The sequence below is a fragment of the Rattus norvegicus genome, chromosome 17, assembly GCF_036323735.1.
Source record: "Rattus norvegicus strain BN/NHsdMcwi chromosome 17, GRCr8, whole genome shotgun sequence".
Taxonomy (NCBI): domain Eukaryota; kingdom Metazoa; phylum Chordata; class Mammalia; order Rodentia; family Muridae; genus Rattus; species Rattus norvegicus.
The window spans coordinates 36,420,993-36,493,081 of record NC_086035.1 but is presented as its reverse complement, the minus strand read 5'-3'; the positions used below and the strand labels follow the sequence as shown (position 1 = coordinate 36,493,081).

At 40.5% G+C, this 72,089-nt stretch overlaps 1 protein-coding gene and 1 long non-coding RNA gene across 2 annotated transcripts; both read right to left on the bottom strand.

Moving 5' to 3' along the window:
• Window positions 1-24,940: 24,940 nt before the first annotated feature.
• H3f3al1 (H3.3 histone A like 1) lies at window positions 24,941-25,348 on the bottom strand. The gene has a single exon (XM_017600770.1). The coding sequence runs from the start codon at window positions 25,346-25,348 to the stop codon at window positions 24,941-24,943; it is 408 nt and encodes a 135-aa protein (XP_017456259.1).
• Window positions 25,349-30,594: 5,246 nt separating this feature from the next.
• On the bottom strand, window positions 30,595-62,975 carry LOC134482708 (uncharacterized). Its single transcript, XR_010059162.1, has 3 exons — window positions 55,378-62,975; window positions 52,064-52,092; window positions 30,595-51,972 (listed from the first exon to the last, which is right to left on the bottom strand). It is a non-coding gene; the product is annotated as an uncharacterized LOC134482708 (long non-coding RNA).
• Between the last annotated feature and the right edge of the window lie 9,114 nt (window positions 62,976-72,089).

Below are 72,089 nucleotides of genomic sequence, written 5' to 3'. Positions count from 1 at the left end.
TGGCACATAACTAGTTATATTAATATGGAGAGTCACAGCAGATCATAAAGGGACTATGTCCTGTAGGTTTCCATTGGAGTCACTATGATAGCCAAAGTACTGTGTTTCACATGCCTGTAGCGGAGATGTCCGAAATAATTCTAAAATGCTTGAATGAATATTTTAAGTTAAGCAGAAAAATAAGAATTTTATCTTGGAGTGGGTTAATAAAATAACAACAAGAAGAGCAATAAAACAACAAAAAAGGGCATGAGAATATTAGTCAGCTAGTTTGGAATTCTACATATTTTGGATATCAGCCTTCGGTCAGACAGGGAGGTGGTGAAACTCTTTTCCCATTCTCTAAGTCGCTGTTTTGTCCTGTTGACAGTGTGCCTTGCCTTACAGAAGCTTTTTTGTTTCAGGAGGTCCATTTATTAATTGTTGATCTTAGAACCTCAGCCATTCCTGTTCAGGAAGTTGTCTCCTGTGTCAATGTGCTTGAGGCTCTTCCCCACTTTCTATTCTCCTAGATTTAATGTATCCAGTTTTGTGTTGAGTTCTTTGACCCACTTAGACTTGAGTTTTCTTCAGGGTAATAAGTATGAATCCATTTACATTCTTCTACATGCAGGCATACAGTTAGGCCTGCACATGCTTTCCTTTCTCCATTGTATAGTTATGGCTTTCTTGTCAAAAGTCAAGTGTGTGGTGAGGTTATTTCCGGGTTTTCAATTCTATTCCACTGATCAATCAATCTGTTTCTCTATCAATATTATATGGTTGTATTTCGTTTGTTTGCTTGTGTGCTTTTGTTGTTGTTTGGTTTGGTTGGTTTGGTTTTTATCACTATTGCTCTGTAGTTCAGCTTGATGTCAGGCATGGTAACACATCCAGAAGTTCTTTTATTGTTCAGCATTGTTTGAGTTATCCTGTTGTTTTGCTTTTCCATATGAAGTTGAGAATTGTTCTTTCAAGGACTGTGAAGAATTGGGTTGGAATTTTGATAGGAATTACGTGGAATATGAAGGTTTCTTTTGATAGGGTGGCCATTTTTACTTTATTGTTCCTGTGGATCCATGAACATGGGAGACTTTTTCCAACTTCTGATATCCCCCTTGATTTCTTTCTTCAGAGACTTGAAGTTCTTGTTGTACAAATCTTTTACTTGTTCAGAGTTACACCAAGATAATTTATATTATTTGGGACTGTTGTGAAGAGGGTTATTTCACTGATTTCCTTCTCAGATTGTTTATCATTTGTATAAAGGAGGACTACTGAGTTAGTTTGTTTGTTTGTTGAAGTTAATTTTGTATCCAGCCACTTTGCTGAAGATATTTATCTTCTATAGGAGTTCTCTGATAGAATTTTAGGGGTCACATGTATTTGATCATATCATCTGCAAATAGAGATACTCTGACTTTTTATTTTCCAATTTGTATCCCCTTGTTCTCCTTTAGTTGTTTTATTGCTCTAGCTAGAACTTCAAGTACTGTATTGAATAAATATAGAGAAAGCTAGACAGCCTTGTCTTGTCCCTGATTTTAGTGGAACTGTTTTAAGTCTCTGTCCATTTAATTTGATGTTAGCTATTGACTTGTTGTATGCTGCCTGTATTGTGTTTAAGTATGTGTCTTGTATCCCTGATCTCTCCAAGACTTTTAACATAAAGGAGTGTTGAATTTTGTCAAAGGCTTTTTCAGCACCGAATGAAATGATCATGTGGGGTTTTTTTTCCAGTTCGTTTATACTGTGAATTACCTTGATGGATTTTCACATATTTTACCTCTCCTACATCCCTGGGATGAACCCAACTTTACTGTAATGGATGACATTTCTGAGGTGTTCTTGGATTATATTTGTAAGTATTTTATTGACTATATTTGCATCAATGTTCATAAGGGAAATTGATCTGAATTTCTCTTTCCTTGTTGAGTCTGTATAGTTTAGGTATTAGAGTGACTATGGCCTCCTAGAATGAGTTTGATAGTTTTCCTTCTGTTTCTATTTTGTAGAATAATTTGAGAAGAATTGGAATTAGCTCTTCTTGGAAAGCCTGGTAGATTTCTGCACTAAAAACATCTGGCCTTTGTTTATTTGTTTTTTGTTTGCTTGCTTCTTGCTTACTTACTTGCTTGTTTGTTTGAGAGACTTAATGCGAGGGGTTTCCTTAGGGCTTATAGGACTGTGCATAGTTTACCTGATCTTGATTTACCTTTGGCAAGAGGTATCTGCCTAGAAAGTAATCCTTTTTTTTTAAGATTTTTCCATTTTTGTGGAGTTCAAGTTTTTTAATTAATTAAGACCCAAAGATTCTTTGGATTGCCTCAGTATCTGTTGTTACGTCTCCCTTTTCATTTCTGATTTTGTTAATTGGAATAATGTCTGTCTTTCACTAGGGTGGCTAAGGTTTTGTCTATCTTGTTGATTTTCTCAAAGAACCAGCTCTTGATTTCGTTGATTATTTTTTCTAATAGATTGATTGTTTTCTTTTTTCCAATTGATTGATTTCAGCTCTGATTTTGTTTATTTACAACCATCTGTACCAAATAGGTGTGTTTGCTTCATTTTTGTTATAGATCTTTCAGATGTACTTTTAAATTGCTGGAATGAGAAATCTCTAATTTCTTTTTTTAATTATTACTTTTATGTTTTTACAGTTCAGTCATTACCTCTCTCCAGTCTACCCTCCCAAGTTCCTCATCCCATTCCTCCTCCCCCACCCCCACCCTCCACCCCCAGCCAGGCCTCCATATTCCTTGGGCCCTCATTAGGCAGACTGAGGCCAGACCTGGCAGTTCTTTGCTGTATATGTGTTGGGGGGCCTCAGATCAGCTAGTGAATGCTGCCTGGTTGGCAGCTCAGTGTCTGAGAGATCTCAAGAATTCAGGTTAGTTGAGACTGCCCATCTTCCTCTGGAGTTGCCCTCCTCCTCAGCTTCTTCCAATCCTTCTCTAATTCAACTACATGGGTCCCCAACATCAGTCCATTGGTTAGGTATAAATATCTGTGTCTGTCTCAGTCAGCTGCTTGTTGGACCTCTCAGAGAATAGCCATGCTAAGCTCCTGTCTGTAAGCACAGCATAGCATCAGTAATAGTGTCAGGCCTTGGAGCCTCCCTTAGAGATACATCCCAAGGTAGGCCACATACTGGACCTCCTTTCCCTCAGTCCCTTCTCCACTTTTGTCCCTGTAGTTGTTTCAGACAGGAACAATTCTGGGTCAGGGTTTTTGACTCCACTGCAGGTGAACTCTTTGAGTTCCATCTTCCCACTGTTGGGCATTTCATCCGAGGTCCCTCCTTTTGAGGCCTGAGAGGCTCTCACCTCCCAGGTCTCTGGTACATCCTAGAGGGTATTCCCATCTTATACCCCTAGAGGTTGCCTATTTACATTCCTTCTTCTGGACCTCCGGACTTTACTCCTGTTCTCCCACCCCATACCTGATCATGTTGCCCTTTTCCTTTCTCCCTCCTCCCTCCCATCCAGGTCCTTCCCTCCCTCTACCTCCCCTGATTACTTTCTTCTCCCTCCCAAGTGGGATTAAAGTATCATCACTTGTGCCCTTCAGCTTGGTAACCATTTTGAGACCTATGGATTGTAGCCTGAGTATTCTGTACTTTTGTTTTTGGCTAATATCTACTTATTAATGAGTATACTTCATGTATGTCCTTTTGTGTCACTCAGTATGGTATTTTCTAGTTTCATCCATTTGCCTACAAAACTCATGATATTCTCATTCTTAATAGCTGAAGAGTATTCCATTGTGTAAGAGTGGTATATCTGGTTCTTCGGGGAGATATATTTCCAATTTTCTGATGAACCTCCAGATTGATTTCCAGAGTGGTTGTACCAGTTTGCAATCCCACCAGCAATGGAGGAAGGTTGAATATAAGGAGAGAATTCTCTTTACATTGGTCGCAAATAATATAAAATATCTTGCTGTAACTCTAACAAAACAAGTGAAAGATCTGTATGACGAGAATGTCAAGTCTCTCAAGAAAGAGTAAAGATGACCTCAGAATATGGAGAGAACTCCCATGCTCATGGATTAGTAGGATTAACATAGTAAAAATGGCCATCTTACGAGAAACAATCTACAGATTCAATGAAATACCCATCAAAAATCCAACACAATTCTTCGGAGATGTAGAAAGAGCAACTCTCAATTTCATATGAAAAAAGAAATTTCCAGTAACGGGAACAATTCTTAACAATAAAAGAACTTCAGGGGGAATTACCATCCCTTACCTCAAGCTGTATTACAGAGCAATAGTGATAAAAGCTGCATGGTATTGGTACAGGGACAGACAGGTTGATCAGTGGAACAGAATTGAAGACAGAGATATAAAACCACACACTTACAGATACTTGATACTTGACAAAGAAGCCAAAAATATACAATGAAAAAAAGAAAACATCTTCAGTAAATGGTGCTGGTCTAACTGGATGTCTGTACTGGATATCCGTATGCAGAAAAATGAAAATAGATCCATATTTGTTACCTTGCACAAAGCTCAAGTCCAAGTGAATCAAGGAACTCAACCTAAGACCAAATACACTGAATCTAATAGAAGAGCAATTGGGAAAGAGGGTCAAACTCATTGTTCTGGGAGTGGGGTGTGTGGGGGGGGGGGGATTTCCTGAACAGAATGCCATTATCTCAGGCTCTAAGATCTAGAAGTGATAAATGGGACCTAATGGAACTGAAAATCTGTAAGGCAAAGGACAGCAGATTGGGGAAAAAATTCTTCACTAAATCCACATCCTATCCAAAATATATAAAGAAGTCAAGAAGCTAACCTCCAAAAAACCAACAACCCAGTTTAAAAAATGGGGTATAAATCTAAACAGAATTCACAAAAAAGGAGTCTCAAATGGTGGAGAGGAGACGTACTTAAAGAAACGTTCGAAGGCCTTAGTGGTCAGGGAAATGCAAATCAAGTTGACTCTGAGATTCCACCTTACACCAATCCGAATGGCAAGGTCAAAGACTCAGCTAACAGCACATGTTGCTGAGGGTGTGGAGAGAGAATTCTCGAATTTTTTTATGGAAACACTTAGTACTATGAACTTTCCTCTTAGTACCACTTTCATTGTGTCCCATAAGTTTGGGTATGTTGTGCCTCCATTTTCATTTAACTCTGGAAACTCTGTCATTTCTTCCTTCATTTCTTCCCTAGCCCAGAGGTCATTGAATAGAAAGTTGTTCAGTTTTATGAGTGTGTAGGCTTTCTGTTGTTTCTGTTGTGTTGAAGTCTAGCTTTCATCCATGGTGATAATGATAGCATACAAAGTGTTATTTCAATTTTCTTGTATCATTGGGGCTTGCTTTGTGACTAAGAATATGGTTAATTTTGGAGAAACTTCAGTGATGTGCTTAGAAGAAAATCTATTATTTTGTGTTTGGGTGAAGTTAAGTCCATTTGATTTATATCATCCATTAGTTTCATCATTTCTCTGTTTGGTTTCTTTTTCAATAACCAGTCCATTGGTGAGAGTAGAGTATTGAAGGATCCCACTATTAATGTGTGGGTCTTGATGTATGATTTATACTGTTATAATTTTTCTTTTCCAAATGTGGGTACCCTTGCATTTGATGTATAGAAGTTCAGAATGTCCTTACATTGCATTTGATTACTTTAGGTTCACTTTTTTTTAAAAAATTCTGGGGCCTGGGAATTCTGGGTTAGGGTATCAGCTATGTTGGTTTCTTCTGAGTCTCCTCTTCATTCGGGCTTGCAGATACCATTTCTTTTCTGTGTATTCTCCTGATCATTTTTCTGTGTGTTCCTCTACCCTGATTCTCTCTTCTTGAGGAGACAGCAGCCATTTCAGTTCAGTCCACTCAAGTGACCGTTTAAATTTAATTGCAATATAGTCATATTCTGGGGAACTTTGGCTGAGAACTTCTACATGAGAATTTTAAAAAATAGAATCAGACACAGCTCATGTTTGCCACAGAATCTCTCTGTAGTTTATTTGAGGCTAGTACATGTCAACTCAGTTAACACCCATGAAAAGGTGGAGAAACACTTGGGATTAATATTCATGTTCAGTTAACCAGGGAGAAAGCTGAAGGGTATGACCAGTTGCCCTAGGATTGAAACTAGAACATGGGAGCCTAAACACAGTAATCTCTTCACCACATCCTACCATTTCTCTGATGTGAAGGGCTGGCAGCAGAGAGAATGCAACAGAGGGAACTATTGGATGGTTCTGGTTTCCTGGGTTTTATTCACAGAAAGGGGCTACCTTGACCTCCAAAAATGCAGGAGATTCCACAGCCGCAGAAGCACAGCCAAATGCCCTTGTTTTTTAACAGAAATCAGTTCACTGAATGGAAAATCGTTTTCTGTGTGTTTCCAATCAGTAGGCTGATGATGTACAGAAACATTCTTTGATATAAAATAATATACCACTATGGAATTTGGTTAAATAACCCAGATATTTCAGTGGAATGCCTAGGAGAAACAATATTAACAGGGAATCTTGGTAGTAAAAAATCCTTGACAGACAGGACACACCTGCTCTAGGATCCCTTTGTCTCTAAGCTTCCTCAGCTCTTGACCCTTCCAGCCACACAAGCATGATGCACAGAACCAGACTGTAGCTGCTGCCCTGAATGTTTGGGTTGAACAAAGCTTTAAAACTCAAGACTATATCCATTATTGATGGATACAATAAAAACTGTTTTCAGTCTGTTAGCTCTAGGTGTCTCACAAATTCTTAAAGCAGGACATGTGGGGATGAGCAGTAGAAAATAAAGGACACAGTAATTTTAGAGACTACTAATTACCAAATGAGGATTTCTCTCACTCTTTGTTCCTCTTCTCAGCCTCCCCTCCCTCCTCCTTCTTCTTACGTCCGACACTTTTCCTTTGTCAAAATTTTAAGCCTAAAATGTTATTCAACTTTATGGAGAGTTGTCAGAGTGTTCTGACCCTCTCAATTCCCACATTTTAAAACTAACATTTAAATGTGTAAGCAATTCTTATTAAACCAGTCTGATAAAATTTCCATGTAATACCAAAATACCACCTTTGGAAATAGAGACCCCATTATGGATTTTCTATAAATCTATATGAGTGCTTTCTAATGCTAACCTACAGTGGCAAAACCACTGCTCTTGGAGGTTACAGTAATATATCAGAATTGCAAACTAAATCCAGCTCTTCTGGCTGATACTCTCAGGGGTCCAGATGAAACCAAAGTTGTAGAGGAATTTAGTGGATTCCATTTAAATCGATTCCTAAAGTTTAAGAATGTACTCTTGGATAGCTCCCAACTGTACAGGGCTTTGGATGGCAAGTATCACTTAAGTACATAATGAGAGAACAAATAATTTGGCTAGAGCCCGGGGCATGCCGTTGTGGTGGGGGGAACTGTGTGCTCAGGATCAGCTTGAAGAACAATGTTAGCCAAGAATGTTAGTGACTTACCTCTTTGTTGTGACCACAAATACCATTTTTTTAATCTTTATTAACTTGAGTATTTTTTTTCTTTTTTTTTTTCTTTTTTTCTTTTTTCTTTTTTTCGGAGCTGGGGACAGAACTCAGGGCCTTGTGTTTGCTAGGCAAACGCTCTACCACTGAGCTAAATTCCCAACCCCAACTTGAGTATTTCTTATTTACATTTCGATTGTTATTCCCCTTCTCAGTTTCCAGGTCAACATTCCCCTAACTCCTCCCTCTCCCCTTCTATATGGGCTTCCCGTCCCCATTCTCCCCCCATTACCACCCTCCCCCCAACAATCACATTCACTGGGGGTTCAGTCTTAGCAGGATCAAGGGCTTCCCCTTCCACTGGTGCTCTTACTAGGCTATTCATTGCTACCTATGAGGTCAGAGTCCAGGGTCAGTCCATGTAGTGTCTTTAGGTAGTGGCTTAGTCCCTGGAAGCTCTGGTTGCTTGGCATTGTTGTTCATAAGGGGTCTCCAGCTCCTTCAAGCTCTTCGAGTTCTTTCTCTGATTCCTTCAACGGGGGTCCCGTTCTCAGTTCAGTGGTTTGCTGCTGGCATTCGCCTCTGTATTTGCTGTATTCTGGCTGTGTCTCTCAGGAGAGATCTACATCTGGTCCCTGTTGGCCTGCACTTCTTTGCGTCATCCATCTTATCTAGTTTGGTGGCTGTATATGTATGGGCCACATGTGGGGCAGGCTCTGAATGGGTGTTCCTTCTGCCTCTGTTCAAACTTTGCCTCCCTATTCCCTGCCAAGGGTATTCTTGTTCCCCTACAAATACCTTTTAAAAAGAAGGAAGGCCTGGGTGGCATATACCTGTATCCCAGTTATCTGGGAGGCTGAAGAAAAAGGAACACAAGTTCATGGGGTGTCTAGACAACTTAGTGAGTTATCTCAAATTTTAAAAGTGAAAGGAGGACCATGGTATAGTTAAGTGTAATAATTAGCCCCTAGGATGGATCTTCAAAGAGAATGCTAAGAAAAGAGTATTTCTTACGAAATATCTTCTCTGATATTCTACTCCGTGAAGTGGGTTCCACTGATCACTGCAATATGAACTCCCTAGATCCCTATGCTCCAACTCCTATTGTTTTCTTATATTCCCAAATTACCCAATGTGCAAACATTTGTTTCAAAATAATACTGGAATGTATGTCTTAAAATATTAACTCACTCTTTATTTCAAATAGAGTTTTCTGTTTATTTGTTTGTTTGTGTGTTTTAAGACAGGGTCTCACAAGTATCTCTAGCTGTCCTGGAACTTACTATGTAGACCAGGCTGGCTTCAAACTCAGAGAGATCCTCCTGCCTCTCCTTTCTGATTGCTGGTACTAAAGACATGCATCACCATGTCCGATTATTCTTTTAATTTTTAAATGAGACAAGAAGAAGACAATTACTAAATTCATGAATGACACAGTTAACCTGAGATTTCAAGCTCTTGGTCAGTACTCAGTTCTCTGTCACTTGATCTGGGCTGACAATTAAATGAGACCACACCATTTACATTTTATATTGATCTTTAAAATTAATCAATGTGTTCTTACGTAATTGATCCTAATTTAAGACTTTCAGATTGCAATAGTTGGTTCAGACAACACCCAGGTCTTTGACCATAATCTTGGCTCAATATTCCATCTCTGTGTCACTTATGTTCTGACATCTAAGAAGTAAGACAGTTGGCAGAAGAGAGGAAGATGAGATTTCAATCCACAGAACTTTTCCATTGGCATACAGTTCTTTAGTTATTGGAGGATAATATTTTGAAATATTACCTTGTTTTCCTTGGTCTTGGCCTCATTTATTCATCTTAAACAGCTTTATTCAGTGCTCTAGGAAAGATATAACCTGGCACTATGCTAAGTGAAAAAGATAAATGGAATAAATTCTTCCTGAAAATGCCTGGTTTTCCAGGAGGAAGGAGCATTAATAATAATAATAATAATAATAATAATAATAATAATAATAATAATAAAACAATAGTCCCAAGGGTATACTTAATAAAGAAAGCCAGGACATCTAGTTTGTTCCACACTAAACTAAGTCTCTTTGCACACAGGAAGGAACACTGTGGAGGAGCAGGAGTGCTTAGGGTCTGTGAATTGGCAACATTTTGTTATTTGGCTAACTTAAGATAAAACAGGAGTGCACATTTTTTTCATTAGACCCTATTTTTTCTTTAGTGCTTCTGTTCTTTGGATCTTAATTTTGTAATAAAATTCACACTGTCCATGGGATATTTTCTACTGAGTCTACTGAAACAAACTGACAATAGACCGAGACAAGAACGATAGACACACAAAATATTACATGTGTAGAGGAAACATGAAAAAGAGGAAAGCACAAGAGGACCACATAGTTGAAGCTTAAATACCCATCTTCTGAAGATGGAAGAAAAGATGGGAAGGCGACCAGCTGGAGAGGCTTTTGAAAGGACAATGTGATGGTCACCCATGGTTGTCAACCGAACTGGATTTAAAATCACCCAGAAGACACACTCTAGGTGTGCCTGTAGGGTTTTCCAGAGAATAACTGAGTAGGAAAGATGTATGCTGAAAAAAGGCAGCATCAACCTATGAGCTAAGATTCTGTCCCAGAAAACAAAACAAAACAGGAAAAATCAAACTGAGCACTAGCATTCCTCTCTCCTCTCTCTGCTCCTGTGTAGATACGTGCAATCAGTGGTCATGTGTTCTTGATGCCATGTTTTGCCCACCATGATGGACTGTACCCTCAACCTGTAAACCAAGTAGATCTTTTTCATGTTACTCTTGCAGGTAGCAAAGAGTTTCTCCTTGTTGTAGGAGAAACAAATGGTCCAGACTCCAGCTAAGGAAAAAGTCTCTCTGAACTCTGGAGACAGAGGTATCAACAACTTAAAGGGAGGTGAGGAAAAAAACTGCCCCATGAACAAAGGTCCTCTTACTATGCACATATAGTCTTTACTGTGCAACCCAAAGAACAGATGATTTGCTTAGCAAAAACAGGTAGACATGGTTCAGTCATCTTTTCTGTGAGTCTTCCCTGGATTATGAGTTTTTAGGGAAGGATTCTATAGTACTCATTTTGTTTCTGGAAGAACATTGTCTTATCTGGAAACTTCTTTTGGGGAGGGGATATGAGAAGGTTGCAGTTTCTATGGCCTCCTAATTTTTCTAATTCAGTCAAAATAATGACTAAGAACATGTCTAAGAGTAACACTTCAAGTTTTTTTTTGAGCTCCAACAATTTTGCTCAGTTCAGGGATTCCTACCTGTCCATAAAGAGTATATTTTCTTTGCTCATTACTTGGTTCCTTGAAGAGGGTCCCATAAACGAAAGCATATCAAAAAGAAAAGTGGACACATTTATTTATGATTTTTTTAACACACAAGTCTTCATAATGAAGTAAAGTCCCAACGGAGTGAAAATTTGAATGTTTGTTGAATGCTAGATCTGATGTGTAAATAGATAGCAATGAAGGGTGATCAATGGAGGGCATGTAACCTAAATGCTCTACATGGGTTCTGGCAGTCCGAATAAGGTAGAATCGGACATCTTTTCCCACATGCTTATTAAAGAGATGAGTAATGATGAAAAACAAAAGGAGAGAAAGATTTGTTCAAGCTGGACACACTGGAAAGGAGTAAAACAGTGACCCAGCCTGTTTTTGGGATGCTGTGGTGGGCTATAGGTTTAGAAAAAGGATTGAAACATACCAGTCCTAGGAACATGGTCTGGTTGATCACTGTTTCAACCTTGTTGATAAAAGGACAAGGTGACTCTCAGATGATTACTTCTGTTTAGGATGAGACCTCACCATCGCTGGATAATTTTATCTGGAATGGAATAGGCTGTTGTGCTTACAGCATGGCTGTCCTCTGAAAGGCTCTCCCAGCAGATGACTGAAATAGATGCAGATAATCAAAATCAAGCATTGGATGAAGGTTGGGAACTCTTATGGAAGAGTTAGGGAAAGGACTGAAGGAACTGAAGGGGATGGCAACCGCATAGGAAGACCAACAGTGACAACTAACCTAGACTCCTAGAGACTGACCCACCAACCAAAGAGCATGTACAGTCTGGTGCAGGGCCCCCAGTACATATTGTAGTAGAGGACTGCCTTGAATGGTCTCAGTGGGGTAGGATGTGCCTAATCTTTTAGAGACTTGATGTCCTAGGATGGGTGAGGGATACAGGGGAACCCTCTCAGAGGTGAAGGGGAGAAGGAATGGGGGCAACATTTGGGTTGTAACTAGATGAAATAATTACTTTTTAAAAATTTTCTACTCCTACTGAAGTCCAAGATGACATGCGGGACTCATCACCATCCCTTCAGCCTTGAAGGGGATGAAATAGGCAAGACAGACACTCCTTGAGTGATTTACATGCTGACCCGCAGAGGTAAGCAGCTCACAGATACAGAACAAAGGCGAAGATGCCAAACTTTCATTCTGTTTTGCTTAGCTATGGCATATAGCACCAAGTGAAAAATGGGAGACTTGTTGTTGCTGTTGTTGTTGTTGTTGTTGTTGTTGTTGTTGTTGTTGAAAAAGCAGCATCTAAATGCTCTGTTAATCCCTGATTTTTGTCTGAACATTCTTCAGTCTTGAGGGAACTAGGGTGTCAGAAAATCTAGCTTTCAACTTTTCTGGCCTAGTGACAATTAGAAAGTGGGAAGAGGATAGGTTGTTTGGGATAGATGAAGCACAAGGTGTATATGCCTAAGTATGGAGGCAGAATACAGCGAGAATCAAAAGTCAGCAGGCACTTAATTACAATAAATAGTATAGAAAGTCTTCTTTCCTATTAATAGCTTTGCATGAGGGCTAATAATAAGGAAGTCCAGTGGAAGGTGTTTAGTGCCAGGTAACCCTGCGTAAGAACTATCTTTTCATAGCTGAAGGACTAGCACAATGGACTCTGGTTTTGTTGTCATTGAGGCAGTATCTTGGTATAATAACATCGATTGCCTTCAAAGATACAACCATCCTGCTTCAGCCTCACAAGGCCTGGGATTGCATGTATAACCTGTCATTCTCAGAATGACTTCATTTTCAGTTTGATAGTGTCTCCCCTTGTCTCTGAACAATTTCCTCAGAAGATACCATTGGTTAACTATTCCATTATTTGATCTCAATGATCCCTCCTCTGTGGTATGATCCCTCCTTTAGGTAAGTCCTAGTTGATATAATCGAATCTCGCATTGTGGGAAGTGGTGCAAAAAGTCAGTGCCAAAAAAAATCCATCCTTTTTTTTTATTTTTTTATTTTTTGTCAAGCCCAAGCAACTAAGAAAAATAAAGGAGTAGATCTCTTAGGATGTGCTTACCTAGAGTCCATTGTTAACTTTACATGTATGTGTCCTGTGAGTAATATTCTAGCACTTTCAAATGTCACTCAGATTATTTGCTCTAAGCTGTGCTCCAACAGATGACAACTATAATTTACAAGGGAAATAATGAGATGCAGCCAACGCAAGCAAATAACTATAGAATTAGTTTTCAATGGGTTTCATTGTAAATAGTTTAGAGCACAGTCAGAAATGCGCCTGACAAAAGACAGAGTAGCCATTGTGAATAAACTTTAGCAATCAGCAAAACAGCTTTATTATTCCTCTCAAATGTAACATATTGGGATGATAATTATGATTGAGAGCAATAGGCCAAGATCATCAAATTGTCTTCACAGAAGTTCTTTACAGTTTTTGTTTCAGTTTAATATGTGAGACAATCTACTAAAAAAGAGTCTATCTTTATATATAAATAAACACAAACCTTTCTAACTAAAGGACAATTATAGATAGTTTTTGTAGGTAAGCAATGTCCAGTGTTTTTCATAATTAGACAGATACTATTTGAAGTGCGTAGTGTTTAGATTTTTGTAATCATCTTTGTTTCAAGATTATTGTCCTTATTCAGTTGGATACAGATGACCACAAGCCTGGGAAAGGTTAGCCAACTAGCACTTTTAGTTTGGAGGACAATGTCTTGGAAGAGTGTCATCCTAAGCTTTGAAGTTTACAAGACTTACATATTTAAAAAATATGGAAGTACTGTATATGTTAATTAAGCTTCTATTTTTGATGCAAATATTAATCTTTGGCTTGGCATTATGATCAGACTATCAAACCAAAAAAATGAAAACCTCAGACCTCTCACAACTGTGGGAAACCATGCCTAGTGCACAGCAGAAGCATGAGGGGCAAGTGCATCTCACATGTCCCACTGCAAGGTGGTTGATTGCTCAAGGCAAGCAAAGGTAGACCACATTTTAAACAGCAGAAGCTACCAAAGGACGGGAGCACTGGTAACAAGTAGCATAAACAAGACCACTTAAATGAGCTGTATTAGTACATGTCTCCATGGAAAGCGTGAGGTATAAGCAAGCATGCACAGCAACTGTACATGTATTTAGTTCATGCATAGTAGTTGATGGAGTTCAGATACGCAGCTTTGAAGACTTCTAGTCAAAGATATTTGTGTTAAATGCATCAAAGTTCCATTAAAATCATTGTTTGTAAAGCAGTTATTTAACTGATTTCACACACACACACACACACACACACACACACACACACACACACACACACATTCTTGAATGCAGCTTAAGCTTAAGACTCGGTTTCCCAAGTAATCAAAGACTCCGGAAAGAACCAGCAGAAAACAAGTAATTATATTTATAAAACATAAGCTCTTGTCCTATAAGCTAATTTTTGCAAAGCTTGCTAATAGCAGAACATTTTTAAAAGAAAACCTGTTGGGCTGGGGAGATGGCTCGGCGGTTGAGAGCACCCGACTGCTCTTCCAGAGGTCATGAGTTCGGTTCCCGGCGACCACATGGTGGCTCACAGCCATCTGTGGGGAGGTCCTATGCCCTCTTCTGGTGTGTCTGGGGACAGCTGCAGTGTGCTTATATATGGTAAATAAATGGATCTTGAAAAAAAAAAAAAGAAAAACTGTTGCCTTAGAGACAGAGAATCACATTCTAGATTTGTAACCATGTATTAAAAATTGAACTTAGAAAATACTTGGCAGCAGCTCTCTGCTCCCAGACCCTGTGAGAGAGAGACCCAACCTCCTGGTCAGGTGGGCACTCCTGAGGCTGCAGAGCGGAAGAGACCACCAACACTGCTCACCCCTGCCCACATCCCTGGCCCAAGAGGAAACTGTATAAGGCCTCTGGGCTCCCGTGGGGGAGGGCCCAGGAGCGGCAGGACCCCTGCCAGAGACACCGCAGGACCCTGAAGGAAACAGACTTGATAAACAGTTCTCTGCACCCAAATCCCATGGGAGGGAGAGCTAAACCTTCAGAGAGGCAGACAAGCCTGGGAAACCAGAAGAGACTGCTCTCTGCACACACATCTCGGACGCCAGAGGAAAAAGCCAAAGACCATCTGTAACCCTGGTGCACTGAAGCTCCCGGAAGGGGCGGCACAAGTCTTCCTGGTTGCTGCCACTGCAGAGAGCCCGTGGGCAGCACCCCACGAGCGAACTTGAGCCTCGGGACCACAGGTAAGACCAACTTTTCTGCTGCAAGAAAGCTGCCTGGTGAACTCAAGACACAGGCCCACAGGAACAGCTAAAGACCTGTAGAGAGGAAAAACTGCACGCCCGAAAGCAGAACACTCTGTTCCCATAACTGGCTGAAAGAAAACAGGAAAACAGGTCTACAGCACTCCTGACACACAGGCTGATAGGACAGTCTAGCCACTGTCAGAAATAGCAGAACAAAGTAACACTAGATATAATCTGATGGCGAGAGGCAAGCGCAGGAACCCAAGCAACGGAAACCAAGACTACTTGGAATCATCGGAGCCCAATTCTCCCACAAAAACAAACATGGAATATCCAAACACACCAGAAAAGCAAGATCTAGCTTCAAAATCATATTTGATCATGATGCTGGAGGACTTCAAGAAAGATGTGAAGAACTCCCTTAGGGAAACACAGGAAAACATTAATAAACAAGTAGAAGCCTACAGAGAGGAATCGAAAAAAATCCCTGAAAGAATTCCAGGAAAACACAATCAAACGGTTGAAGGAATTAAAAATGGAAATAGAAGCAATCAAGAAAGAACACATGGAAACAACCCTGGATATAGAAAACCAAAAGAAGAGACAAGGAGCTGTAGATACAAGCTTCACCAACAGAATACAAGAGATGGAAGAGAGAATATCAGGAGCAGAAGATTCCATAGAAATCATTGACTCAACTGTCAAAGATAATGTAAAGCGGAAAAAGCTACTGGTCCAAAACATACAGGAAATCCAGGACTCAATGAGAAGATCAAACCTAAGGATAATAGGTATAGAAGAGAGTGAAGACTCCCAGCTCAAAGGACCAGTAAATATCTTCAACAAAATCATAGAAGAAAACTTCCCTAATCTAAAAAAAGAGATACCCATAGGCATACAAGAAGCCTACAGAACTCCAAATAGATTGGACCAGAAAAGAAACACCTCCCGTCACATAATAGTCAAAACACCAAACGCACAAAATAAAGAAAGAATATTAAAAGCAGTAAGGGAAAAAGGTCAAGTAACATATAAAGGCAGACCTATCAGAATCACACCAGACTTCTCGCCAGAAACTATGAAGGCCAGAAGATCCTGGACTGATGTCATACAGACCCTAAGAGAACACAAATGCCAGCCCAGGTTACTGTATCCTGCAAAACTCTCAATTAACATAGATGGAGAAACCAAGATATTCCATGACAAAACCAAATTTACACAATATCTTTCTACAAATCCAGCACTACAAAGGATAATAAATGGTAAAGCCCAACATAAGGAGGCAAGCTATAACCTAGAAGAAGCAAGAAACTAATCGTCTTGGCAACAAAACAAAGAGAATGAAAGCACACAAACATAACCTCACATCCAAATATGAATATAAAGGGAAGCAATAATCACTAATCCTTAATATCTCTCAACATCAATGGCCTCAACTCCCCAATAAAAAGACATAGATTAGCAAACTGGATACGCAACGAGGACCCTGCATTCTGCTGCCTACAGGAAACACACCTCAGAGACAAAGACAGACATTACCTCAGAGTGAAAGGCGGGAAAACAATTTTCCAAGCAAATGGTCAGAAGAAGCAAGCTGGAGTAGCCATTCTAATATCAAATAAAATCAATTTTCAATTAAAAGTCATCAAAAAAGATAAGGAAGGACACTTCATATTCATCAAAGGAAAAATCCACCAAGATGAACTCTCAATCCTAAATATCTATGCCACAAATACAAGGGCACCTACATACATAAAAGAAACCTTACTAAAGCTCAAAACACACATTGCACCTCACACAATAATAGTGGGAGATTTCAACACCCCACTCTCATCAATGGACAGATCATGGAAACAGAAATTGAAGAGAGATGTAGACAGACTAAGAGAAGTCATGAGCCAAATGGACTTAACGGATATTTATAGAACATTCTATCCTAAAGCAAAAGGATATACCTTCTTCTCAGCTCCTCATGGTACTTTCTCCAAAACTGACCATATAATTGGTCAAAAAACGGGCCTCAACAGGTACAGAAAGATAGAAATAATCCCATGCGTGCTATCGGACCACCACGGCCTAAAACTGGTCTTCAATAACAATCAAGGAAGAATGCCCACATACACTTGGAAATTGAACAATGCTCTACTCAATGATAACCTGGTCAAGGAAGAAATAAAGAAAGAAATTAAAAACTTTTTAGAATTTAATGAAAATGAAGGTACAACATACCCAAACTTATGGGACACAATGAAAGCTGTGGTAAGAGGAAAACTCATAGCGCTGAGTGCCTGCAGAAAGAGACAGGAAAGAGCATATGTCAGCAGCTTGACAGCACACCTAAAAGCTCTAGAACAAAAAGAAGCACATACACCCAGGAGGAGTAGAAGGCAGGAAACAATCAAACTCAGAGCTGAAATCAACCAAGTAGAAACAAAAAGGACCATAGAAAGAATCAACAGAACCAAAAGTTGGTTCTTTGAGAAAATCAACAAGATAGATAAACCCTTAGCCAGACTAACGAGAGGACACAGAGAGTGCGTCCAAATTAACAAAATCAGAAATGAAAAGGGAGACATAACAACAGATTCAGAGGAAATTCAAAAAATCATCAGATCTTACTATAAAAACCTATATTCAACAAAACTTGAAAATCTTCAGGAAATGGATAATTTCCTAGACAGATACCAGGTACCGAAGTTAAATCAGGAACAGATAAACCACTTAAACAACCCCATAACTCCTAGGGAAATAGAAGCAGTCATTAAAGGTCTCCCAACCAAACAGAGCCCAGGTCCAGACGGGTTTAGTGCAGAATTCTACCAAACCTTCAGAGAAGACCTCATACCAATATTATCCAAACTATTCCACAAAATTGAAACAGATGGATCACTACCGAATACCTTCTACGAAGCCACAATTACTCTTATACCTAAACCACACAAAGACACAACAAAGAAAGAGAACTTCAGACCAATTTCCCTTATGAATATCGATGCAAAAATACTCAACAAAATTCTGGCAAACAAAATCCAAGAGCACATCAAAACAATCATCCACCATGACCAAGTAGGCTTCATCCCAGGCATTCAGGGATGGTTTAATATACGGAAAACCGTCAACGTGATCCATTATATAAACAAACTGAAAGAACAAAACCACATGATCATTTCATTAGACGCTGAGAAAGCATTTGACAAAATTCAACACCCCTTCATGATAAAAGTCCTGGAAAGAATAGGAATTCAAGGCCCATACCTGAACATAGTAAAAGCCATATACAGCAAACCAGTTGCTAACATTAAACTAAATGGAGAGAAACTCGAAGCAATCCCACTAAAATCAGGGACTAGACAAGGCTGCCCACTCTCTCCCTACTTATTCAATATAGTTCTTGAAGTTCTAGCCAGAGCAATCAGACAACAAAAGGAGGTCAAGGGGATACAGATCGGAAAAGAAGAAGTCAAAATATCACTGTTTGCAAATGATATGATAGTGTATCTAAGTGATCCCAAAAGTTCCACCAGAGAACTACTAAAGCTGATAAACAACTTCAGCAAAGTGGCTGAGTATAAAATTAACTCAAATAAATCAGTAGCCTTCCTCTACACAAAAGAGAAACAAGCCGAGAAAGAAATTAGGGAAATGACACCCTTCATAATAGACCCAAATAATATAAAGTACCTCGGAGAGACTTTAACAAAGCAAGTAAAAGATCTGTACAATAAGAACTACAAGACACTGAAGAAGGAAATTGAAGAAGACCTCAGAAGATGGAAAGATCTCCCATGCTCATGGATTGGCAGGATTAATATAGTAAAAATGGCCATTTTACCAAAAGCAATCTACAGATTCAATGCAATCCCCATCAAAATACCAATCCAATTCTTCAAAGCGTTAGACAGAACAATTTGCAAATTCATCTGGAATAACAAAAAACCCAGGATAGCTAAAGCTATCCTCAACAATAAAAGGACTTCAGGGGGAATCACTATCCCTGAACTCAAGCAGTATTACAGAGCAATAGTGATAAAAAACTGCATGGTATTGGTACAGAGACAGACAGATAGACCAATGGAATAGAATTGAAGACCCAGAAATGAACCCACACACCTATGGTCACTTGATTTTTGACAAAGGAGCCAAAACCATCAAATGGAAAAAAGATAGCATTTTCAGCAAATGGTGCTGGTTCAACTGGAGGTCAACATGTAGAAGAATGCAGATCGATCCATGCTTATCACCCTGTACAAAGCTGAAGTCCAAGTGGATCAAGGACCTCCACATCAAACCAGACACACTCAAACTAATAGAAGAAAAACTAGGGAAGCATCTGGAACACATGGGCACTGGAAAAAATTTCCTGAACAAAACACCAATGGCTTACGCTCTAAGATCAAGAATCAACAAATGGGATCTCATAAAACTACAAAGCTTCTGTAAGGCAAAGGACACTGTGGTTAGGACAAAACGGCAACCAACAGATTGGGAAAAGATCTTTACCAATCCTACAACAGATAGAGGCCTTATATCCAAAATATACAAAGAACTCAAGAAGTTAGACTGCAGGGAAACAAATAACCGTATTAAAAATGGGGTTCAGAGCTAAACAAAGAATTCACAGCTGAGGAATGCCGAATGGCTGAGAAACACCTAAAGAAATGTTCAACATCTTTAGTCATAAGGGAAATGCAAATCAAAACAACCCTGAGATTTCACCTCACACCAGTGAGAATGGCTAAGATCAAAAACTCAGGGGACAACAGATGCTGGCGAGGATGTGGAGGAAGAGAAACACTCCTCTATTGTTGGTGGGATTGCAAACTGGTACAACCATTCTGGAAATCAGTCTGGAGAATCCTCAGAAAATTGGACATTGAACTGCCTGAGGATCCAGCTATACCTCTCTTGGGCATATACCCAAAAGATGCCCCAACATATAAAAAAGACACGTGCTCCACTATGTTCATTGCAGCCTTATTTATAATAGCCAGAAGCTGGAAAGAACCCAGATGCCCTTCAACAGAGGAATGGATACAGAAAATGTGGTACATCTACACAATGGAATATTACTCAGCTATCAAAAACAACGAGTTTATGAAATTCGTAGGCAAATGGTTGGAACTGGAAAACATCATCCTGAGTGAGCTAACACAATCACAGAAAGACATACATGGTATGCACTCATTGATAAGTGGCTATTAGCCCAAATGCTTGAATTACCCTAGATCCCTAGAACAAACGAAACTCAAGACGGATGATCAAAATGTGAATGCTTCACTCCTTCTTTAAATGAGGAAAAAGAATACCCTTGGCAGGGAGGGGAGAGGCAAAGATTAAAACAGAGACTGAAGGAACACCCATTCAGAGCCTGCCCCACATGTGGCCCATACATATACAGCCACCCAATTAGACAAGATGGATGAAGCAAAGAAGTGCAGACCGACAGGAGTCGGATGTAGATCGCTCCTGAGAGACACAGCCAGAATACAGCAAATACAGAGGCGAATGCCAGCAGCAAACCACTGAACTGAGAATAGGTCCCCTGTTGAAGGAATCAGAGAAAGAACTGGAAGAGCTTGAAGGGGCTCGAGACCCCAAAAGTACAACAATGCCAAGCAATCAGAGCTTCCAGGGACTAAGCCACTATCTAAAGACTATACATGGACTGACCCTGGACTCTGACCCCATAGGTAGCAATGAATATCCTAGTAAGAGCACCAGTGGAAGGGGAAGCCCTGGGTCCTGCTAAGACTGAACCCCCAGTGAACTAGTCTATGGGGGGAGGGCGGCAATGGGGGGAGGGTTGGGAGGGGCACACCCATAAGGAAGGGGAGAGGGGAAGGGTATGTTTGCCCGGAAACCGTGAAAGGGAATAACACTCGAAATGTATATAAGAAATACTCAAGTTAATAAAAAAAAAAAAAGAAATACTCAAGTTAATAAAAAAAATATAAAAAAAAATTGAACTTAGAAAATACTTTAGATAATTTACATTTGGAAACACCTTTCACAAAAATTTGAATATAATAAAGCAAAATGCATCTTTCTCATAGCTATTCTTGCTATGACAGCTTAAATCCTCATACTTTTCCGCAATACAATTGCACACGGTAATTAGAATTTTAACTATAATTATCTTACCAAACACACAAGAAACTCCTCTGAAACTTCTCTGTACATTAGTGAAGTATGAAAGCTCCATTTCGTACTCATCTCGGATAATATACTTAGATTCTTGACTTTTAGGCATTCCTCTGTCTTTTTAAGAAAATTTACTTCTGGTTTTCTCATTTGCTCCCTGTTTAAATCTGTCACAGCCGCCATGTCATTCCTGAAGTTAAACCTTCAGGAAGTGGAATTATAAAAACAAAGTTAATATATGTTAAATGGAAATGGGTAAAAACAACTTATGCATTTTTTTCTTCCCTTTTTTTCTAAGAAACACTGTTCTTGAAATAACACGAAGTTTGAGGGATTTTGGTCAGCCTGCTTTTTACATTCATACCATCCCTTCAGCTCAAGCACAACTGAGGCCCCATTCTCTCTTGGTCTGGGGAGCCCACTCTGTGTCTTCTTAAATCATAGGTCTCCATGGAACACTTTTTGCTTGTTAAAATATTTCTTTTTTACTCTCAGGTTGTTGTGGATAGCTAGACATCTATGTTTAAAAAGCTAGAAATATGTGAATTGACCGAAAGTGCTGACTTTCAAGCTCTAAGTTTTAACCATTGAGTTTGTCTGTCTGACACAAAATGAAAACTATTATGTCTACACTATGGCCATTGCTTCACTGAAGCAGAATTATTGCCTTCATTTTCCTTCTTCTTTCCTTGTGTTTTCCATATGTGTGTATATCCTGTGAACGTGTGTGTGTGTGTGTGTGTGTGTGTGTGTGTGTGTGTGTGTGTGTGTGCGCGCGCATGTTTTCAGGTGTGTGTACATTCTTGTTGAGGCCTAAGACCAATAGTGTCTTCGTCAATCACTTTCTACATCATGTATTAAGTAAGGTCTCTTGAGGAACCTGGACCTAATCCATTTGTTAACTCTAGCTAACTAGATTTCTTCAGGGACCCCTTGTGTCTAACTCTTGTGAACTGGAGTCACAGTAGAGACAATAAGCCTCCCCAGCCTTTGACAAAGTTTCTGAGGATCCTTATACTGGTTCTTTTGCTTGTGAGCCATCTTTGAAAGCCTTATTTTGTATTTACTTATCTACATTGAGTTTTTTTAATGTAGCCCAAACTCGTTTTAAACGTATGATCCTCTTGCCTCAGTTTCTCCAGTGCTGGATGTACAGGTGTATTCTCACCAAGAAATGTTGACATCTTGACACAAAGACATAGTCTTCTTCAAAAAGTGTCAATTAAGACAATATATTTACCTAAAGTCATATACCAATCCTATAAGGTAAAACATATACAGTAGGGATGATACCTTAAAAAATACCACTGTTCTCCGTCAGCATGAATAAACATTCAATATAGCTACTAACATATACATGGCTCATGCAATCTGGCTATGGATGCTGAAAGGATCAGAAAGCAAGTGGCAGAGCAGAAGGTGACTGATTGGAGCAAGACATCAGAAGCAATACTAACAGAACAGAGGAGAACCAACAGGAAACAGGCTCTGGAATTTTGTTTTGATTTAATTCATTTTAAGACCTTAGAAAAATAAACTTCATTGCCTAAAATTTTTAAAAAGCCTGTTGTTTGAGACTTTGAATTTCAAGCATTAAAATATTTTCAGAATGTTGCAAAAAGACTAAAGCTACAGGGGCAACCTGTTTTTAAAGCCAAAGACACATTCACATCTCACATTCTTATTCATCTCATTTTTCTCAATCTGCTTTTGTAAGGGTTTAACTGCCCCTCTAGCCCACTACTCACCAGAGGTAGCGGAAAAGAAAGGTTATTAGGATATGGGGGGAAGTGGACCTGTTTGGAAATTGTTCTTTGGGGTGATTCCAATCTTCACTGTTCTCAGCCCAGTCCACAAGCAAAACACCAAACATAAATCAGCAGTTGTAGGCCAATCCCCTGGGCAAATACCATACAATAATCAGCAGCTTTTGTCCAGTCCACTTGGCAGACACCACACACAAATCAGCAAGGACAGTTCAATCCATAAGAAACCACCAGGACTCCAACCCAAGTAGATGTGTCAAGAAGTCACAGGAATCTCACAAGAAGTTCTTTGGCAAGTTTCTCTCTATGACAAACATCAACACAGGCAAAGCTCAGCAACGCAATGTAAGGTGAAGCAGGATCTGGGTGTCATCGGAGAAGATTAGCAAGCAAGGTGGATTAAATCGAACCAATGTTCCAGCTCCCACTGTCTGCGGGGTCATGTTTATATTCTTCCTAAGCATCACACGCCCTTTCATGTGCCTCCTATAGCAAAACCTCCTTTCACCTGTGTGCCCCAGCAGAACATCATTTGACATAACTGACTTTCCAAAGAAACAAGAAGCTTCCACTTCAATATCCCATGATACTTTAGACACCAGTTAATCCTATATCTTCATTTCCTTATCCTCCATGGTAAAGGAGGGCTCTGAGTCACACATGCACAACATAATCGGGTTCAGCATCTGATGGCTGAAGCAACCACAGATTTCTATTGAGAAAAAACTATGTGTCGATATAGAACATGTGCAGATGTTTTCTTGTCATTCCCCAAACAATTTGGTGTAGCAAATGTTTACATTGCAAATTGTTTTGAGCTAGATATTTGGAGTCATCTAGGGAACGCATAAAGCATCCAAAAAATGCAAAATGAAAATATTTGGTCATTTAGTATTAAAAGGGCTATGCAACCATAGACATTGTTATCCCCTTGGGTTCTACAACTAACCACTCAGGTATCAACTTATAACTGCATATGTTGTGGAATATGCTTCTCTTGCCACCTGAAATAGTAATTGGATATAAAAATTTCAATACAATGCACAATAAAACATCCCTTTCTAACCATACTGTGAATGACATAATGGGTAACTATGAATCTAGCTATTCTTTTTTGTATTTTTTATTCTTCTCACATATAATACATCCCAACCCCAGTTTCCCCTCCTTACATTCCTCCCAACCTCCTCCTCTCTATTAACTCAGATCCGCTGTCCCTACATTTCCCTTCAGAAAAGATCCGGCCTCCCAGGGACATGAGCCAAGCATGGCAAAACAAGATGAAGTACGACTAGGTGCCGACCGTCATATCAAAGCTGGGCAAAACAACCCAGGAGGAGGAAAGGGCTTCCCAGAGCAGGCAAAAGAGTCAGAGGCACCTTCACTCCCACTGTTAGGAATCCCACAAAAATACCAAGCTAACAACCATAATACTTCTGCAAAGGATCTGACACAGACTCATCCTGGCTCTATGATTGCTGCTTCAGTCCCTCTGAGGCCCTATGAACCCTGCTTCATTGATTCTATAAGCTATGTTCTCCTATTATCCTCGACCTCTCTGGTTTTTACAATCCTTTTTTTTCTTCTTTTTAGTTTAATGTATTTTAATAACAAACTTACAGGAACAGCACAGAAGACAGACAATATTAAAAACATGTACTTGCATGTAGGACGACTCAGTTAGAAAAGTATAATGAATGGATGGAATGAATCTACTGTAAGATAAAAATGCTACAAACACCAGTATGTTACCATCAATAAGAAATTTATTTATTTTTAAAAAATCCAAATGTCTCATTGTCCAGAAAATTTTTACAGATTTATTTATAATTTTTATAAAGTTGAACTGTTAAAATGTGTTCACTGAAACATTTTGCTTGTATTAGTGCTTTACATCTTGCGTTTATATTAAAAATCCACACACGAATGTGGAGAAACTGCCAATACCTGATTCTGTCCCGTATGTTTCCACTTGCAATCATATACTTAGGTGACTTTGATCCCATGGAAAAAATATCTAACATTCAGAACTACTGGTAACAGATAGAAAAGGGAAAATATTTTTTGAGAATGAAAAATTTCCCCTCATAGTGGACTCTTAAGCATGTTCTCTGTGTATGCAGCCTGCTAGCTGGATATTTTTTGGCATAATTGTTATACTTTTGGCATGGATAGCACACAGGTTGGTATCTTCAAAAAGGCCAACCAGATAGATCTCACTTGACTCCTGCAAAGAACCAATAGCTGCACTCTGGAAGAGCAGATCTGTTTTTAAGTCCTGAGCTATTTCTCGCACCAGACGCTGAAAGGGAAACTTGTGAATCAGTTCAGTGGACTTATGATAGCGTCTGATTTCACGGAGTGCCACTGCATTGGACCTGTAACAATGAGGTCTCTTCACTCCTCCAGTAGAGGGTGCACACTTATGAGCAGCTTTTGTAGCCACTTGTTTCCTAAGTGCCTTACCAATGGTGGATTTGCGGACAGTCTGATTTGTAGGAGCCATGGTATGGGCACCTCCTTACTTACCCCCTTCTCCTTTGTCTGGAGCTCAGCAAGAAGCAGCACTGGCGTTAGAGAGCGGCAGTGGCAGGGTGAAGGCTATGAACACAATTTCCTACCCTTCTTCTGCAGGGATTCCCTGAGCTCCGAGGGGAGGGACATAATGGAGATTTCCAATTTGGGCTCTCTTACCACCTAGTGTTTGGCTCTGGGTCTTTGTGTCTGCTCCCATCAGCAGCCCAAGGATGCCTCTCTGATGGTAATTGTGCTAGACACAGATCTATAAGTTTAGCAGAACATCATTAGGAATCATTTCGTTGATCGTTTTTTCCTAGGTATCTGAGCTGTCCAACTTCTGGCTCCTGGTCATCCAGGCAGTGTCAAGGGTGGGCTCCCTCTTGAGGTGTGGGTCTCAAATTAGACCAGTTATTGGTTGATCTCTTCTACAAGTTCTATAAGTCCATTGCCCCAGTTCACTTTGTAGGCAGGATAGAGTGTAGGTCAAGGATTTTGTGATGTCTCAGACCCACCACTGGAAGTTGCAGGGTTACAGATGTCCTCAGTAGGCTACATATCCTCCATTACTAGGCGTCCTCGCTAGGGTCACCTATTGAATTCTGGGAGTTTCCACATCGCCCCCTGCAAATGTCCTTCAATTCGTGTAGTATCTCCCCATAATGTTTCCCTCCTTTCCTTCCACCACGCCCACCTAATCCCTCCTCTTCCCATTCCCACCCACTTGCAGTCCACCTGCAAAATCTATCCCATTTCCACTTCCCAAGGATACTCATATGTCCCCCTCCCCATCCCTTGAGCTTCCCTTGATATTTAGCCTTTCTGGGTCTGTGGCTTGTAGCATGATTACTATTTACTTCACAACTAATATCCTCCTATAAGTGAGTATATACCATGTTTATTTTCCTGGGTCTGAATCACCTCACTTGAGATATTCTTTTTTTCTGGTCACATTTATTTGCCTGGAAGTTTCATGATGTTATTTTTTAACTACAGAGCAATATTCCATTGCGCAAATTACAACATTTTCTTCATTCTTCAGTTGAGAGGCATCTAAGTTATGTCCAGTTTCTGCCTATTATGAAGAAAGCGGCTATGAATGTAGTTGAGCAAGTCGTTTTGTGGTAGGATGCAGTGGGTTTTTTTTTTGGGGGGGGGAATATGCCCAGGAGTAGTGCAGCTGGATCTTGAAGTAGACTGATTCCCAGTTTTCTGAGAAACTGCCATATTGATTTCCATAGTATCTGTACAAGATTGCACTCCCACAAGCAGTGGAATAGTGTTCCCCTTGTTTCACATCCTTGACAGCATGAGCTGTCACTCATGTCATTGGTCTTAGTCATTCTGACAGGTGTAATATAGAATCTCAAAATAGTTTTGATTTGCATTTCCCTGATGGTTAAAGATGTTGAATATTTCTTTAAGTCTTTCTAAACCATTTGAGATTCCTCTATTGAGAATTCTGTTTGAATCTACACCCCACTTCTTAATTGGATTATTTAGTTTGTTGATATCTAGTTCTTTATAAATTTTCTTTATAAATTCTTTAGAAATTTTGACTATATAAAGACTGTAGAGCTGGCAAAAAAACATTTCCCATTTTGGAGGCCGCCTTTATGTCCTATTGATTGTGTCCTTTGCCTTGTAGAAGGTTTTCAGTTTCATGAAGTCCCATTTATTAATTGTTTATCTTAGTGCCTGTGCTATTGTTGTGCTGTTCAGGAACTTGTCTCCTATGCCAATGAGTTTAAGGCTATTCCCCCATCTTCTCTTCTATTACATACAGTATATCTGGTTTTAGGTTGAGACTTTGATCTACCGGGACTTTCGTGCAGGGTGATAAGTATGGGTCTATTTGCAGTCTTTTATACATAAACATCCATTTAGAACAACAGCATTTTGAAGATGCTTTCTTTTTCTAGTGTGTCTTTCTAGCATCTTTATCAAAAAATCAGGCTGGAGAACTTGCTTTCAGACGAACATGCAAAAGGCTAAAGAGGATTGTAAATATCTGAGGAGACATCAGTTTAACAGAAGGAGGAAATTTTCAGAACATCAAAGTGAATATCTAGTAACTTTAGGGAAATAAAAAACCAACTATACAATAAAAAGTCCCATGCAAACCCTAAGGATCCCACAGCCTATACTACCAGTGTGAAATTAGAAAATATTTCTAAGGAATTTGTTGCCGAGCCTAGAAAGTACACATTTTTCTAGGGAAGATTCAGAAAACTATTTCTGTAAAGTCCAAGTCCATAAATATTCTAGATGTTGTGGTCCTGTTATCTCTTTTGCAACCACATAAACTTCCCCACTTTAGCAACAACACAGCTATTAACTATGTAATTGAATGGATTTAGCTTCATTCCTATAAAATATCATTTGTAAGAGACACACTGCAGAGCAGATGAAGTTCACTATAGTACCCCTGTACCATAAAACACTATTTTATAGCTCAGATCAATATCCTGCTCATCACAAACAGAAGAAGAGAGAAGACGGCTGTACTGGCTGGTTTTGTGTGTCAACTTGACACAAGCTGGAGTTATCACAGAAAAAGGAGCTTCAGTTGGGGAAATGCCTCCATGAGACCCAGCTGTAAGGCATTTTCTCAACGAGTGATCAAGGGGAAAGGACCCATTGTGGGTGGTGCCATCCCTGGGCCCGTGGTCTTGTGTTCTATAAGAGAGCAAGCTGAGCAAGCCAGGGGAAGCAAGCCAGTGAGTAACATCCCTCCATGGCCTCTGCATCAGCTCCTGCTTCCCAATCTGCTTGAGTTCCAGTCCTGACTTCCTTTGGTGATGAACAGCAATGTGGAAGTGTAAGCTGAATTAACCCTTTCCTCCCCAACCTGCTTCTTGGTCACAATGTTTGTCCAGGAATAGAAACTCTGACTGAGACAACAGCAAACCCAAAGTGGCTTTTTTTTTTAATTTTTTCCAATAAACTTGTAATGTACATTTTTAAAAACGTTGTGTTTTACTTAGGATTTCTGGTTCTGTAAAAAAATATATATATCAGGACCAAAACCAACTTGGGGAAGAAAGGGTCTATTTCATAAGGGAAATTGAGGCAGAAGCCTGTGGCAGGAAATGATACAGTGGACATGGAGGAGTGGTTCTTACTGATTTGTTCCTCATGGCTTACTCAGTCTGCTTTCTTATAGTATCTGGGACCAAAGGCCAGGGGTGGCACAGGGATCAGAACCCTTGCATATCAATCTTCAAACAACAACAACAACAACAAATGCACCACAAGCTCATCTGGTGAGTGCATTTTCTCAATTGAGTTTTCCTGTTAAAAGAACTCTAGCCTATGTTGAGTTGACCTAAAACTAAGTAGCACCATAGGTATGTCAATTGTGAGCTCTGCACACTAATTACTGGCCTAGCAAGATGAACTCACTGGTGCAATACTGACCTAAATATCATGGGAGTAACTAACTGCTTTATGGATGGATTCAAGGCCTGTTCCACAGGAGCGAACTGTAACTTAGTCAAGGGCTAGAAGTTTGGGAGATAATAAGCCCTAGTGAAGAACCTACTACCATTTTGCTAAATGGACACATGCTAAAATATTTTGCTAAACACACACACACACACACACACACACACATATATATATATATATATATATATATATATATATATATATATATATACACATCCACAGATTAGTTCTCAACCTTTATCACAGAAGTTTCATATTGGAGTAATTAATAGTTATTACAAGGATAGATAACTCATTGAAATGCCAAGAATAAGGAATAGGGCACGTTGAGCCTTAAAAGGGTCATCTATAATGTCCCCTTTAAGAAGGAACAGGAAGGATGTTAGAGCTGTGGATGGGGAAATATGTTACAAACAGATGTTATCTGGTCACAACATTGTTTCACTCATGAACTCACTTTAACTGTGCCTATCCATACAAGTCCTATATGGTTTTGGGCCCATCAGTATTTGATCATGAGGATGAAAAGAACCTTATGAAGCCTTACCTTTTATTTGAGGGACTAATAATTAGTGATGGCTTGAAAAAGGGCTATTTCTTTCCTCAGTGATGTAACCACAGATAAGTTGTTCATGCTCTACTAAGTAACTTCCCACCCCTGAAGTGGAAATTCCTGGTTTCTTTGGAGACTCGATTGTGTCATGTGATGTTTTTCCAGAAATTGTCTTAGGAGAGGATGTTTTGCTGAAGCAGACACATGATATTCTTCTGGAAGCTACCTGGAAAAAGAACATGGGGATGTTTTGCTAGAGCAGACACTTGAGGGAACATGTGATGTTTGGAAAGCATACAAATATAAACTCAGTGGCCACACAAACAAAAAGGCATGAAAATGGGAGGGAACTTCCTGGGAAGAAAGGTTTAAGTGGAAGAAGGGGAGACATGAGAGAGTGATGGACAAGAAAAGGACTAAAATTCCCTTATATGAAATAGTGAAAGAATAAAACATAAATAAATTAACATAGGCATGGGTTCACAGAAGTCACCTTTGCCAATATTGGCAAAGGAATTTCTGGTAATAAATATAATGGAGGGGAAATGCCAATCAGGCCCAACATTTTTCTGTTTGTGAACTCTGAGCTCCACCAGGAAGCTTTTCATGTCTGTGTCTGACCCAAATTTCAGTCAAGCCTCTATCACGAGCGAAGCCCAAAATGATCAGCTAAGTAAACTTAATTTATGCAATATTTACTTAAGAAATGATTCCTCCATTGAAATCATTCACTGTATTGTATATGTTGTACTGTGACTATAATATAAACCCTTTGCAAATTTATTATTTAAATATCTCTGTGGACTCCTGAGGAGATGAAGGGTTTTTTTTAAATAATTCTTAAAGCTATTACCATTATAAACATTCAAAATAATGGTACCTCACAATTCCATACAACTTCAAATGCAACATATATTATTACAATACTGTGAGGTAACACCATAACCAAGGAAGTTATTATTGTCTTAGCTGTCTAAATGTAAAGAGAAATAACCTAATCATGTGACCAGGTAGGCCTCCTATAGCTAGTAAAACTCTTCAGTATAGCCTTCTCTCTCTCTTTTTTTTAATCTTTATTAAATTGGGTATTTCTTATTTACATTTGGATTGTTATTCCCTTTCCCGGTATCCAGGCCAACATGCCCCTAACCACTGCTCCTCCCCTTCTCTAAGGGTGTTCCCCTCCCCATCCTCCCCCCGTTACCACCCTCCCCACAACAATCACATTCACTGGGGATTCAGTCTTGGCAGGACCAAGGGCTTCCCCTTCCACTGGTGCTCTTACTAGGCTATTCATTGCTAACTATGAGGTTGGAGCCCAGGGTCAGTCCATGTATAGTCTTTGGATAGTGGCTTAGTCCCTGGAAGCTCTGGTTGGTTGGAATTGTTGTTCATATGGGGTCTCGAGCCCCTTCAAACTCTTTCAGTCCTTTCTCTGATTCCTTCAACAGGGGTCCCATTCTCAGTTCAGTGGCATTCGCCTCTGTATTTGCTGTATTCTGGCTGTGTCTCTCAGGAGAGATCTACATCCAGTTCCTGTCCGCCAGCACTTCTTTGCTTTATCCATCTTGTCTAATTGGGTGGCTGTATATGTATGGGCCACATGTGGGGCAGGCTCTGAATGGGTGTTCCTTCTGCCTCTGTTTTAATCTTCGCCACCCTATTCGCTGCCAAGGGTATTCTTGTTCCCCATTCAAAGAAGGAGTGAAGCATTCCCATTTTGGTCATCCTTCTTGAGTTTCATGTGTTCTGTGCATCTAGGGTAATTCAAGCATTTGGGCTAATAACCAATTATCAATGAGTGCATACCAGGTGTGTTTTTCTGGGATTGGGTTGCCTCACTCAGGGTGATATTTTCAAGTTGCATCCATTTGCCTATGAATTTCATAAAGTCATTGTTTCTGATAGCTGAGTAATATTCCATTGTGAAGATTAACCACATTTTCTGTATCGATTCCTCTGTTGAAGGGCATCTGGGTTCTTTCCAGCTGCTGGCTATTATAAATAAGGCTGCTATGAACAGAGTGGAGCATGTGTCTTTGTTATATGTTGGGGCATCTTTTGGGTACATGCCCAAGAGAGGTATATGTGGGTCCTCAGGTAGTTCAATGTCCAATTTTCTGAGGAACCTCCAGACTGATTTCCAGAATGGTTGTACCAGACTGCAATCCCACCAACAATGGAGTGCCCCTCTTTCTCCACATCCTCGCCAACATCTCCTGTCACCTGAGTTTTTGATCTTAGCCATTCTCACTGGTGTGAAGTAGAATCTCCGGGTTGTTTTGATTTGCATTTCCCTTATGACTAAAGATGTTGAACATTTCTCTAGGTGTTTCTCAGCCACTTGCCATTCCTCAGCTGTGAATTCTTTGTTTAGCTCTGAACCCCATTTTTAATAGGGTTATTTTGTCTCCCTGCGGTCTAACTTCTTGAGTTCTTTGTATATTTTGGATATAAGCCCTCTATCAGTTGTAGGATTGGTAAAGATCTTTTCCCAATCTGTTGGTTGCCGTTTTGTCCTAGCAACAGTGTCCTTTGCCTTACAGAAGCTTTGCAGTTTTATGAGATCCCATTTGTCGATTCTTGATCTCAGAGCATAAGCCCCTGGTGTTTTTTTTTCAGGAAATTTTCTCCAGTGCCCATGTGTTTGAGATTCTTCACCACTTTAACTTCTATTAGTTTTAGTGTATCTTGTTTGATGTGGAGGTCCTTGATCCACTTGGACTTAAGGTTTGTACAGGGTGATAAGCATGGATCGATCTGCATTCTTCTACATGATGACCTCCAGTTGAACCAGCACCATTTGCTGAAAATGCTATCTTTTTTCCATTTGATGGTTTTGGCACCTTTGTCAAAAAGCAAGTGACCATAGGTGTGTGGGTTCATTTCTGGGTCTTCAGTTCTATTCCACTGGTCTATCTGTCTGTCTCTGTACCAATACCATGCAGTTTTTATCACTATTGCTCTGTAATACTACTTGAGTTCAGGGAGAGTAGTTCCCCCGGAAGTCCTTTTATTGTTGAGGTTAGTTTTAGCTATCCTGGGTTTTTTGTTATTCCAGATGAATTTGAAAATTGTTCTGTCTAACTCTCTGAAGAATTGGATTGGCATTTTGATGGGGATTGCATTGAATCTGTAGATCACTTTTGGTAAAATGGCTATATTTTTACCATTTTAATCCTGCCAATCCATGGGCATGGGAGATCTTTCCATCTTCTGAGATCTTCAATTTCTTTCTTCAGAGGCTTGAAGATCTTTCACTTGCTTGGTTAAAGACACACCGAAGTATTTTATATTATTTGGGACTATTATGAAGGGTGTCATTTCCCTAATTTCTTTATCGGCTTGTTTCTCTTTTGTATAGAGGAAGACTACTGATTTAAACCCAGCCACTTTGCTGAAGGTGTTTATCAGGTTTAGTAGTTCCTGGTAGAACTTTTGGGATCACTTAAATATACTATCATATCATCTGCAAATAGTGATATTTTGACTACTTTTCCATTCTGTATCCCTTTGATCTCCTTTTGATGTCTTATTGCTCTAACTAGAACTTGAAGAACAATACTGAATAAGTAGGGAGAAATGGGCACCCTTGTCTAGTCCCTGATTTTAGTGGGATTGCTTCAAGTTTCTCTCTATTTAGTTTAATGTTAACTGCTGGTTTGCTCTATATGGCTTTTACTATGTTTAGGTATGGGCCTTGAATTCCTATTCTTTCCAGGACTTTTATCATGATGGGGTGTTTAATTTTGACAAGTGCTTTCTTAGCATCTAATGAAATGATCATGTGGTTTTGTTCTTTCAGTTTGTTTATATAATGGATCACGTTGATGGTTTTCCGTATATTAAACCATCCCTGCATGCCTGGGATGAAGCCTACTTGATCATGATGGATGATTGTTTTGATGTGCTCTTGGATTCGGTTTGCCAGAATTTTATTGAGTATTTTTGCGTCGATATTCATAAGGGAAATTGGTCTGAAGTTCTCTTTCTTTGTTGTGTCTTTGTGTGCTTTTGGTATAAAAGTAATTGTGGCTTCATTGAAGGAATTCAGTAATGTTCCATCTGTTTCAATTTTGTGGAATAGTTTGGATAGTATTGGTATGAGGTTTTCGATGAAGGTCTCATAGAATTCTGCACTAAACCCATTTGGACCTGGGCTCTTTTTGGTTGGGAGACTTTTAATGACTGCTTCTATTTCTTTAGGAGTTGTGGGGTTGTTTAAATGGTTTATCTGTTCCTGATTTAACTTTGGTACCTGGTATCTGTCTAGGAAATTGTCCATTTCCTCCAGATTTTCAAGTTTTGTTGAAATGTAGGCTTTTGTAATAGGATCTGATGATTTTTTTGAATTTCCTCTGATTCTGTAGTGATGTCTCCCTTTTCATTTCTGGTTTTGTTACTCTGGACACACACTCTGTGTCCTCTGGTTATTCTGACTAAGGGTTTATCTATCATGTTGATTTTCTCAAAGAATCAACTTTTGTTTCTGTTGATTCTTTGTATAGTCCTTTTGGTTTCTACTTGCTTGATTTCAGCTGTCAGTTTGATTATTTCCTGCCTTCTACTCCTCCTGGGTGTATTTGCTTCTTTTTGTTCTAGGGCTTTTATGTGTGCTGTCAAGCTGGTGACATATTCTCTCTTGTTTCTTTCTGCAGGCACTCAGAGCTATGAGTTTTCCTCTTAGCACAGCTTTCATTGTGTCCCATAAGTTTGGGTATATTGTACCTTCATTTTCATTAAATTCTAAGAAGTCTTTAATTTCTTTCTTTATTTCTTCCTTGACCAGTTTATCATTGAGTAGAACATTGTTAAATTTCCATGTATATGTGGGCATTCTTCCCTTATTGTTGTTGAAGACCCGTTTTAGCCAGTGGTGGTCTGATAGGACGCATGGGATTATTTCAATCTTTCTGTATCTATTGAGGCCTGTTTTATGACCAATAATATGGTGAATTTTGGAGATAGTACCATGAGGTAGTGAGAAGAAGTCATATCCTATTGTTTTAGGATAGAGTGTTCTGTAAATATCTGTTAAGTCCATTTCGTTCATGACTTCTCTTAGGCTGTCTATGACTCTGCTTTATTTCAGTTTCCGTGATCTGTCCATTGATAAGAGTGGGGTGTTGAAATCTCCTACTATTATTGTGTGAGGTGTAATGTGTGCTTTGTGCTTTAGTAAAATTTCTTTTATATATGTAGTTGCCCATGTATTTGGAGCATAGATATTTAGGATTGAGAGTTCATCTTGTTCGATTTTTCCTCTGATGAATATGAAGTGTCCTTCCTTATCTTTTTTGATATCTTTTGGTTGAAAATCGATTTTATTCGATATTAGAATGGCTACTCCAGCTTGCTTCTTCAGACCATTTGTTTGGAAAGTTGTTTTCCAACCTTTCATTCTGAGGTAGTGTCTGTCTTTTTCTCTGAGGTGTGTTTCCTGTAGGCAGAAGAATGCAGGGTCCTCATGGCCCATCTAGTTTGTTAATCTATGTCTTTTTATTGGAGAGTTGAGACCATTGATGTTGAGAGATATTAAGGAATAGTGATTATTGCTTCCTGTTATATTCATATTTGGATGTGAGATTATGTTTGTGTGCTTTTCTTCTCTTTGTTTTGTTGCCAAGACGATTAGTTTCTTGCTTTTTCTAGGGTGTAGCTTGCCTCCTTATGTTGGACTTTACCATTTATTATCCTTCGTAGGGCTGGATTTGTAGAAAGATATTGTGTAAATTTGGTTTTGTCATGGAATATCTTGGTTTCTCCATCTATGTTAATTGAGAGTTTTGCAGGATACAGTAACCTGGGCTGGCATTTGTGTTCTCTTAGGGTCTGTATGACATCTATCTAGGATCTTCTGGCTTTCATAGTCTCTGGTGAGAAATATGGTGTGATTCTGATAGGTCTGCTTTTATATGTTACTTGGCCTTTTTCCCTTACTACTTTTAATATTCTTTCTTTGTTTTCTGCATTTGGTGTTTTGACTATTACGTGATGGGAGGAGTTTCTTTTCTGGTCCAATCTATTTGTAGTTCTGTAGTCTTCTTGTATGCTTATGGGCATCTCTTTCTTTAGGTTAGAGAAGTTTTCTTCTATGATTTTGTTGAAGATATTTACTAGTCCTTTGAGCTGGGTGTCTTCACTCTCTTCTATACCTATTATCCTTAGGTTTGATCTTCTCATTGAGTCCTGGATTTCCTGTATGTTTTGAACCAGTAGCTTTTTCTGTTTTACATTATCTTTGACAGTTGTGTCGATGATTTCTATGGAATCTTCTGCTCCTGAGATTCTCTCTTCTATCTCTTGTATTCTGTTGGTGATGCTTGTATCTAAGGCTCCTTGTCTCTTCCTTTGGTTTTCTATATCCAGGGTTGTTTCCCTGTGTTCTTTCTTGATTGCTTCTATTTCCATTTTTAATTCCTTCCATTGTTTTATTGTGTTTTCCTGGAATTCTTTCAGGGATTTTTGTGATTCCTCTCTATAGGCTTCTACTTGTTTATTTATGTTTTCCTGCGTTTCTCTAAGGGAGTTCTTCATGTCTTTCTTGAAGTCCTCCAGCATCATGATCAAATATGATTTTAAATCTAGATCTTGCTTTTCTGGTGTGTTTGGATATTCAGTGTTTTCTTTGGTGGGAGAATTGGGCTCTGATGATGCCATGTAGTCTTGGTTTCTGTTGCTTGGGTTCCTGTGCTTGCCCCTCGCCAGCAGATTATCTCTGGTGTTACTTTGTTCTGCTATTTCTGATAGTGGCTAGACTGTCCTACAAGCCTGTGTGACAGGAGTGTTGTACACCTGTTTTCCTGTTTTCTTTCAGCCACTTATGGGAACAGAGTGTTCTGCTTTCGGGCATGTAGTTTTTCCTGTCTACAGGTCTTCAGCTGTTCCTGTGGGCCTGAGGAGTTCCTGTGGGTTCCTGTGAGTCAGAAATGTGGGCCGAGTGTAGTCTCTTCTGGCTTCCCAGGCTTGTCTGCCTCTCTGAATGTTTAGCTCTCCCTCCCACTGGATTTGGGTGCAGAGAGCTGTTAATCCAGTCCCTTTAGGTTTTGGAGGTGTCTCGGGCGCAGGGGGTCTGCAGCTCCAGTGCACCTATCTACTGTTTCCCAGAGGCTATATACAGTTTCCTCTTGGGCCAGGGATGTGGGCAGGGGTGGGCAGTATTGGTGGTCTCTGCCGCTCTGCAGTCTCAGGAGTGCCCACCTGTCCGGGTGGTGAGCTTTCTCTCCCACGGGGTTCGGGAGCAGTGAGCTGCAGGCAAGGTTCAGTGAAGTTTGGAATCCAACTAAAAACCGGAAGTGTCTGGTCCTAGAGGAATTTTGCCTTTGTGTGTCCTGAGACCACCAGTCACGTCGTTTGGAGCAGAAAGGTTGGTCTTACCTGTGGTCCCGAGGCTCAAGTTTGCTCGTGGGGTGTTGCTTATGAGCTCTCCACTAGGGCAGCAACCAGGAGGGCCTGCGCCGCCCTTTCTGGGAGCCCCAGTGCACCGAGGTCCCAGATGGTGTTTGGTGTTTTCCTCTGGCGTCAGAAATGTGGGCAGAGTGTAGTCTCTTCTCCAAAGATTTTTTTTTAAGATGAATTAAAATCTCCTGAGATTTTCTCTTCTATCTCTTGTATTCTGTTGGTGATGCTTGTATCTATGGCTCCTTGTCTCTTCCTTTGGTTTTCTATATCTAGGGTTGTCTCCCTTTGTGCTTTCTTTATTGCTTCATGATTGCTATGGAAATCATTCTTAATTCCTTCACCTGTTTGATTGTGTTTTCCTGGAATTCTTTCAGGGATTTTTGTGATTCCTCTCTGTAGTGTTCTACTTGTTTATTTATGTTTTCCTGCGTTTCTCTAAGGGAGTTCTTTATGTCTTTCTTACAGTCCTCCATCATCCTGATCAAATGTGATTTTAAGTCTGGATCTTACTTTTCTGGTGTGTTTGGATATTAAGTGTTTGCTTTGGTGGGAGAATTGGGCTCCAATGGTGCCATGTAGTCTTGGTTTCTGTTGCTTGGGTTCCTGTGCTTGCCTCTCGACATCAGGTTGTCTCTGGTGTTACCTTGTTCTGCTATTTCTGACAGTGGTTAGACCATGCTATAGGCCTGTGTCAGGAGTGCTATAGACCTGTTTTCCTGTTTTCTTTCAGCCAGTTATGAGAACAGAGTGTTCTTTTTTCAGGCATGTATTCGTTCCTGTCTTCTGCTCTTCAGGTGTTCCTATGGGTGTGTGTGCTAAGTACACCAGGCAGGTCACTTGGAGTAGAAAAGTTGGTCTTACCTCTGGTCTCGGGCCTTGAGTCACTTCTCAGAGCTGGGTGTCAGCTCTCTGTGAGGGCAGCAACCAGAAGGGCCTGCCCCGCCTTCCCTTGGGACCCTGTGCACAGGGGCCCAGATGGCACTAGGCGTTTTCCTCTAGTGTCAGAAATGTGGGCAGAGTGTAGTCTCTTCTGGCTTCCCAGGTGTGTCTGCCCCTCCTAAGGTTTAGCTCTCCCTCCCATAGGATTTGTGTGCAGGGAGCTGTTGATCGGGTCCCTTCAGGTCCAGGCGGTGTCTGCATCGCAGGGGATCTGCCACTTGATTGCCCCTATCTTCCGGTTCCTAGAGGCCGTATACAGTTTCCACTTGGGCCAGGGATGTGGGCAGGGGTGGGCAGTATTGGTGGCCTCTCCTGCTCTGCAATCTCAGGAGTGCCCACCTGTCTAGGCAGGGAGCTCTCTCTCCCATGGGGTTTGGGAGCAGTGAGCTGTGGGCCAGGATCAGCAAGGTTCCGGCTCCAGCTAAAAACAGGAAGTGTCTGGTCCCTGAGGAATTTTGCCTCTGTGTGTCCTGACTCCACCAGGCAGGTCGCTTGGAGCAGAAAAGTTGGTCTTACCTGTGGTCCCACGGCTCAAGTTGCTCATGGAGGGCTGCTTTTAAGCTTTCAGTGAGGGCGGCAACCAGGAGTGCCTGTACTGCCTTTACCCAGGACCACCCATGCACCGGGGTCCCAGATGGCCTTAGATATTTTCCTCTGGAGTCAGAAATGTGGGCATTTCTGTAGAGTGTAGTCTCTTCTGGCTTCCCAGACTTGTCTGCCCCTCAGTCTTCTCTTGACTATGACTCTCTCTTCAGTCTTCTCTTGACTATGACTCTCTCTTTGGAACAAAAGATGATATTAGGGGGTTTTATTTAATTTTTTCCTTCATCTTTGTTAGACTCTCGGCTCTGAGTTCCTTTTTTGGTGTTACTTTTCCTATTCATAACTAACCCTGTCAACCTGATTGGCTTTAGGTGCACCTAAACAATCAATAAAGTACACTTCTATTTGTATTCATAAGGCAATTCCCAGGAAGACTAATTTGTGCATATGGGTTCCCTGAATGTGAATGGAGCCACTCCATAGGTTGGGGGTCTGAAGAGAATCAAGGCAGAAGAAGGAAGAATCTTGCAAGCTCAGGCATTGTCTCTGCTCCATGGTTACCATGATGTGACTTATTCTATTCCCCTATACTTTCCACACTATTTTGGACCAAAACATATGCATCCATAAACTAAAACAAGTATTTTTAATGTTCTACCCTCAGGTTATTTGTCACAGTGACAATGACTGAGTAACACACCCCTGCATGCCCAACTTTCTCATCACCTTGGTTAGACTAATAATGACTTGGCTCTTACATGATGGGCTCAGTGAAATCAGAGGATGAAGCTTTGGTGATATGCTCAAAGAGACAATCCTACAGTTAATTAAACAACATGAGATGACTTGAGAACAATGTCTTTGTGGCAGATTTGGAACTACTTTTCTAGATATATCTCTGATGCAGTTGTGCTTCATGCTGTACTTAGTTGCATGAATGAAATGATGACCTGTGTATGCATGGGCACAATCCCTGTAACTGGCTTGCAGCGTGAATGTGTGAGGAGACCCAGAAGACTTTTCTGAATGTACCCATGAGAACTGAATTCAATGAACATGTCTACAGAGATGTACAGATATTAAGCTGGAGTTATTATTCCCTTGAAGAATGGTATGAGGTTTCAGCCTTCCAAACTGGCATCATAAAAGGGTTTTGGCATGCTTTCCATGGTGTCCTCCAGTTCTCAAGCTCAATAAAAATATCCCAGCTCTCCCATGTTGGGGTAATCCAGTCCTGACTTCTCATACTCATCCATCTTCATAGTTGTTGGAAGGAGCCATTCACTTTCATGAAAACATTTCAATTTCATGATTTCTGGGTCTCCAGTGTTGGGCTTCCTGACAAAGTACATTTTAGGTTCTCTAATGACTAAAAAGAAAATAACATAAGTTTTAAATAACTTGATTAGACAGGTGGTTTCTGTATCCCATGGGCAAGCACCAATCCCTGACATTATTAATGATATTCTGTTATGCTTGCAGACAGGAACCTAGAATAAGTGTCCTCTGAGAGGCTCTACACAGCCGCAGACTGAAAACGGTGTAGATACCAACAGCCAAATATTGAGCAGAGGTCAGAAACTCTTGTGGAACATTTGGGGAAAGGATTGAAGTCCCCAAATGGTATGGGAACCCCACAAGAAGACCAATAGAGTCAAGTAACCTGGACCCCAGGGAGGTCTCAGAGACAAAGTCACCAACTAAAGAACATACATTGAGTACAACAAGGGCCTCCAACACATTTGTAGCAAACATGCAGCTTAATCTTAGTATGGCTGCCTTGTCTAGCCTCAGTGGGAGAGAATGTGCTTAATCTGGCAGAGATTTGATGTGCTGGGGTGGGGGAACCCCATGGAGTCTCACCCTCTCAAAGGAGGAAGGGGGTTCAGGGAGGAACTCTGTAGGGCAAGGGTACCAGGATGAGGAGCAGAGTTTGAAATGTAAATAAATAAATTTAAATAACTTGATTAGACAGGTGGTTTCTGCATATGAAATCAGACAATTTCTATTCCAGTAGTGTACAAAAGCTATGTAGAAATTTCAAGGCTTCTTCAGTCATCCTTCCTTTTTCATCATTGTGATAGATGTAGCCTCACCCTCCTTCCCTCTTCCTCATCACTTTCTCTTCCTCCCCATCCACCACTACTGCAACTAAAAACAATGAGCATCTCTACTCCAGGCATTCCTTAAGCAAAGTAACACCAATTTTCATACCACATTTTCTGGTCAAAATTCTCGGTCCATTCCAGAATTATACACCAAAGTTCACTTCCCTGCTTTGATAGAGTCCTTTTTATCCTTTTCTTCCTATCTGTGAGGCTCTCAGTTCTGAGTTGTTTCTTTGATATTATTTTCCCTATCCTTGGCTAACCTCATCAACCTGGTTATCTTTAGGAGCACCTAAGAGATTAAAGTATGCTTCTATTTGAATCCATGAGGGGGTTTTCGGCCGGGGATTAATTTGAGCACATCTATTCTGAATGTGAGTGGATCCACTCCATAGACTGAGGTTCTAAACAAAACCAAAATCTCCATTAGACTTCGAGCGCTGCCCTCCAGCATTTTCCAAGTAGCTGACTTGCAAAGACATGGAAGCCATCCCTCATATAGCACAAATCAAGACATGATTGGAGCAGAATTTCATCCTAACTAGTCTGAACATCCTACACAGACTAATGCAATCAATATAGATATCTTAATGATACTAAAATTTTATTTTGAGATTTTTATATTACTGAATGTTCAGCTTTTGTAAGTTTCTTTGTCAGACATGCTGAACTGACCTGCTCGAACTCTTGATCTCATGGGCTTTCAGACAGATCCAGTCAGGACACAGACATCAAAGACTATAACAGTTGTTGGTGTTGCCTTCTTAAGGCCAACCAACTCCCTCATTTCCCCTAATCCCTTCCCTCAATATCTCAACACCCATATTCAGCAGGAAGAAGTTATGAAGAGTTGTCATTCAGTTCCCTGGGCTTGGAGATTAGAAGTAGTTATTCGAATGTTGTCTTTCTGTGGAATTTAGTAATGATCAGAATTTAATAGGATATGCTAGAATTGATTGTGTAGGCATAATCTATCTCATTTGGTAGAAATCTTTTAATAGTTACTAAGTTGAAATTATAATTTCTTACATTGGTAGAGAATTTTTGATAAAAATCAAGGTTTTCATTGGTATAAATTTCTTCTATTGATACAAAAATTTTTAAAATACAGAACTTAGACCCAGTCCTTCTATAAATGCCATTATAAGCTGATCTGAATTCACTAAGCATATGAAATAAGAGCCAGATAGCAAATTCTTAGCTTTGAGTTAACTGCTAGGGTATTTGCAAGATATTTTATTTAGAAATAGCTGAGAGTAGTTAAAGGACAACGGTCCAGATTACTTTACATAGATAGATAGTTTTCAAAACAAAACATCAGAAATCCACAGAGTTGACATTTAATGTTATTTCCTCATTTGTTGTTGAGACATATCTGCTTCTAACAGCTCCGCATTTGTGGATTCAAAGAAGAAACTGAGCATCCCTACCTCCAGGCAAGATTGTACATTGTGGCATGGTAGCCACTGGGCAGAAATGGCTTATTTCTTCTACAGACCTGTACTGTTCAGGAGAGCATACAACTTACAGGATAGGACAGCTTAGTTCTGCTGAGACAGAATGAGCTCGTCCTTGATATTTCCTGTTTCAAAAGTCTGTCAGATGATCCTGAGCCAGAAGGCTGAAGATTGATGCTCCAACTTTCTGACACACTGTGACTGTACAGGTAGGCAGCTGTTTCTACAGTTTGTCTCAGTTCTGGAAGCCGTGTTAGGCTTCCTATATGTGCAGTTAATATTGGTCGTTCTCATGTTTCTGATGGGGTTGAAGACTAGTTATAGTCACACAGCCAACCCAGGCTACTTAGCATTGAGAGAACATATTCGAGAGGATAGTTTTCAGATAGTATACAAGCTAACCGGGTCATAACAGATATGGAATTATAAGTCTTTTTTTTTTGAGTTAGGGTAGATATGGACTCAATGGACTGGATGTTAGGTGTATCTTATACTTTATAAGTTACAGAATGGTAATAGTTTGACTCAGTTTATATTTGAGAGAAAAGCTTTGTTGTTGTTGAACAAAAAGGGTGAAATGTGGTAGAATTTTCCCCTAATAAATAAACATTACAAGCAACCAATCATTGTGTGAGGAGGCAGGAAGAGAGAGGCAAGAAAAACGGATAGCCCTTTGAATGGTGGGAGCAAGGGAGGCAGACAGAATCTAAGTAGCCGGACTGTCAATTGAGTGGCAGATACACCAGGATCTGCCACTGGAGGATTTCTAATAGAATAGTTTGTAAAATTAGGATGCTAGCTGCTGCACTCAGCATTCAGGTAATTGTGTTACCTGTTGATTCTAAACTAAGAATGTGTGGTGTTTTCCTTTACTCAGCAACTCAACTGGGTTCCAGAGAAAAGTGCAGTGGCATGGTGTGCAAAGGTGCACTCTAGTCACCCACAGGAATTTGGAAGTGTGGGGTTTGTGTGGCAACAGCCAACCCTGGAAACTTAGTGAGCTGGGAGGAGAGAGCAATTTTGGAGCTCCAGAAAGACAGAGCCAGCCTGGGTAAGACAGGCCCTGGCTAAAAGGAAAGAATGTGGTCTCAGCCTGTCTGCTGGGTTGGAGACAGACTGAGGTCACCGACTGGTACCTAGCTGGAGCTGGTGTGGATTGCTTTTTATGTTTCATGCTACAGAGCAACAATAAGCACTTATTGTTGATGCATGGCCTGTGCCCAGGTCACTACAGGCCAAGGTTAGTAATACACATTCACATTTACATTTTGTTACCATACCATAAAGTCACCTCTCAGTATCTCCAGGATGGTATCTGGGGACCCTCTAACCCTTTTTATCTAGGTACCAAATATCAACTTCCTACCCTGGCAGCAAGAACTTAGCTTCCTTAAAACACTGAAGTACGTGAGCATTCTACCCTACATGATCAACCCTTCTCACCGCTGCTGGAGCCTGACACCCTGAGTGAGACCATATATTATGTCCATTCGCTCCTCTGCAGCATCAGTTACTTCCTGTTATGTCGCAGCTGGGTGAAAACTAGTCCAGTGAAATATGTGTCCACTCAAAACCTTAGCATGTGATACTGTTTGAAATAGAGTTTTTGTCTAGGTATGTATTGATGATCCTGGATTATGGAGGTCTAAGTGCACTGACATGTTTCTTTGTAAGAATCAGAAAAGGATGCACCATGGAGCAGATACCATGTAAAGACAGAGGTAGGGACTGGAGTGCTATGTCTCTGAGCTGAAGAACATCACAATGGCTGATACACACTAGGAACCAGACGAAAGCTATGATCACTTCTCTTTCACTGGCTCCCATAAAACAAACCTTGTCCATACCTTGATTCTGGCTTCCAGAACTGTCAAAACTATATGTCTGTTGGATTAAATGACTTAATTTGCGGAACTTGGTATAGGAACTTGAAAAAAAGGAGTTTGGAGCCAATGTTTGATCTTAGGCATATCTTTTAAGAGTCCGTAATTCAACTACTTCTTCATCTAGCTTAAATTGCAGAGCCCCATGCTGGATTTTCTCACCATATAAGCACGCTTGCAGCATCTCGTCTCAGCGTTTGCTAGGCTGGCTTCTCCATGGTGCCTTCCTAATTTTGAGTTTAGGGCCTCATGGCTCCATCCCTTTACCTTGCTGTAGACGCCTGCCTTGTATTTCTTTGATTAAGGGCTATATTTCAACATTAGAAGATGAAGACAATTCTACAACATATCAATGTAAATTAGTTCTGACCCTGAAGAGTTAAAGGATCTTTATCCTTTTTACCTTTCTTACATGGCGAAACCACCAGAAATGCTTTCTTAGATAAAATAGAAGGCGTCAAATTTATCCTTACTTCCTGTTGTGAGTAAAATACATATAGTGTTCTTGGCAGGAAAAGACAGGAAATCTCTTTAAGACAGTTATCTGTCTCATTTTCGACACAGTGGCTTTTCATTTGATCTAAGTAAATATGACATTTTAAAACAATAAGTTTACCGGGACCCATGGACCGACCACAGTAGAGTTCTTGAGGAAGAAAGAACTTTATCAGGAAAAAGAGGGAGTTAGACTGCAACTCTGGGGTACAATGGTTGCCCAGAAGACATGAGGCTCTGGGAGTCACAGACATCTTAAGCTCCTGGGAGTTTTCTGGCACACTCAGAAGCAAAGAAGAAACAGTGACTATCCCAACAGGACACAGCACAGGGCGGGGGAGAGGCATAAACAAAGCATGCTTATCACCGGGAGATCTTAGGGAGATCTCACAATTCGGTCCTTAATTTAAGTGCTCTCCAAGTGGGAGGTCATTTAAAGGCCATGCTGAAAGCCTTGGGCAGAGAAGGAACAAAAGATCACTCTTGTTTCCTTTATTTTTTATAGCAAAATATTTTAAGAAAGCATCGAGCTTCAGCAGAAAGTGGCGTTAAATGCACTTCCTGAAGTTTACTTGTGAAATTGCATCTGTTTTCTTTATGTATCTGGCAACAGGACTTTCTTCAGGTAAACCACCCTGGAATGCCAGAGGACAGCCAAGCTTCTTGGCCTCCTTTGTCATGCAGCCTTGAACTACAAGGGGTATTTTATTGCACATTTGCTGCTTTCAGTTTCCCCAGACTGTTTAACAATCCGTGCTTCTGAGACATACAAGACAGGCCAGAAACTGGAGGCCACTCTTCAGCTCCAGATCAGAACACTGCCTTATAATCTGACAGCCTTTGACAATTTGGCATGCACTTTTGAAGCTATCAGATAGAGAAAACACAAAGTCTGCATGATGACAAAAAATGTGTAATATAATACAGTGTGTGTGTGTGTGTGTGTGTGTGTGTGTGTGTGTGTGTGTGTGTGACTCACTGCTGACAACTGTTGTGTGGGATTAATAGTTATTAGTGAACAGAGAATGCATGTTTCACTAAAGAGCTAACTCACTAACATGCACCACCTTCTTATGCTATACAAAAAAGAAAAAAAAATTTGTGGTGCATAGCACACATCAGCTCTCTGTCTGGACTCACTGGTGACCACTTTGTTCCAGTATTCAGTGCTAAAGAAAATTCACACTGCAATCATCAGGGTAATAATTTCCCACAAAGAGCTGTTCCTTTCTCATCCAAAAGAAAGAAAGAAAGAAAGAAAGAAAGAAAGAAAGAAAGAAAGAAAGAAAGAAAGAAAGAAGAGAAAGAGAGAGAGAGAATGAGTGAAGAGCATTTTTCTGTGTTTGCATTCCATTTAATACTACAGGAGAGAAAACAACACGGAATCCGTAGTATTACCTGCAGTGTTTTGACAATGCTGGCTTTGGCCTGTGGAACAAATTACAGTAAAAGCCTGAAGGTGTGATGTCCCATCAACCAGACGTTTATTTATTTTATTTTTTCTAGCAATTTGAAGTTTCCTAATGTGGTCAAAATGAATATTTGTGATTATAGCTGGTCGTAAGATATATTCTGTATCCTCAAACAAATGTTTACATTTTGACAGCAAGTTTTATTATCTATTACTATAACTTGGTGCTTTAAAAACCAGGCAGTTCACACTTATAGTACATTATGAACTCAGCATTTTAATACAACACATTACAGCACTGTAAATATATTAAAATATGTTTTGATAGTATGTATGCAAGTGCTTTATAGAATGTATGTTTTTATAATTTAAATATATGTCATGGATGAGTTATCAGTACATGAATCACAGAAGTTACATCTGTATGCCGGTGGCATGAAAGACTTGGGAGGGGCCAGACTGCTTTCATCTTTGGGATTTGTTTTCCTACTGTAAAGCTTGCAGGTCTAGCATGAAGTATCTCAGGAATAAAAATCAAGGCCATGTATACAACTCATGTTTCATCTACACATGACCTAAATGTAATTTTATACAATATCTTTTATTAACACCAGTGGAGTCAAAGTTTCTGTTTCCTCTTTGATTAATTATAATGTCTGAACTTTTGTTGAACTTTGACATTTTGTCTTGGGCATCAAATGTATTGACATACGATGTTCATATTCTCTTACCCTGGGTCATTGTAGGTTTATATAGTGGTGTTTCTCACTGATATGTAGACTTTGGGGACAATACTAAATAATTTATGAAACACTGGATATCTATTACAATAGAGAATTTTCTGACCCAAATGAGAGGACTGGGTTCTTGGAAATTGATTTCCATTCTTTTTGTTGCTGTAAATTGGTAGCCTACTACATCACCTCTGGATGACTTTGAAGCATTCTGGGTCAGCTCAATGGAATGAAACTGTGGATGGCTTCTGTTCCTCCTCCTCCTTTCTTGGGATTTCCCAGGCTCTATTTATTTAATGCTTGCCTGTGGGTCTCTGCATCTACTCCTATCAGTTGCTGAAAGAAAGGCTCTCTGATGATGATTATGCTAGGCTCTATAGCCTACATGTATAACAGAATATCATTAGGAATCATTTTATTGACTCTTTATATCTAAAACCCTGCATAAAACTCAGGTAAGTGGATCAAAGACCTCAACATAAAACCAGGTACTCAGAACCTAATAGAAGAGAAAGTGAGAAATAGCTTTGACATGCATGGGTACAAGAAACAATTTTCTTAGCAGAACACCAGTAATGCAGCCACTAAAATTAACAATTAATAATTATAACCTCAGGAAACTGAAAAGCTCCTGTAAGGCAAAGTATGCCATCATCAATATGACAAAAATGGCAGTCTACAGACTGGGAAAAGATTTTCACCAACTTCAGATGTGACACAGGCCTAATATTCAAAATATATGAAGAAGTCAAGAAATAAGACATAAACTAAACAATTCAATTAAAAGAATCGGGTACAGATCTAAACAGAATTCTCAACAGAGGGATCTCTAAAGGCCAAGAAACACTTAAAGAAATGTTCACCACTCTTGGCCATCATTAAAATACAAATCAAACAACTCTAAAAATCCATCTTATACTTGTCAGAATGGCTAAGATCAAAAATACAAGTGACAGCTCATGCTGGCAAGGATGTAGAGCGAGGGGAACTCTCCTCTATTGCTGGTGGGAGTGCAAACTTATATAGCCACTTCAGAAATCAATATGGCAGTTTCTCAGAAAACTGAGAACTGATCTACCTCAGGAGTCAGCAATACCGCTCCTGCATATATACCCAAAGGAGGATCCATCCTACCAGAAGGTCACTGGCCTAGTCATGGTCATTGCTACTTTATTCATAATTGCCCAAAACTTAAACAATCTAGATGTCCTTCAACAAAAGAATGAATAAAGAAAATGTGATGGGCACCTAAACATAAGGTGCAGCACAGGGAATCCTGTGCAGGAAGGGGAGGAAGAATCCGAGAAAACAGAGGGGTCAGGGACATATCAAGGGAATATGGCTTACAAATTCAACTGACTGAGACTCATGGGGAGTCAGAGATCAAAGGACCTGTAGGGGGATGAGCTAGACTTCAGCATATGCCGTGGGTGAGCAGCTTGGTGTTCTTGTGGGACTTCTAACAGTGGCAGCAGGTGTTGTCCTTAACTCTTTTGCCTACTTGTGGGACCCTTTTTTCCTCCCACTTGGTGGCCTTGTCCAGTCTTGATGTGACAGTATGTGCCTGTTTTTATTATTGCTTGTTATATCATGTTTGGTTGGTTTCCTTCTGGGGGAGAGGATAGTGGCTAGAGAAACTAGGAGAAGGGGTGGGAGGGAAAACTGTGATTGAGATGTAATATATGAGAAAAGAATTTTAAAATGTGGTACATTTGCACAATAGAGTATTACTCAGCTTTTTTTTTTAATGGCATCATGGCATTTACAGGCAAATGGATGTAACTGGAAAAAAAAATCATCCTGGGTAAGGTAAACTAGACCCTGAAAGAAAAACATGGCACGTATTTACTTATAAGTACATATTAGAAGCCACATTTTAGAACAAAAGCAAAACTGACCTGGTGATGTAGCTCAGTTGGTAGAGTGCTTGTCCAGCATTCACAAAGCCCTGGGTTCAAAGCCCAACATGAAACTAGGTGTGTGTGTGTGTGTGTGTGTGTGTGTGTGTGTGTGTGTGTGTGTGTGTACATATAATCAAAGCACTCAAATGGTAAAGGTAGGAAGAAGACCAGAAGTTCAAGATTATTGTTGCCTACAAAGTGACCTCAAAGCTAGCCTGTGCTTTATGAGATTCTATTTCAAAATGAAATAAAAATTAAATAAATATGAATAAAACATACTAACTCTAAAATTGCAACTTTAAATATATCAAAAATACTAATGTTGTACCATTCACCACTTTTAATACCATCATTAATATTTAACTTGATGAATTATATTATTTCACACTTCTGTCTTAGTAAGTTGTTAGATTCTAAAGAGCATTTTATCCTTACAGAGTATCCCATCTATTCAGCCATCTTTCCAGTCTATTGGAAACAGTATTCCAGTACACAGTAGCCAGTAGCCAACACATTTACAATTCTCAGTAGCCAGTAGGCTGGATAAAGCAAATGGCTACAAATTTCACATGTTGTCTAATACTCTTCTTCATTTTTTGTAAGTTTGTTATGTGTTTAAATTTTTGTTTTCATCCAAATTCCCTTAGTATAAATAGAGGTCCAATATAAGCATGTCCAATATGATATTCTAAAAACCAAAGTGTAGAGATGTCTGGTAGATTTCAAGACTTCGGACTGCTCTTCCCCTCTCCTTTAATATGGGAACTATCTGAAGGGTAACAGTTCTTCATGATATAACTTCAACTGTGATGACCTGTAGGAAGGAAATCCTTCCTACATTCATGACACTTCCTAGGCTATGACTGAGTAGGGAAGTATTTTGGTCACAGTGTCATAAATATAGGATCTCAAAAAAATCTTAGATTCCATGTTCATTGCCACTCCGTTCACAATAGCAAGGAGGAGGAAACACCCTAAATGTCCATTAACTGATGGATAAATAAGTAAAATACGGTACATATAAAAATGGAATATTATTCAACTGTAAAAAAATAAAAAATGAATCGCCAAATTTGCAGGTAAACCAATGCACCTGAAAAATAGTATTAAGTGAGGTAACACAGGTCCAGAAAAACAAGTTTTTCATGTTCTTTCTCATGTATCATTCATAGCCCCAAATCCTCAGATGTGAGTAACTGCAGAAACTAGGAAAGTAAAAAGGGATCATGGAGGTTTGAAAGGAGCTCTAGAAAGGAGTAATTAAGATACAGTTGAAGAAGAAAATGAAAAGAACAAGGTGGATCTTTAATGGGGGAAAGAAGAGAGATATTACAGGAGAGGAGGAGAGGGGGATAATTAGCATTAAATGTTTGAAAAGGTAATCATATTATTTTATCTATTATCATGTGTAAAACCTATGTCCCTCAAGAGCCATAGACTAACTAAACACCAGTACCTTTGATGAGAAACAACTTTCAAGTTGTTGGTTAGGCAAATCCAAGAAACTCCAAAGAACTATAGCCAACCGAAGAATGCTGGGAATGGGAAAGATGATCTTCTGCAGGGAAGAGCATAGCAATTGTTTGTATGCTATCTACATAAGTATGGAATGGCCAGAAAGCAGAGGCAATGTGGACATTTTATGCCATTTTATGTGTGTCTGTGTGTGTGTGTGTGCGCGTGCACGCGCGTGCATGCATGCATGCATGCATTTAGAGATTATAATGTAATTTCATTTATCCTTTCCTTTTCTTTCCTCCAAATACTTGCTCATACCCCTCTCCATTCTCCTTAAAATTCGTGACCTCTTTATATCCTAATTCCATGCTTATAAGTCTATACATATGTATTTCTAAACATAGCCTGTTCAGTCTGCATAATTTTCCTTGTATGTATGTTTTCATGGCATGGACAACCAGTTGATATGCTCTTCCTAAGGAAGACCACTTCTGTTCTCAGCCTGCTGAATTGGCTATAGTTCTTTATGTAGGGTTGAGGCCTCATGGTCCTTTCTCTGTTTAATTTGGCATGTCTATAAATATACACATATAGTTTTAATGGACTTTTCTAATCTTGCCTGATAGACTTCTCTCCAAGAGCCAAAGACCAACTAACAAAACCCCAATAACGAAGATGAGAAACTCTCATTCGAGTTGCTGGCCAGATCTGTCAGAGACTTCCAAAATGCACAGTCTATTGCCATTGTGAAGAGTTGGAAGGTAAGACACCATGAACTTCAGAAACAGGGCCCAGCAATATCTGAGCAGAAATTGATATAAATGTCCCCATGCGAGGGCTGGAGTTTATGATATCCGAAGGCGACCAAGAGTCCTACCTGTACTGATCTAACGCTGCTTGTATTATGCTAATTTGGGTCCCCAAAACTGTTTGCATGAGAATCCACATGTCCCCAAGTAAGACACTGAGGGACATGCTGACTGGTAAATAAACCTGCCAATAGCCAATGACTGGGCAGGGCAAACAGGGCTAGAGGATTCCTGGGCCAGGGACAAAGAGGGAGAAGAGAAGAAGGAGAGCCACCATACCCGGAGAAGGAAAGGAGAGATGCCGTGCTTGAAAAAGTGTAGGACAGAGAGCATAGCCACTATGTAGGAGCATGGGGAGAGTGCCCCCAAGAGGACTGTCTGAGTGGGTCCAGGGCAGCAAAGATGGAGTATAGATTTTAATAAGTAATAACTTGAGAATATCAGAGGGAGGTGGATTAAGAACATGGAGGTAAGGAAGTGATCCATGGAGCTGATTTAAGCATATCAAAATATAAAGTGCGTGTGTGTGTGTGTGTGTGTGTGTGTGTGTGTGTGTGTGTAGTGTGTGTGTTTCATTCAGGAACCCAGAACATTGGGGTGGGTAGTGAGGAATGCCACTACTGCCGGGATCAATTTGAGTATTTACTTGGGTACTGCAACACCTACTGAGCTCTGATACCTTTGAAAACACTAATTTTTTTAAGGATCTTATAGTGTTGTAGCCAGGTTTTAAGTGAATGGAGTTGCTTCTCCTTTTATGGATTGGGTACATAATACAAGAAACTCAAGCTTGCAGTATCAAATAACTGATTTTAAAATTAGAGATGCTATGAAAGGATAGGCCTCTACCACACCTGCCATTCTATCTGTACAGGTGCTTGAGAGGAATTCCAAAGGGAGGTCTGGAAATGCAGTGGGTCCTGTTTGCCTCAATGAGTACTCACCAGGACCACTGACCTCCAGCCCTAATCCTAATGTGCTGGAGTACAGGTCAAGAGAAGGCACTCACTCAAAACTGCTTGCTCTCCCTCTTTTGAATTGTTTGTAAATTATCAATATTTTATTATGAGGCTCCTTTGTCTTAAGATTTGTGCTTGTTATAAGGATGAAAGAAAAAACACACAGCTTCATACCTCCTTAATTAAGAGTCCACTGACTCTAGTAAAGATTAATGATCACCACATAGCACTCCAGCTACTACTGTGTTTTCTGCTGAAACAACAGGACATGCAAAGCTCTGTGGAATGCTCTTCCAATAAGCAGGTGTAAAAAGAGCCCTTAAAATTAAAACATTGCAAATCTACACATACCTTTTACTCTGAGAACACAGTAACGTTAAAGGTGCCAGCAGTCATTCTTGCAAAACAATACTGGCTTTCTTCATGCTTGTAACTGGACCCCGAAACCAAGGGGCCTCTGTGCTGTGAACTTTAATGACTATGGCCTGGAAAGTCAGATAAAGCAGGGCCTCCTGGTAACAGAACAAGGACAAAACACAGGAGTCTCTAGCAGTTAGAGGGGAAAAAACATGCTAAGCCCAATGTCATCCACCTGGTACTTACCATGTGTCTATTATAGGATGGATGAATAGCTTCGATAATAAGAGAGGTAGGCAGAGTCCAAAGCCATGGCATCAAATATATTTGAAAAGGGGAAAAAAGAGGGAAAAGGATCATTTCTAAAAGGCACTAGCTAAATGCCCATTTTCACTTATTGGCTTCTTTCAAAATATTCAATCACACCTAGCAATTGGCAGTGAGTACAAAGAGGCTTTGGCTCACATGCTGTTCCATTCACTTCCCTGGGGTTGGTGGCCATTTGTAGACACTGGCAATAGCAAAGAGAAAGCCCCAGGGAGACCAGAGACATTCAGCAGCACCCCACCCCTCCTGCTGCCACACCTCTGCTATGAATGCTCTTAGCCTCTCTGGGAAGAAAGGGTCTCAAAGACCATCAAAGCAACATTTTTCTAACATTTCTCTTGGACAACCAAAGAATTTCTTTTTATTAAGAAAACATATAAAGACGAGCTAAAATACCAAGTATCAAATTCAACTGTTTCCAGAACGTTTTTCATTTAATAAGCTTCTCCATGGAGAATTTCTCACTCAGAATAAGACATGCATTTATGAATTTATGAAACCCCACAAAACAATAATGATTACTCTTGCTTTTAGAGCAATATCTATTTTTGCTACTTTTCTTTCTCCTTCTCATTTCCACACAGCAGTCTTGTCTAAATAAAAGTATAGAATGCACAGTTTCTGATCTCACTTCTCAATGGTATATTGCCTCACTTCACTGAGTCTGTGACTAAGGATAGGCCCCTGTCTCTTTAAGTCACTTTCTCTGCCTGCTTGGATAGATTCAATCTCCTCATTAATTTATATTCACTATTAATAGTTTAGCAAAAGTCCAAGTGACATATGTAACATGAATGATTAGGATATACACACAGAATGGGCAAAGCCATAGCAGCCATTAATTTCACAACTGTTTGAGCACAAAGAACACACAGATGGCTCCACTGGGTAGTAGAGAAAGACAGTTTTCTAGCCTGAAGTATGTGCATTCTCATAGAGGGAAACACACTTCTACAGGAGTTCTGTTGTCAGGCCAGCTTAAGCTATAAAGGATTCCGAGAAAGCAGGCCTAAGAGCAACAGAGAGTCAGGTGATCAACAGACAGAAACTACCCTTTACTTATTTTATTTAAGTCACCAGGAACAAACTCAGTTCAAGACTGAGGATGCTAGTGGATTCCTGTTCCTCCAAAGCCACTGGAACAGGCTAAGTTTTTCCAGAGGAGGTAAGCCTGCAGCATTATTTGAAAAGAATGAAAGTATAACCTTAGGGCAATAGAATGGGTGGCCCCATTTTTGTTTCCATCTGTCTTTGGCCTTACAAGAAGACAGAAAAAAAGAGGGGGGGGAGGCATGTGTTTAAGGGATTCTTTGAAGAAAATTAGCTAACGATTCATGTCAACTTTTAAAAAAAAATCAGAGGGTAGCAGTGAGGATAAGCACACAATTCCTTCCGGGATCCTGGACACCTCTATGTTTACCCTGGTCCTGTGTGTGCTTTCTTCAGGTTGTTATTTCGCATAATCTGAATTTACAGAAGAAATACTCTAGATGACCCTCCCATTAAAGGACAGGACCCTAAAGATCCCACCAATATCTCAAAGCCTAACATCAGATCACACACTTGCTTGGAAGCAGAATCATTCCCAGTGATAAGAGCAGAGCTGTACCAAATGCAACAGCCACCAGATGACTGTCACTTGACTGTCACTATCCTTAGGTTAGAAAGAGGATATTCAAGCTTAGGGAAATACAGTAAAGTATCCCAATTCCCATAACTTATGGGTATGGAATATAGATTTAAACACAGGGTCTCCTAATGCCCAGACATATGCCTTGATTTCCATCCTGCTTATGGCCTCTAATGCCAACTACAAACATGTCAGACCACATAAACATCACAAATGGGATCGAGCGCCAGAGAGGGACTTCAATAGAGCAAGAAAGTTGAAGACGTATATCCCTAATACTGCATCCCGCGAGGTAACTGCTACCTAATATAAGAAGGGCAAAGGTGTGAGAGAAAGGACAGATCTGACTGTGATGGTTAAAATATTGCTATCCCTTACTCAAAGCTTCATGATACATTGAAGTCTTAACACGCTAAATGGAAAATCTAAAAAACAAAAATCATGACTTTTCAGGCTAGTTAAAACCAAATGCTGCGCAAACATAAGGATCTGGGCATGGGTTCATAATCCACATCAAAAGCTGAGCATTGGGGCACATAGATTACAGCACAGTGTTCCTAGTAGTAGGGAGGCAGAAACAGGAGGATCCCTGGACCTTCCTGATGAGCTCCAGGTTCCATGAGAGATCTTGTCTGCAAAATAAAGTGGAGAAAAAGAAAGAAAGACAACTCATATCAACCTCTGGCCTTCGCATACAGATGTGCATATGTTACCTACATACACCAGACACAAAAAGAAATCATGTTTTAAGTGATTTCTATTTTAGTTTATTATTTAAAATGATTGTATCTTATGAGGAATTTTTGCTGCTAATTTCTTACTATACCAGTTTTATAGATGAAGCTTTAGTACATCTATATGCAGAAAAGTGGAAAATGCAACGTAGACCAACCTCTGCATATCCTGTGGTTTCAGGTATCACTGGGGTCTTTAGAACATGTACCTCTAGAGATAAGTTTCAGTTAATCCAGTTCAGTATCTATACTGATTAAACAGTAGTACACAGACAACAGCAAGATGTTGTGGCTGTGATACAGTCATTTTATTTTCAATTATGTATATGTGTGTGCCTGTGTGTGGATATGTGCATGTGTGAAGCAGCTGCCCGGGGTATCCTGAAGAAGGCTGTCAGATCTGCTGAGCTGGAATTATAGCCAGTTACATGCTGTTCTACATGGGTGCTAGGGACTGAATTCAGGTCCTATACAAGATCAGTACAGTCTCTAAGCAGCTGAGCAATCAATCTCTCTAGACCCTGCAGAGTCATTCTGTCATGTTTTGGATTTCCTCCCAGCTCTTGAAATAAAGACTATGAGGTCTCTCTTTCCCCCTGGCAACCCAACACTAGAAGGGTAATTTTGCAAGATTAAAAAAAAAAGTCTATTTCTTCTTACATCTTGAACAATATCGTCTTAAGAAAGAGTAATCAGGTCTATTCACTTTAATCCTTGAGTTTCAAAATAAATTGTTGCACCTCAGACCTGTTACCACTGAGAATCGACCTGGTTGATTGGCAATGAGTTCAGACCATAAAGGACACTGATCTTTATTCTTTTCTTATTTTTGGTTAACTTTTCAAATATTCTTCCTTTTAAAAACATACTGAGGAGAGGTTGGAGAGATGGCTCAAAGGGTAAGATCACTGACTGCTCTTCCAGATGTCCGGAGTTCAACTCTCAGTAACCACATGGTGGCTCATAACCATCTGTAATGGGATCTGATGCCCTCTTCTGTTGTAGCTGAAGATAGCTACAATAAACTAAAGAAAGAAAAAAGGAAAAAATATATTAAGGAGTATGTATGTCATGCTTAGTCATATCTTTAATCTACCATAGATAACAATATACCTGTGTCTATAGTACATAGGCCAATTCTGGCCAATTGCTTGCATCTATAAATAAAGTTTATTTAAAGGCAGTCAGACTCCTTTGCTTATATACTGTCTATTACTGCCTTTTAGCTATATCAGGCAAGTTGAGTAATTGCACAGAGATCAGGGAGCCCATAAAACCTAACTACTTGGATCTTTATCACTAAATAAGTCCACATATGGCCAACTGTATAATACATTTATGATTTTTTCCTTCTGAATAGCCATAAATGTATTCATTTTTAACTAACTAGATAATCATTAGTCTGCTCATCCATCAACCAACCAACTTCTCTGCACCTAGCACTTGGACAAAAGAAGGATGAGAGATTTGGGAGAACTTAATGGCATGTGATGCTGTACTAAGAAGAGAAAGCAGTAAAAAGGAAGACAAGTCAGTTTCAGGCTAAGGGGCAGACAGCATCTCAGCTAGCACAGTTTGGGCACTTAAAGATCATTGAAATGCTACTAATTATTTAAATAATGATGCTGAAAATCTCTGGGCTACTGTATGCTAGTAATGACCTCCCAAAGTCTGACTTACTGTTGGTTTTTCAACATTGTTGAGATGGTTTGAAAGAGCAATAGCTGCTTGGTGAGATCAGAAAGGCTGATTACCTCTAAGCACTAGGAAGCAAAGCCACCAGGCCTTTTTCCAAGCTCCATGGTTTAGGCGACATCAGAGTTTGGACAGGACATTTGAGAGAGATATTTTACTTGGATCCTAACTGAACTCAGTGACCCCAACAACCAACTCTCTAGTTCCCCCAAACTTCACTGCTTTATGCTGATCCTTATAACTGGAAAAGCTAGCTTCATGTGTGAGCAGAAAGAAATGCTCACCTAATAAATAATCAATGTAATGAGTGCGGGTGCTTGTTCCTTTGGCTGTCTGATCAATGGCAGTGGATGAAGCAAGTACGATCGACATGCACTAAGTGAATGTTGGGAGTTACGTTTAACCTAAGTTAAATAAGCATAAATTACATTCAAAACTATGTTCTCTTTGTTTTTGTTGGCACACCGAATGCTTACCTCTTTAGTAATGGTTGAAGACCGAAGTAAGGAAAAAAATTAATAACTTCAACATCCAAGCAAGATTCTACTGAGCAATTCAATATGGCCAATTCATTTTTCATTAAACAACAAACATTTACTGTGAGTATGATACATGCCTGGACACAGGCTGTAGATTCCATAAATTAGGCATCTGTCTATTAAAGAGCATTAATTTAAAATATGTCCTTCTTTAGGAGTTTTAAATTTGAAATTTCATTTCTATATCCTTGCACTTAAATATTTAACCAACTTTACACCAACTTAAGCAAAGTGGCTTATGATAGAAGAGAGGCCAAAAATATTCATTTGATAAAATAATTTTGAAAATAAATGTATCACTTTGTAAGGAAGAGCACACAAGGATATTATATATTCATAAAAATAAATTGACTGTCTATTCAATTATGAAAGATGGTTTAACGTTTGGAGCGCCTCATGATTAATGCTATCGTGGGGACTCTCCTAGCTAGCAAGGGCACAATTCATCCCCACAACATTCTCTTTACTAAGGTGTCTTTACATGCTAAAATTCTAAACTGGAAACAGCACTCAATAGGTTTTGGGTTTTTTTGATGTTGTTGTTTTGTTTGTTTGTTTGTTTGTTTTTTAAAGAGGATGCTCAATGGCTTTCTGGATTAGATACTACTAAATCATTTTTGGTTTGTTTTCACTACAATGTCTGTATATACATGGTTCTGAATACTTTTTAAACCTAAATGGAAAAACATCCACAAATAAATACCCTCTTGCCTCTTTATGCATGGGCAAGAAATCCAGCAAAGCAGGCTGAGCACTGTTTTTCTCCTTTCCAGTACTTATGTACCTCAGCTCCTTGTTTACTTATGAACTCATAGTACTTTCTTACCAAAATTAATTTCAAATAAAAATAACACGATAATCACTACTGTCAGCACAAACACCACAGATAGCATATAATTAAGACGAGAAAAAAATGCAAAGTATTCTTGAATACACATTGCTTTAATTTTTCTCTTGATGGACTTTCAGATTATTTTACAATGATCTATTAAAAACCCTCTTCTTGTAAAGATCTATTAAAACTGCAGACACTTGGGAACACTGGGGAGGGAAAGTGGGTCATGTTGTAAAATTGATTATGTGAGCTTTCTCCCCACTCAGTGCCCATGTCAGCAACATGGAAAAACAGTCTCCAGACTGGGTTCTACAGCTACACTTTCTTCTGCAAAGAAAAAAAGCAAAGCAAAATAAAACAAAACAAAAAAAACGAACAAACAAAACAGTGCTTTTTTTGTACACTGGGGAACAAAAAAGGGTGGGGTAAATTTTTTCCCTGAGCATAAACATCAAAAGACAAAGGTAGCCCAGAAAAAAAATATTTTTGTAATAAAAATGGTATATATATATAATATGTGATATATTATGTAATATATTATATATATACTAAATCTGGAATCTTGTCTATCTTATTTTAAACAAGCCAGCAATTGCAAGCTTCAATCTGTTTGGATAGAAAAGAATTTATGTAAATGTTTTGTTCAAGCCCAAAAGGGAAAGGGTGTATAAAATATACCGTGTATAAAAGACGCATGCCCAACTCCAAAACAGCTTGCTACACAGGGGACCAAAAAAACCATCTGCCCTTCTCTAGGCTTGCCCAGCAGTCGTGAAGTTTCAACATCTTGCCATTTGCAACATGGTTTCAGTGAACCCAACAGTAAGAGATTAACCAAAATTTCATAACTGCTCTGCTCCTCTACTCTCCTGGTTCTTGGGGGTGAAGGGCAGAAGGAAGAGTAGGAAAAGGTCAAAGAACAAATAGAAACAAACAAACAAAAATCTCTATTTTTTTGCACTCTTTGTCTGCACTTGAGAAAGAAAAAAAAAAAAACTTAGGCAGATCAATCTGTACAATGCTAAACCAAATCTCTTTAATTCCAGTCAGCTTTTATCATTCAGTCGCTGAGTCTCTGTGTGGAAAAATTCATGCTAATTCCCCCTAGCAACAGCCTCAGCCTATCAGGAGACTTTATGTACCGTGCAGCTGCCTGCCAGAATAACTCTAAGTAGGTCAGGCCTGTATTTCTAAAAATGCTACGGTCTAGTAACCCCACTGTCCCGTCTGTCTGCCCTGCCCCATAATAACCTCAATTGCTTGGTGACACAATGACATACTATCCTGTTAGAGTGCAATCACATCATGCTACATTATTCTGCACCGGCATGGCTGGGTGAAGGACCCTCCGAGGGGAGGGGCAGCATTAATCAGACAGCCATTCATGTCCACCAGCGTTTCACTCTCGAAATGGAGACTGCATTAATGACCAGCTGTTTGAACTAACACAAACAAAATAATGTCTTCCACCCTGTTGGGTGCCCAGAATACAGCATTCTGATCTGGCAGGTTCCACTCCTTGACTAAATCGAAGATGTAAATTAACTGGGCTCAGACAACGTAGGCTTTGGCAACCTTGAAGTGAGTATATTTAAATTATATTACATGTGATTCAAAAAGCTATTGATTTGATACACACGGCTCTCCTTGCCTAGAGTTTTCCCTAATCCACGTTGTTTTTTTTAAAGGAAATTGCATACATGGGTAACATAATACATATGTGCCCATTGCCCAGGGACTCAACTGCAGGGGCTGAACTAAAATTGACTTCACTTTGGGCAGAGAAACAAAGCTGGTCAGTAGTAATTGTGCAGCATGAACACAAATACAAATAGTCAGTGCACACCGTGAAGGAGCACTAAAACAAATAAGAGTAAACACGCTGAGCCCGCTAGCCAATCAGCTCCTCCCACCAGCTCCTCCCACCAGCTCCTCAGGGAGGCTGCAGAGAATGCTGGAACTCCCGACACCAGAGAGACTGGGGGCGGAAGGGAAGGTGCCCTTCAACATCATACAGTGGTATGATGCTTCCCCACAGAATCCGTAGCAAGATAATCACAACAAAGGCTTCTTCGATGTATAAATTAAGCATACCAAAACAGCTCAGAACCTGCAGTAAAATTTTAATTCTATGTTAGAAATTTTAGAATCTAACAGGGACATTTGTACTTGAGGGTACTTTTAATTTTCCTCCATTGACATACAGAAGTGAAGGGTAGATACCGAGACAGGAGCCCAGCAGTGCAGTGTGGGGCTGTTTGGGACGGTATCCTACAGTGACAGAGCTTGCATACTTAGTCTGCTTGCTTACAGGTTCCCTGTTTGATCTCACAAACACTCTCCGATACGCTGAGCATTCTGCTAGAAGTTAGGCAGAATCCAGCCGGTGAGATGTGCACCCTAGCTGCGCTTAATTTTCAAACAGAAAAATGCCTTCATCTGCCCTTGTTTGAACTGTGCTTGGTAACTTAGTTATGACTGTCTTCTGCACTCTGTGGCATACAGCACACAGTTATTCTTGGAGAGATACAGTCTCTGACGCAACCATGAACCGCTAATTACAAGCTGCTGACATTCTGCTCGTCTCTGCAGCTTTGAAGTCCTGCTTTGTCTCAGGGCTCTTTCACCATGCTCCCATCCCTTACCATCTCCTTTCTCTCCCTTCATAGCCTTTCTGAAGTCCCTCTAGCACAACCTGGAGAAGGGATATTATCAGACTTGCTTGGGTTTCTTTCCTCTCACCATCACAGCCCTCTCTCTCTCTCTCTCTCTCTCTCTCTCTCTCTCTCTCTCTCTCTCTCTCTTTCTCTCTCTCCACATAGATCTACAGTTTGGAAGTACAGTAATAAGATCCTGTCTCCACCCCCACCCTCAGGAATGCACCAACAGCTGGCCAAACATAATCCAGCACACAGAGCGGCTCTGTAGATTTCCTAACGAACAGTGGGTGGACAGGCCAGACAGGCGTCCCAGAGGAGCCCCCATGACAACTGGGAAAGCTGCTTGCTCCCAGCTCAGAGATCACTTCACCCAGCTCACTCATATTGATCTACAAGCTTCTAGTATCCGCCAAGCCCCAACCGAGGCTATGGAGAGGCCGCCCTCCTCCTACAGCCTCAAGCAGGCTGGAAGCTTGCTTTACACTGACATCAGTCTTGCCCTGCCTCATGCCACACACCCCTGCAAGCTTGACAGCTACAAAACCCAGTGCCAGGATCAGCAGCAGCACCTGTGATTACCATCTAGCTGGGAGCCAGGAGAACCCTCCCTTTTCCTTAAAGAATTTCCTTTATTAAGCATAGCTGATCCTAGCATTCAAAAGCATGTAAATCTAACACTGTATTCATCTCCACTGAACGCTTAGCTTCTGAAGCCTGTGGTATCCAGCTGGCCTCAAAGTCATCTGGGATACATTTATTTTGATTAAATTGATCGCATTTCTATTTAGAGGACAGAATTTTTCCGCCATACTGAATACAGCTGTGTTTACAGGGCTCTGTAGAAGAAGAAAACAAAACCGTACAGTGAGTCTTAGCCCAATGCAGAGCACTTAGAACCTCAAGGAGTTAAAACTGAAGGGGCTTGCTCTGCCGTTTCAAAGAAAAGTCTATATGCAGCTGCTCTGCCCAAGTTTTCTGGCTAGCCAGGAAATAGGTCTTGAGCAGGAGTGAAATCTGTGAAATCTGAAATCAAACCCGACCCAGCCAATCTCTCTCTCTCTCTCTCTCTCTCTCTCTCTCTCTCTCTCTCTCTCTCTCTCTCTCTCGTGTGTGTGTGTGTGTGTGTGTGTGTGTGTGTGTGTGTGGTGTGACACAGTCTCTTCCATGTCTCCACACGCATGCACATGCACTTAAATCCATGCTGCAAGACTGCTATTTTCTCTGGGACACTGTATTGTCACCCAGCCCATCAGTTTCTTCCTTGACAGTACCAGGGACATCCACATTGCAATTTACAGGTCCTCCATGCATGTACTGGCAGATCCATTATGCCATCCTTCCTTAGACTAAGACTGCAGAGAGGGCAGCAGACAATCTCAGGACACTCAGCAGCTCTTCTGCTCCCTTTCCATTTCTCCAGCTCTGCCCTGTCAGGCAGACACAGCAAGTACCTGGTTCATCCATCTTCAGTTCCATTCTCTGGGAAAATGCCACCACATCCAGACCTGGGTTGTCCCCCTCAGACTAATCCCAGAGAGCAGCCGGAGTTAGGCACATGAGGCAGGGGCTGTGGCTGCCCTCCCCTGTATGCATAGCATCGGTGGGCACTGATGTATAGTATTCCTAAATTCCCTTTCCAAGTCCTCCACATGCCTCTAGCATCCCACCCCAATCTTCTGCAACTTCACCCTGTCTTCCAAGACCCCATCCGGCTGTGAGAGACCCTGGCCAGGGATTGCAGTAGGTCCTTCCGCAGGGTGCAGACAGGAGATTCTGGGATTCTAGTTGTACGATGGGCCATCTCAGGCGGGAGTCAGCCGGAACCATGCAGGTGAGCCGGACGAAGCTTGATGTGCCCACAGTGGTGCAGCCCTGGAGCTGTGAAGGAGACAGTCTGGCTTCAGAATTTCGGGGGAAAAAAAGAAAAAGAAAAAATCGAAAAGAAAGAAAAAAAAAACAACAGCGCAGCTCGGCGCCTGTAGGGGTGGAAAAAACACAGATACAACCAGAAAAAACAATAGCTAAAATCAAATTTCAAAACAAAAATAGGAATACAGAGATCAGCATACTTGATGCGACTTTTATTTCTGACGTTTTCTTGGTTTATTGGCCTCCCCACCCCCTCCAAAAACTCCCCAGTCCCTGAACGCCCGTCTGTCCACGAGTGCCGAGTCTCAAATGCGATTGCTCCACAGTGCCGCAGACCTACATCACATGAGAAAGCACATGACGAGCCGGAGTCGGCTGCTGCTGTGGTCAACTGTTCTGCTGAGGCAGAAGGGGGGTAGGAGGCAGTGCCCCTCTCACGCTGCCAGAAAGAAATTTCCTTAAAAGAACAATGGGAGGGCGGCATCTCAGAAGAAATGCTTGAGAAACGTGGACTTTTCCATATGCACACTGATGAAGAGGCACCGTGGGTACTTGAAGACAAGCAGAGGATGCTGTACCGCAGACACAAGCTGGATGGCAGCAATATTATTTCTTGTGTGTACTCGTCAAAGTTGATTCTGTTGAAGTGGATTCCTGAAAAGCACATACCATGTCTTCCGAGCATGATCAGGCTTGGAAAACCAATTCTATTATCTCTCCTTGCAATCTGTATCTGAACCTGCATTGTGAATAATTTATTTTTAGACTAATAAAAGGCTTGCCAAGACTGCACCCTTTCTATGGCAAGTGGCGCATGCAGTATTCACCTAAGAAGGAAAACCTTGTCCCTTTGTAGGGAGAACAGAGGAGACAGTTTTTATTGTTCAAAGAAAAATAATAAATCAATAGCGACTTCTTACTTAAAGGCATATATACAGCAGTAAGATTCCTCCAAAAGTCATCACCCACAGGCGTTTCTGTTTCTTTGGATTGACAGGTTTCTGGTTTGCACTTTGCCATCTCACACCTCATGCTGGTAAACAGGGGTGATGTTTCCCTAACACTGGCCAAAGCCCATGAGCCTCTTAGATATTTTTACTTTGCAGCAAAATGACACCCAACAACTGCTTCCCAGAACAGCCCTCTGCAGAGGTGCTGAGTGGCTACCACTGTCTGAGTACAGACCACACGCTGGAAAGAGATGACCTTGGGGTCCACAGGTTCCGTAAATCATTCCGAAATAAGCACGTTGCCTATTTGGACACTCTCAAAATGTAAACGTATACTATATTAGAAAAAACATATGATCATACCAGCTGATCAAAATGAGAGAATTTTTTATGAATAGGTGAGGTGACTACCTCCTATGTCGTTTGACTGTACTCAGCAGTGCAAGAGCCTTGGTTACACACATGAGACGTTCTCTGCGTTTGTGTATATAAGGCTACCCAGCCTGGGAATTGTACGGAACATGAAAGGCATGGTCTCAAGGTGTAACAACCGCGTGTCTTCTTTTACTCCAAAGACAACTTTCTACCAATCTGATCCCTGCAGAGTCAAACCAGGAAGACTCGGCACAGTGCTTTCCTCTCCTCCACCCTCCCACAATCCTTCCTTACAAGTGGCCCTTGGATTTCAGACTCCTCTCCATTCCGTCAGAGTTAGACTGCACTCTTTTGTATCTCTGTCTGATTGTAAACCATTGCAATAATCTGATGTATCTGCATCATACAAAACCACTGTCTACATGCTCAGGACAACTCGTGGCCTATCACCAAGGCTAGCCCCTGATTTCTTCAATATTCTTATGCTACCAATCAATGGTATTATCAGCTTGTATAACTATTTAAACACGTTGGTCTACTTTGTATAGATCCTTCGTTGAGCAACAACAGCAAAGTCTTTCTTTGTTAATCACTATAGAACAATGGCATATGAACATTCTCCCTGACTCAGAAAACATATCTACAGGGCCTGCACCTCGTTTTCTGTTAGAACTAAGCTCATATCGCCTTCGGTGTAACTATTCTGAGTTTTATTTCTCATAAAAATAATAAATGGGTCTAAATTTACCTGATAGATGTGGGTCAGAGAAGAAATGCTACGGAAAAGCGCAAAGAGGAAAATGGCTTCTATGTAAACACCTGGAAAGGTGCCTTGGGGTCCCAATTTGTAGTGAAATCTAAGATGGCCATCAAGAAGCTGGGATGGATGGTTTAATTTCGACAATGGCAACGCAATCACTGAAAATGAGCACTTATGCCTGAGAGCCTATAGGAAGCTCTTAGCAATCCTATGAGCAAAGAATTTTAAGATAAATTATTTGAATGAATTAGAAAAGGAAGAAGGTGCAAAGGAAGAACAGACTTGATTTTAGCAAGCTTGTTTAGAGAAATGGACCTAGACCAAGGAAAAACCATCTTAAAGCAACTCCCCCTCCCCTTAACCCTGTAAAATAACAACCTACCTGTAAGATAGGGAATCTGGGAGCCAAGACCAAAGGTGGTTGATGGAAAGGGTGGGGGAGAGCAGGATAGCTCCTTTTCTGTGATACCCCTACACTGCTCAAAGAAGGAGCAAGAACATACAAAAGCATAGTTTGGAATGTTGACAATGCTTACATCGACTTTGCGTTTTAATTTCTGGAAGCACCCTTGGTCTGGGAGGCAAGGGAATGGCTCCTGGACTCTGCTGGCACTGGGGAAGGAGATGAGAAGGATTCTGGGGGCTCTGTGAGGAAAGAGCTGGGACTCTTAAGGGCAATCAAGTTGGTTCCTGGCTACACAAATGCTTGGTACAGTTTTCCTTTCTTTTTGATCTTATTTATTCTTTTATATCTTGAGAGGAGATTTTGTTGTAGAGCCCTGGCCGGCTTAGTACTCCCGATGTAATCTAGGCTGGATTCAAGGTCACAGTCCTCTTCCTCAGCATCCCAAGCTGAAATTATAGATGTGTACCAAAAGTCAAGCTCTAGATACACTTGACCTGTGGAGTGGTTTTATGTCAACTTGACACAAGCTATAATACTGTGGTACCAGGGAACCTCAGCTGTGAAAATGTCCCCATAAGACTGGCCTGTAGGCAATTATTGGTGCACTTTCCTAATTACCCGCTGATGTGGACGGGCACCTCATTGTGGAAGATGCCTCTGGGCAGATGGTTCTGTGTTGTGTAAGAAAGTAGTAGATGGAGTAACCCACAAGGAGCAAGCTAATAACCAGTGTTCCTCGCTGGCATCTGCTTCAGTTCGTGGCCAGCTTCCTGCCTTGAGTTCTTGACCTGATTTCCTGTGATATGGAACTGTAAGCTGAAATAAACCCTTTCCTCCCCAAAAACGCATGTAGTCATGGTGCTTTTTCATTATTAATTAATTATTTTATTTTATTACATCCCAAATGTTGCTTTCCCAGGTCCTTCTTGTTGAGTTCTTCTCCCCACCCTCTAATCTCTAAGAGGGTATCCCCCAATTATCCCCCCACCTGGGGCATTAAGTATCTACAGGATTATGCACATTCTCTCCCACTGAGGCCAGACAGGGCAGCCCTCTGCTACATATGTGCTGGGGACCTCGGATCAGCCCATGTATGCTCTTCAGTGGGTAGCTTAGTCTCTGGGAGCTCCCAGGCCATGGGTTGTTTTGTTTTGTTTTTTGTTTTGTTTTGTTTTTCGTTTGGTTTTGTTTAATCACAGCAGTTAAAAAAAAAAAAGTAATGCCGCTGCATGGAGTGACACTCGTTTCATATTTCATTGATATCTAAGTGGCTTTGCTGGGTTGGTTCCCATCGTGAGATTAAAACCATAGAAACAGACTCTGCACCCTGTCTCTCTAACCTCTGGCACAGTTTCTCAGTGCTATCTGCTTAACCTATAGCTGTATACCCCAGCTGCTTCTTTCTATACAGGCTGCTCTTGCTGTATCCTGCTTGGCTACAGGCCTACCCTTCTTAGCTCCTTCTTACTAGGAAGCCTGCTTTTAACAAGGGGATAGGTTGCTAAAGGCTTCAACATTCACACGCAATGTATAAAGCGAAGGGGGAAAAAAAACACAGGAGTTTATCAGCCTTCTCACACAATTTTCGCTAACTAGAATACTAAATTAACGAAGGTTTCTCATTCCTTGGACAGTTAATGAAGGTTAAATGACATACTGCCTCAGGCCCAGGAAGTGAATAGGGACGTTATTGCCTCATATTATAGCTGGAGAGGGGGAGGGGAAGTGTTAATAATCTTTCTCATCAGCAGTAAAGAACTGAGCTTTTAATACCCAAATATATTTTAGCAAAAGCATAGTAGATCACCTCTAAAGAGGCTTCAAGAGCAATTTGGGATAACTAGGACACTGGAGAATCAGATTACACTGCAGGGTGAAATATTATTTAAAAATACAGTGAAAGCCAAATTTATGCTCATCTATTTTGTTTTGATCAGTTCTCTTAAGTTCTAATAATCCAGATATACTAACAAGAATACCCGATCTTGAGAAAAAATGACTTTGACTTTGAGTAACCTGCCTAAGGTTTGGCTAAGGTAAACTGTTTAATGCACACACACACACACACACACACACACACACACACACACACACATACACATACACACACAGATACACACTCATACACACAGACACATTCACACACACAGATACACACACACACATACACAGACACACAGACACACTCACACACCCACACAGACACACACACACATACACAGACACACAGATACACACTCACACACACAGACACACTCACACACACAGATACACACACACATACACAGACACACAGACACACTCACACACACAGATACACACACACAGACACACTCACACAGACACACTCACACACCTGCACAGACACACACACACACACAGATACACACACACAGACACACTCACACAGACACACTCACACACCCGCACAGACACACATACACACACAGATACACACACACAGACACACTCACACAGACACACTCACACACCCACACAGACACACACACATACACAGACACACAGATACACACTCACACACACAGACACACTCACACACAGATACACACACACAGACACACTCACACAGACACACTCACACACCCGCACAGACACACATACACACACAGATACACACACACAGACACACTCACACAGACACACTCACACACCCACACAGACACACACACACACAGATACACACACACAGACACACTCACACAGACACACTCACACACCCACACAGACACACACACACACATACACAGACACACAGACACACTCACACACACAGATACACACACACAGACACACTCACACAGACACACTCACACACCCACACAGACACACACACACATACACAGACACACAGATACACACTCACACACACAGACACACTCACACACACAGATACACACACATACACAGACACACTCACACACACAGATACACAAACACACACATACACAGACACACAGACACACACACACACACACGCACATGCCTCACCTCACCTAATACACTGTATAATACTTAGAAAAGGAGGGAAAATGAAGGGGGGGTGTCTACACCCTAAAAGCTCCTCTGAGCTAAAACTTTTCTTTGACAAGGAGGTAAGCCTGAATTAAATGGAAATCAAATTATCAGGGTTTAATAAAAGAAAAAGAAAGGGATATGTGCTTCAGAAAGGAGGCTAACCTACTTCAGCGATTGTGAAGTCCTGTCAGAAAAGATGGTGGCTGGATGCAATCCTGGGAAATACAGATGTAAAAATGTCAAGCAGGGAAGAGCTCCATTTACTAGCTTGGATAGAGGACTTCAAATCCTATGCTTTGTTTTCCAGCCTCTCCAACATGGTTGCTGAATTAAGATTAGCACTTCGCAAAGCTGACTGACAAAGTGACTAATTGCCAGCTGCTGGCAAAGGACAGATTTCCCCTTTCAGGTCCCCTGCACTGCTTGCTACCTAGTTCCATTTTACAGAGGCCAAATGCCAAGTTTAAGGTAGATGGACTGTGTTTGTTCACCTGTGAGTGGTTTGACCTTAGACTTCACAGAGCCCCGTCAGGAAGTCGGTTTTCCATGCTCTTTACAGTAAACAAAGACAGTGTGGCCAGGCTCCAAATGTTACAGAAGGTCACCGACCAAACTGCCTCCCAGACAAAGACTGCTTCCAGAAATTGAAACACAAAATAGATGTGAGCGCCATCGACATTCCAAACTGTGCTCCTGTTCATTCTCAGTGCTTGCCTCAAACAATGTCACACATCCAGCATAGACGCATAATAGAAAGAGAACCATAAAACCCCAGGTGCTGGAAAGCACCTTAAAGGTCGTCCAGTGCACCCGCAAATCTAAATTGTGAATACTGCCCTTTGAATATCTCCTCCCTATAATCACCCAGGCTTGGAGGGAACCCCTCCAGTGACTGAAAAACACAGTACCCTGGCAAAGAGATGATCACTTCTGTCTTTTGCATGCAATAATAGAGTACTTAAGAGCCCTAAGCAAGAAGGCCCAGTTCCAGAGTAAAGCAAGCTTATTCAGCTTCTGTCTATGGTCTCTAAATTAAGATTCTTAAAGGCTCACCTACACTGTAGCCACGAGTTACTATAGGACATCTGTTATCACCCATCAGGGATCCCTTCTCGACCTGCAAGTCTTTCTCCCATGACGTCATCTACTCAACCTTCTGTTTTCAGCTGATGAATACATTCTGAATACCAGTGGTTGTGGTGTGATTAATCAATCATGACCAACATTTGATTACATTGAGAAGCTCCTAGAAGATTAGTAAAAGTCAGCTCTGGGTGTGTCCCTGGGGACGTTTCAAGAGAGGGTTAGCTAAGACGGAACGATGGCCCTTAGTGCATGTAGCACCATCCCATAGACTGGGGAAAAGAGGAAAAGACGGATGTGGTGGGCAGTTGTTCTCCCTCTGCCCTGTGGCAGCTAAGAGTGTGAGGTGCTTTTCTCTGGCATGCCCTGTCTACCACTGACGGAATAAAGCTTCTGACATCATAAGTTAATTGTCCCTTCCTCAAGTTGCTTTCTCGGGTATTTTGTTCTAGCCACATCAAGTCTAATTAGCACCATCATGCTTTAAGTGATATATCACACAAAACAGAACTCGTGATCTGTTGGCACACCCAGGGTACAATGGTTGTATCACTTCTCTCACTCCAACAGAACATATTTCAACTATTGAAACCTCTCTTCTTACAGACATATCAGATTGGCAGCCCCTATCGTACCTGCCCTTCCACCTAAGCAATACAGCTACCAGCTTTAGACATTCATTGTCTTTGAGGATTTGCTATTCTTTATTGCCACCTATAACTAGAATCTATGGTATTTAAAAATGTTCAAAGGTGGGAAAATAGTGAGCTATCTTGGAGGGAATACAAATGAACTAGTAAATGCATGTATCTTCCACAAGAAGATAGAACCTCCTTGAGAGCCTGGTGTTTTGCAAGGCAGTGACCACGCCTTCTGTTGACTTCTGGTACACAGCCTTACTGCACACAATACATAAAATAGCCCCACCTGGTGGGGAAAGTGCTAGACACAAAGCAGAAGTTCTGGGTTCCAGCCTCGCTTGCCACAAGCTCTTTCTCTGCTACAAAACCATAGGCAGGCCAGTTATCCCACCCCAAGTCCTTTCTCAGCTTCAAAAGGAGAGCCCAAACAATAGGCACCCCGTGCCTCAATATTTCAGCGGTTTACTTCAGGAGATTTCTAAGGAATTTTTTAAATATTCTTTAGTCTAACATAATAAAATAGTAACCAATTGGCTCATTTTTCCCCCAGATTTTCATCAACATTGGGTAAATTCCCCCATCAACTTGGGTCTCCAAACAAATACATAAATGTTCCATTTAGGAATCAAAAGTGAATTGTTTCACTTTTTTATACGTCAATTAGGTAAATTAAATAAATCTGACTATGGCTCCTAGAATTTCTTATTCTCTAGTAAAATAACAGTTTTGAATAGGTGAACCAATTACGGAGTTTCTTGGTAAGGAATAAATGTCATAATGTGATATCATCGCTACATTTCTATAATTCAAATGTCTACTAAAAATGTCTTTAATTAATTCTACAGAAAGAACCTTTAAGTTGAAAAGATCTAGTTTCTCTCTTGTTCTTTCTGTTTTCTTTTTCTTTTTCTTTTCTTTTCTTTTTTTTTTTTTCGGTACAGCCATGACATCAGAGCTGCCTTGTGTCTATCAGTAGCTCAGGATAGCAATATTGTTCATTCTCTGAGCTGGCTGGGGGTTGTAATGGCATATGGTCATATCAGTGGAATGCCAGCTCATTGGAAACGTTTGAATTACAGGAAAATTAATTGCATGACGAGCTTCCAAGTCACATCCAGCCCTCCTAACATTAACCTGACAGTATAATGGTGGATCTTTTCACTAAGTATGTTATTAGATGATGTAAGTTTTCTTAGATCAAAAGAACTAAAAATAAAAATTGGAAAGGTGGGTTTCATGCTCAAAATCTGGGCTGAGTTTTGGTCCAGGCTTTCTTTGTGAACATCTTATCAGTGTTCGCCTAGGCACCAATTCTCCTTTGAAAAGCAAATGTCAGGGTGTTCAGGCTTCAGTAGTCTCAGTTTATGTATCAAGAAGAGGCATGATTTGCTGGCTTTTTTATATTGTTTAAGAGTCAAATTACCGAGCTGGAGAGATGGCTCAGTGGTTAAGAGCAGTGACTGCTCTTCCAGAGGTCCTAAGTTCAATCCCAGCAACCACATGGTGGCTCACAACCATCTGTAATGGGATCCGACGCCCTCTTCTGTTGTGTTTGAAAACAGCTACAGTGTACTCACATAAATAAAATAAATCTTTAAAAATATATATATAAAAAGAATTAAATTACCTGGGTTTGCCAATGTTTTGTTGTTGTAATAGGATATTTGATGTTGGTTACTTCATAAAGAGATTTATTTGAGTCACAAATTATTATGAATAGATGTTCATAACAGCCTTGTGCAGATTTCCAGTGAGAGCCTACTGACTATATGACATACTAGTTGGAAAGAAGGGGAGTGTTCATACAGATGGAAGGTCCTCTTTCATAGTAGGACACTCTCATGAGAACTAACCTGTTCTTTGAGATCAGCATTAGTTCCTTCTAAATCCATCACGCCCCTCCATGTCTTATTACCTTTTGCTAGACTATAACTTTTACTGTTCCTACTATTTCTCAATATTGCCCCAGAGGACCAACCTTTCAACAAGATGCCATCTCCAAGTCATGTATGAGCCAAGAAATTTATGACACTGAACATTCAAGTAATGTCTCCAAGTCCTCTCATGTTTTGCTCCTTCCTTTAGTACAGACAGGGTAACAACACTGCCTCAGTCTCAAGTCCCTTTCTTGGAGTTAGGCAAAGGATTCTAGCTTTTAGATCCCTGGAACTGACCAACAACAGTCATACGGAAAGGGTTCCAGTGAGTGAACCCAAATAAGCCGTCACAGCTACACACTGCACATATGGTCCAGACATGCACAGAATACTGTTAGATATTTTCAAATATATTTAAGTAAGAAGTTTTTTCAGACATAATTGCATACTGGTATTTGATATGAATAAAAGCTATAAACAATTGTTTATTGAAATCAACGTAATAAAGTTTTTAAGATGCAGTAATCACAAGTGACAGCATCTCCATTTAAGTATTGATGCAGACCTTTAGAGGGAACCATAAAATCCCTACTTTGATGGTCTCATGCAGATGACTATAGAATTGACTGCTAAAGCAGCAAAGCTTCCTTGGGTCACAGCTATGTGGGGCTAGGAGTGTCTGATCCCCCTGGAGCTGGAGTTTGTGAGCTGCCAACCTAGGTTCTAGGAATCAGACTCTCATCCTCTACAAGCTTATTATGTGGACTTACTTTTAACCAGTAAGCCATCTCTCTAGCCCCAAGGACTGACTCCAAGCATTCCGTTTTGTTTTTATTTTAAGATAGTGTCTCACTT

Bases quoted from the DNA above. Each gene is read 5' to 3' on its own strand.
- H3f3al1 (XM_017600770.1), bottom strand. From the start codon at position 25,348: ATGGCTCCTACAAATCAGACTGTCCGCAAATCCACCATTGGTAAGGCA.